The 67500-nt window shown below is 45.6% G+C and overlaps 2 protein-coding genes across 2 annotated transcripts; both read right to left on the minus strand.

Annotated features, from left to right (window-relative positions):
- Positions 1-14732: 14732 nt before the first annotated feature.
- On the minus strand, positions 14733-38133 carry smad3a (SMAD family member 3a). Its single transcript, XM_076287262.1, has 9 exons — positions 37687-38133; positions 27289-27482; positions 26678-26812; positions 25908-25982; positions 25389-25439; positions 23735-23947; positions 22748-22885; positions 22102-22246; positions 14733-18102 (listed from the first exon to the last, which is right to left on the minus strand). Exons 1-9 carry the CDS (start codon positions 37887-37889, stop codon positions 17979-17981), a joined length of 1278 nt encoding a protein of 425 aa, XP_076143377.1. The 5' UTR covers positions 37890-38133; the 3' UTR covers positions 14733-17978.
- An 11514-nt stretch (positions 38134-49647) lies between these two features.
- On the minus strand, positions 49648-59696 carry smad6a (SMAD family member 6a). Its single transcript, XM_076287263.1, has 4 exons — positions 58074-59696; positions 57446-57502; positions 57078-57149; positions 49648-50625 (listed from the first exon to the last, which is right to left on the minus strand). Exons 1-4 carry the CDS (start codon positions 58855-58857, stop codon positions 50084-50086), a joined length of 1455 nt encoding a protein of 484 aa, XP_076143378.1. The 5' UTR covers positions 58858-59696; the 3' UTR covers positions 49648-50083.
- Between the last annotated feature and the right edge of the window lie 7804 nt (positions 59697-67500).

The following is a 67500-nucleotide window of genomic DNA, read 5'->3' on the forward strand; positions in this document are numbered from 1 at the left end:
AAAATAGATTGCAATTAGCCTACTATTGCCTACTACCCAGTGTCTTAGATATGGGAAGGCGCAGGAATGACAGTAAATGGCAAACGGACTGGTGGCTTCAGGCTCATCAGCGCCTCCAATAACACTGTTGACACGCTCCGGAATGAATTATTCCTGCCCCCCTCCAGACATGGTTCAACACCCTTGAGACGAGTCACTCCTCCCAGCTCCGACACACTCTAGGATGGCGGGCCAGTTCCGACAGGTCAGAGGTCGGTGCCTAAAAGGGGAATTAGTTTATTGACACAATAAGACATGGCAGTTTATTTGATGACCTACCACAACACTTCCCTAGCAATCTGTCCTGCTCCCAAAGGAAGAGGGGCCATAAAAACCAGGAGGGTCTCTCTCCCTCCCTCCCTCTATCTATCTATCTATCTCTCTGTCTGCCTACCTCCCTCCCTCTGTCTATGTCACTATCCTTCGCTCTCTGTCTATTTTTCCCTCTTTCTCTCTCAGCCATACCTTGATGTCACAGGCCATTGTCCAGAAGGGGATCAAGGGATATCTTAGTCCACATCTGTGAAACATTTTATCCACATTTAAACTTGCGACCGTTGTCTGATTAATCTCTCTGAAATGAAACAGTATTTTGCCAGATTGATTACATGACCTGGGTCAAGTAGGCTATTTCAAGTATAGTCCAGGGCAAAAGACAAACAGTGGAGGAAAATCATGTAAATGTTTTATATACATCAAACTACATGCATAATAAGCACATTTGAAAAGTAAGTCCACATACCACAATTGAGTTCTCAGACGACAGTGTATGTGTGTAGAGGAGAGTGAGTGCATTTACGAGATTCCATTAGTGTGTGTGTGTGTGTGTTTGTAGTCGAACCTTTGAGTGTCCTATGAGTCACATAAACAGTGCTGTCACTGAGGAAAAGCTGTGACGTCCCATTAGCCAAGTGTGACACTGCAGCCTAATGGCTCTAGCTTGAGCGCTATGCTACGCTACGCTAAACTATGCTACGCCACGCTAAGCTACGCTACACAGCTCCCGGCTCCACCTGCACTCTCCCCCGCATCCCCAGAGAGCCTGCGGAACACTCAAGCCAGTCAATCAGCCGATCAATCAGAGGCCACCTCGCAGCTCTCTGATCAATACGGTCTTGTTTCTGGATGTACGAAATGCCACTATGGCTTTGGCACTTAATTATGTTGTTAATTGCTTTGTTGAGCTATCTGAGAGAGTCCCCCAGGTTGGTAATGGAGGGTGGCTGGATGCTCTGCGGCCCAAATTGCTGCATTTACTTGCCAATTCAGTAGGTAATACAAGCTTTCATGATGTCTGTCTTTAATCTGTACCCAGCGAATAACCAGTGTGTTTAGTAGATAACACTGGAATTAGAGTTTAGAGTTAACCTCTTTTTACACCAATGCCAACTTTCTATGAATAACCAGCAATGTGTATTCCGTAGCAGATGCATATTTTCGATCATACTTTGTGGTCTTTTCATGGTTAAATGTTTATACATTTTGTGAAAATGCATAAGTTATATCAGATGGAGCTTCCCACTGACAACATAACACCCCAAGGCACTTGACTTGACTTTCACCCATAAGGTTCTGGCAATTTTAGGCCTGATACTCAGGGGTCAAATCCCAGCTCGCTGTTTCATGAGCAGTAGAGTGCTCAGTGGACTGTGGAAAAGTCTAGGGTCACAGTTGTCTTCAAATGAACAAATGACCTCATCCAAGGCGCTCACTCATGCACCCTGGATAGCAGCCCGCACTAAACAGGGCACTTGAAATGATTTATTCTGACACAAACACAAGCAGTTACTCCATGCAGGCAACGATTGCTGCCCTTGGCTTTCACAATAAGTCCTCATATTGAACATTTCGACCAGCTCTGCAACGCCACCGTGGCAATCCTCCTCTCTGCTTGTTAAGAGAGTTGTCTTTTCGGTCACAGCATGAAAGGCACATTTCCCCCCACACACAGTGGCAGATCATTCTATGAAGCAAATAAAAAAAGTCTAAATGTACACACACGGAAACATATGTAAAAAGCAAATTGAAAAAGAATTGGATCAATTAAGGCACAACAAACAGAAGAATTATACACACACTGTTATTCTTTGTTCTGTACTTAGCTATTTGGAATCGGTCAAACACATTTTGATCATTGCAAAACTGCAGAAGGCCATGGCTGACATATGGACTTCAGTGGCCATATGTGGTTCATAAAGCCGGTTACAAATGACCAGGTCCTTTCCTCCATCTGTTAAAGCCATCAAACTTAATTTTTCTACATGTTTTAATCAATTTGCTTTGGTAACTAGTGCACATGTTTGATAGTATTCAGACCATGAAGAAGTGGCAATTCAGCCTCAAAGCTCAATATGACACACACTGGGGCCCTGGGGTCAGTGCAGTCTATCACTCTCTCCTGCTGGCCCCCCTGACACACAACATTCAAAATCCCAACAACAGGCACACTTCCCACGACCCCCCCATCCCCCAAACTCTGGTGGAGAAAAAGAGAGGGGGAGAGAGAGGGAGAGAGAAAGAAAGAAAGAGCGAGGGAGTGGAGTAATTGTGTTATGTTGTGTGTGTGTCTGTGTGTGTGTGTGTGTGTTTGGTTTTAATTTTCTGGGCTTCTGTGTTCTTCCCAGTGAGTTTGCCGACTCTCTCCCCCCGCTGTGCTCCTCGGCACCGCCAATAATTAAACACTATGCACACAGCCTGCCGACTGGCGGGGGGACTCCTCTCTTCTCTCGCAAGTCCTCATCTCCTCTTGCCTGCCTACCGAGGAGGGAACCGAGCAGCAATAGCACTGTGTTCTGCAGAGGGCCGAGCAGCCACACGTGTAGCTGGCGATGGTGAGAGCGAAAGCTTTTACTGATGCATTAGCACAAGCCATAAAGCACAAGCCCACCATCCAGCACACGCTCCACCACCAACACAAAGGATCCAGTCAATGGGCAATCAGGGAGGGTGCAGGCCATATCCCTGTCACCGTATAGCTCTCAGGCCGTGAGGTGTGGGTGTGTTACTGTGTGTTAATGCTCCTGTTGCCATTGCCTGGAAGTGTTTATCACGGCTGTGCGACACAAAATTAACAGAGCCGCCCTGACCCAATCAAGACGCGACATGCTGAAGCAAGGATATATTTAAACTGTTCCCGAGCTTGGGCCAAACAATCACAGACGTCCCCCGGGGTCAGTCACGGGATCACAGAGCAGCACAACTGCAAAGTCATTAGGTGACGGAGGCAGAGAGCAGAAAGTGTGTGTGTGTGTGTCTGTATGTATGTGTGTGTGTGTGTGTGTGTGTGTGTGTGTGTGTGTGTGTGTGTGTGTGTGTATGTGTGTGTGTGTGTGTGTGTGTGTGTGTGTGTGTGTGTGTGTGTGTGTGTGTGTCTGTGTGTGTGTGTATGTATGTGTGTGTGTGTGTGTATGTGTGTGTGTGTGTGTGTGTGGTAGAAGGCTGGTGGTGGAGGAGAGAGAGAAATGACACTGAGAAATAACCTCGCCGGCTCTCTCCAGTATGTGAGCAGGCTTGCCATTGATTAAAACAGCAAGGTGTGCAATAAAAGCCGAGGCAAAGTGCTGGCACCATATGGCCTGGAAGCCCCGAGGCTGCAGCCTGGCGATCGAGCCCTCCTCTCCTCGCCGCTGCTCACTCTCACTCTCGCTCTCGCTCGCATCCCGCTCCCCGTGTCCCCAGATGGTGAAAACACAATTTAAAGCCCTCCGTCGCACCACCACAATGGGCTCTGGCAGCAGTTCAACCGTTTACTCCAGTAATTAACAGCACCAATACCACAACAATTACAGGCCCCAATCCTCGCCGTGTCACACCATGAATTAGGGAGAGCTAATAGCTGGAAGGTAGGGATGGGATGGGAGTCCGGGGCCTGCAAGATGGGTGTGTGTCAGAACAAAAACAAGCGAGAGAGGTGAAAACAACACGCTCACAGTACAAAATGATTACCTTGTAATTAGTTTACAAAAAGCTTCCTATCTAGTGGCAAAACACAGTAATTAACGTGTGACAGAAAATCAAAGGCTACTTTGTAAGCACGAGGAGAAAAAAATTAACATTCCCGACCTGAAGCAGTAGGTACTGATTACTGGCATATTAAATCGATGCATTGCTAACTGCTAAGCATAAATATCCTGGTTGTGAAGGGGCGATAATTGCATGTGAACAAGGGGACACTTCCTTTTTATGCTGATGGGCTTGGGCAAGCATGGTATTGTGTGTCTCCAGATTTCGCAGCGCTCCATATCATTACATTTTGCTCTATCTGCAGATCACTCTGGAGATCAAAGCAGCATCATCACCCCTAATTGCCCAGCCATTTACTTTTGAGCACTCTCTTAAACAGTGAGACTGTGTGTGCTATATTACAATTATTTCTCTGCTGCATTATCTGATATGTATATAGCCCAACTGGGATTTAAATATCCTTCCTTTGTTCATGCTGCATTTACAAGATTTTGAAAGCTTGAAAGCAGCACATTGTGATTTTGCAAATGACACAGGTTGAACAGGAGTTAGGTGAGGACTGTCAGCCATGTTTCTGCCTCTCCTTTGCACTTAGGTTGTCCTTCCATGATCATCCATCAAAGACCACAGCAGCCCTGGCTGTGGCAGACAAGCCAGATAGCTTATTGATAGCCACCTGGGTTTTGACCTATTCTGTTTTTGTGTGGCATAAATTGAAAAAAAGCTGCAGCCAGGAAGCCACCCAATCCTTCACATCTTCTGAGCGCCAGCAATGAGCTCCCAGGGAATACAACTAATTACCTCACATCTGTATTTATTTGATCCGCACGGAATTATCCCTTCTGTCACTCGCGCCGAACGGAGCCAGCCACAGCTAACAGCGATTCATCTCTCTGACATTTCTGGCATAGCTTAACATCGCCACAGTGACAGAATCAATTGCAGAAATGAGAAGAAGGGAGGAAAAAAGTCTAGGGTGTGCAGTTTCCATGCAGATGTGTACTGGTACAAAAACACACAACACTGACAAAAAACAGCTACCACATCACCTCTATTTGGGTATAATTTAGAGCATTTCCATGCTGATTTTAAATAGATTACAATTAATAGACTTATTTAAATGGTTAATCACTGTAATTTATCACTCAGGCAGTGAGTATTGCAACATACTTTACACCAGAATCATCTAGTCAGCTCTTTTTTTCAGTTAGTTTAGAATGTAATAACAAGGGTTTTTACTGATGACAAGGTGGGGGGGGGGGGGGGACCATAGGAACCATGCCATACACTTTTCAACTATTTTATTATTCCTTGAGATGCTTTTGTGAAGTCTGCAAGGTTTTGTCTTGAAAAAAAATGCCTTGTCTCGTTTTCCTCGTGATGTTATAACATTTCCTTAGCCGTTACAGTCATAGAGAACAGTCAAATTTGAAAAGCCTGGTACATTCACATCGAAATATCTTATAACATGGGATGTTGTTAAATACCCTCTATAGATAAAACTACTTTGTTAAAAGAAACAAGGAATCAATTCCTACAAAGGTTTTAAAGAAATATATATGTTGTAATGATTTCCATATTGTATTACAAGGTGACTTTACTGACCTCCGCAGTACACAAGGGGAACTGCATGGGTAATATCCATCCCTCCAGTACAGAGCCTGTTGGACGGTGGCACTCGGCACATCATCTCTTCATCCAGCACAGGGACAGCCACCCCGGGAGAATACATCAGGAGGAAAGCGACAAACATATAAGTTATGGCAGATAGACTTACTGTGAGTAAATTGTGGTGTGGTGGTGTGTGTGTGTGTGTGTGTGTGTGTGTGTGTGTGTGTGTGTGTGTGTGTGTATTGGTATATCTTTAGCAAGAGACAGTGCACTTGTTTAGTGCAAGCGCATGCATTTTGTGCATGTGCATGTGTGTCTGTTTATTTGTATGCATGTGAGTTCCAGAGTGAGCAGACGGACTACTGTGGCAGGTGCTGCCTCACCCAGAGCACCGCCCGCCAGGCAGCAAAACCCATCACAGAACAGCACACATGCATGAGGCTCTGGCCACCATGACCAGCAGCAGAGCCTGTTGGACGGTGGCACTCAGCACATCATCTCTTCATCCAGCACAGGGACAGCCAACCTGGGAGAATACATCAGGAGGAAAGCGGCAAACATACAAGTTATGGCAGATAGACTTACTGTGAACAACACTTATTGTGTTGATTGATGCTTGTGATTAATTATTTCCATTGTCAGACAGGTATTTCTTTGACTGCAAGTTACTCATCAGTACACTTGCAAAGCTCGGTCCTCTGTACTCATCTTGCTTGACTTATTAGATGCTTTTACACGGTCAACGACTGACTGCATCCTACTATCCATACTCTGAATTCTGAATTATACCTTAATGGGCTTTGGTGCCCCTTGTCTTTGCTATGTACACCACCCTGCTGGAGCTACGCATATGATACCCAACTCTGTCTCTCTTTCCTGCCTCAGTCTCGGCGTGGCTGTTGGAGTGTCTCTCTAACACATCCACATGAATAAAGAAACATCACCTCTAACTGAACCTTTCAAAGACCGAACTGCTGGTCTTTTTAGCCGAACAAACTATACAACTTAACTTTAACATCAAAACTAACTCCTTAACTCTTGCTCCTACAAAGGTTGCAAGAAACTTGGGTGTCATGATTAATGACCAGCTGACCTTCTCTGACCCTGTGGCATCTTTCACCTGGTTGTGCTGCTTTGCACTATTCAGTATAAGAAATATCAGGCCGTACCTAACCTTATACGCCACCCAGCTCTTGGTACAGACCATGGTTATCTCTAGTCTCGACTCAGCCCTCCTGACAGGCCTCCTGACTTGTTCAGTGAAACCGTTACAGATGGTCCAGAAAGCAGCAGCTCGTCTGATTTTCAATCAACCAAAAAGGGCACACATTATCCCGCTGGTCATTGAGCTCCACTGGCTACCTTTAGCCACCTGCATCAACTTCAAGTCGCTAATGTGATTGCTGGGTCTGCACTCACTTACTTAGATGCTCTAATCAAGGCTTATGTTACCCTTCAGCCACTGCACTCCTCCAAGGAATGTCACTGGCACTGCCGTGCCCTACCTCCTTCTCCTTCTTCCACTCATTCGACTACACTTTAACTAATACTTAAACTTCTGCACTCTCACCCTCTGGTAGTGGTATCTATTGTAGTAGTATTTATTGTTACCTAAGGTCTCTTTTGCAATGAAGCTTGAATGTTATTCTTCATTTTGTAAGTGAATTTGGATAAAACCTTCTGCGAAATGAATAAATGTAAATGTACAAACCTGTGGCCATCAGGATAATCATTGCTAGGGGCAGAAAACATCAGACTTATATATGTACCTACACTTCCAAGACAATTCCAGCCCTGAGGATCGGTGCTACTTGAGTAAACCAGTCCAAATGAATACTGCACCTAATCAGAAGTTTGGGAGCTGTCGTAAAAATTCAGCATATCCAACATATCCAGACACCTTAGGGCTGCTGAAGCTTCGGTTTCAAAGTAATTGAGTTCTGAGGTTATCTCAGAAGAGTTTTAATCCTATAAAGGAAAACGAGAGACGAGACTTCAGTCCGATACTCGGCTTCACCTGATTAACTCAGGATGTCAGCGGTGACCTTGGGCTTTCTCCTCAGTCTCCACAGGCAGCTCTGCCGTTTCACACCGGCGACAAATGAAGGCTCTCAAACAAAGAGCCTTATATGAAGATAATTAATGTGTGGACAAAACCTGAAAACCACCGGAATGACGTGCTGCTTTAAAAAGCGTAAGTGTAATTAAATAATTAAAAGTGTGCTAATTAACATCAGGGTGTTGATTATTCACCCACAGAAGACGAAGGGAAAAAACTGCACTTCTGAACTTCTTAATTATTCCTGTGCACTCACCATTGCTTTTGCTCAGACGCCCTCAGTGCAAATACAGGGCCCATCTGCTTGTAATTAGATCTAAATAATTTCAGACATAGTAGCTAATTATTTTGACTGCACATTCGATTAAAACTGGTGCAGGGTACTTTCCAGTTGGATCTTTCTCTTGATGAGAGGTTGATGCGTGATTGAAGCCCTGTGCAACATGAAGAGAGAGAGAGAGAGAGAGAGAGAGAGAGAGAGAGAGAGAGAGAGAGAGAGAGAGGGGGGGGGAATCATTCAAAACACACAAAAGGTAGGGGAAGGAGACATATAAACATAAAAATCCAACTCTACCATCCCAATCTTTTATAGTTCATTTCCTGTAAATGAGGGGGAATTACACCAAATCGCAATGGCTCTGCATCTGAGGCAAGCCAGCGATAATAGCTTTTTATTTGCTTAATCCCCAAATTAAATGGCGTTTCAAGCGGAGGGGACTCCACTCTGTCGGTATTACGACTCCCATCACCGGGAGAACATTCCCCTGCCGAGACCAATTTCAACAGGACAAGCGGAGCGTCCCTGAGCTCGGGCGGGCGGAGGAGCGGGAATGCGTTTGTCGGCGGCGGCCGGGTAATGGAGGCGTGTGATAGACCTGCAGGCGGTGTGCTGCGCGCAGATACCTAATGACGGGTGAGCGATAATAGTCCTGCTGGAGGACCTGATGTGTTTCCAGTTGGTTGCCAGATGCCGGAAATCAAGGGGAACATTGATCAGCGACAGCAAGGCAGATGCATTCATCATGTCATCGGAAGGGAAAAAAGGTGGATGCAAGAATGCTGAGCTGTCCTTCCCTTCGCATCGCCGTTAAGAGAAATGCAGCAAGCGAGCACAGATTGTATTAATTAAATCAGTTCTGTTCTCTGAGAGACATCTCTCCCTCAATTAATCCAATCAGACAGCAACGTGATAACACCGCCAGCAGTAGATTATGGGGTTTAATTACATAACGGCATTCAAAAGCTCAAGGCTACAAACACAAACATGTCCACACACTTGCAAACACACAGAAACAGACTATTATACATAGAGAGGTCAAAGACAGACCTAATGGAAAGAATGATGGGACATAGGAAGGATGATGGTACTTTATGATGTTGACAGTTAAAGCTGACAGACTGGTATGATTGGGAATGAATTTACCGATAGTCTTTTTGCGTCAGGAAAGGCACTGGTGCAATAGAAAAGCCAGCTGAGGGAATCTGACCACACAGCACAGACATGTACAGACAGCATGAAACTGACACATGCAATAATAGACATCATAACATGCAAAATGCAAAAAAGACACTTTGTGTGTGTTTGAGTGTGCGTGTGTGGGTGGGTGTTTGAGTGTGCGTGTGTGGATAGGCGTTTGTGTGTGTGTGTGTGTGTGTATGTGTATGTGTGTTTGTTTATTGGTATACAGGGACATTTCTTTTGTGCAAATACATTATGCATTTTGTGCATGTTTGCTCTTACCTACCAAATGTGCAACTGTGTGTGTGTGTGCATGTGTGTGGGAGGTAAGGATGAGTTTGAGCTCACTATATTCTTCTGGAGAGCAACTCAAGATGGTGTGTGTGAGTATGTGTGTGTCTGTCTCTGTGTGTGCACACGTCTGCCTCATCTGTAGGACTGTGTGTGTGTGTGCGCGCATGTCTATGTGTGTGTGTGTGTGCACACGTGTGTATCATCTGTAGGACTGTGTGTGTGTGTGCGCGCATGTCTATGTGTGTGTGTGTGTGCACACGTGTGTATCAGCTGGCGGGCTGTGCCCAGCTCTGCCCCCCCTGAGTAGCTCTCCAGCTGCTGATAGCGCTGATGCCACCGTCTCCACTCTGCCCGCAGGGCTCTGTGCCCACCCGCTGCCATCTGAGCGCGGACGAGTGAGGACGCACCCACCGCCCGCACCCGCCGCTTGTCACGAAGAGAAGCCGCTGGAGCAAAAAGAAGCAGCAGGCCTAACGCACAGTATCCGCATGGCGAAGCCCCGCCGCACGGCTTCGTCTGGACCGACCGGTCCCCTGCAGCCCTCGTCTCCTCCTAAAGACGCAGCCCCCACTGGGACACTCAACCGGATAACCTCCATCAGCTCAGGTGACCTCCACCACTGCTTTGAGTCCACACCTGCCGGTGGAGCGGAGAGGAGGAGCAGAGGACCACCCTGGTAGCGAGTTTCATTTGGCCAATCCCAAAGGCAGACAAGGAGACCTGACGTGATGAGAGAGGGGGGAAGAGAGAGATGGGGGGGGAGAGGGAGAGATAGATAGAGAGAGAGAGTCCATAGGAGTCTTCAGCTGTCAGAGAGAAGATGATAGATGAGTCTAGGTGAGCACTGAACTGACTGTGGGTATTTGAAACCCAGAGAGAGACGAGAGGGGAGTGTAAATGGAGTCTATGGGACCTCTATGGACTTGGCCCTTGGGTTTGCATTGTATTAGTCCACATGGCCCTTGGGTTTGCATTGTATTAATCCACATGGCCCTTGGGTTTGCATTGTATTAATCCACGTTCTGGCTGTCTTCCGCTGTCCTAACAGAGCAGGCCTTGTCATGTGCTCTGAAGAAACAGGGGGATGTACATTTCCACATTTGGAAAGAAAATACCATCAAATCAAGTATACTGTCATATTTATCATAAACAGACAACTATATCCAAAGGGCTCATTTCTTCCAGTTTAATACAATTATGCATTCGGAGCAACGTGAAACATCTGGTGGAGGCAGACATGGGACAACATGACATGACAGGAGAACAAGTGCCTGAAAGCCTCGTAATAACCCAGCTGCTATCAGTCTGTTCCCTTCAGCAAACCTGCCATGGACGCATAGAGAGAGATAGGGGGAGAGAGGGAGAGAGAGGAGAGCAGGAGAGAGGGAAAGAGAGAGGGAGAGCAGGGGAGAGAGAGAGGAGAGCAGGAGAGAGGGAAAGAGAGAGGGATAGGGAGAGCAGGAGGGAGAGAGAGGGGGAGAGTTAAATGACAGAAAGATTCAGATAGAAATAGGATTATCCTCAATGCACGTTTTTCTTTTGTATGTCTTGCTGAGGGTGTGGTTAATGTTAGAGCAGCTCTTTTGTATGAAACACTAAGAATGTAAGTGAGACAATGAGTAAGGAAAATCAATTAAATCGAAACAAGGATAACACTTACGTTTTTAGACACTTTAAATCTTTAGATCCCAAAACTATCGCTAGAATGAAGAGCATTAGGTAAATCATTCCACCAATGAGGAAACCCAGAGGAAAAGAGTCTAGACTGTAACCTCTTAGTGTTGATGGAAGACCGACATAGCAGACGGTCATCAGAGGACTGCAGTGGGTGAGAGGGGACGTACAGTTGGATTTAAAACAACAAATTACAAATCCAGAGTGTCCTATAGGCCAGAGTGAGGGATTTAAATTGAACTCTGGCTGCTATGGCAAGCCAATGAAGAGTAACTAACAGAGGAGTTACATGATTGTGTCTTCCTTGGCTGATTAAAAACCAGACGTGCCACTGCATTACAAATCACATAATTTTACAGAGATACAGATAGTTATACTTAATACATACCTCTGAACACTGCCTCTGATACTGAACACTACCTCTGATCAGGAGGGTCAGGGCAGGGTCATTATAAAACGTTGTCAGGAGTGCAGCCGCTTAGAAGGAGCAATACCTGAGATTCCACAAAGCTTTTACACACAGTAGTACACAAACCTCTCTCAGCTCCACCTGATGGCCATAGAAAAACCCCGTTGGTCAGCCACTGTGTTTGTGTAAGTGAGAAGGTGAGCTGGAGAGCTGCAAGTGGAGAGCGGTGCAGTGTTGCCCCACTGGCCCGCGTCGTGTCCAGGCCTGTCAACACCAACCACCATGATAAACAATGGCATCCGCTCCCTTCAACTGCTCGCTCTACTAGAATGCTATTAGTTCTGGGTCACCGGATGGATTCCTCCCAACCCCTCCTCCCTCTCCCAAACAGCCACCTTCCATTAGGCAGGGACATGGCCGTCTATTAATCAGAGAGCTGGCAGCTTGTGGACGTCAGTAAAAATTGCTTTTTCACTTGTTTCATGTAAAGTGTAGCCGAATGAGGGGAGCACATGCTTGTGAATGTGATTACTATATATTTCCCTGCATCATTTAGTGCTTTTCGTTAAGTTTTACACAGAAATTGCACAACTGGCCAATAATACGGCCTTACTTGGTCATTAAAGGATTATGCTGGGGGGAATAAATGTTTTTAATAAGTGTAAATCTTTCAAAAACTGAGCAAAAAATGTTGGGAAAGAGCAGCACAGATTTGGGTGTGTGGTGTTCGTCTTGCAGACTCGTACTTTGCGTGCATCTGTGTTCTCTGCTCGTGTGCCAGCTCTGGAGTGCTCATAAAGCTGCTCCTGTGGACGCAATGCTGGTCCTCGCCAGGTGTTCACATCCTGTGCAACTGAGCGAAGTGTGAACGCGAAATGTGTACGAATCTCCTTCCGGCGCATGAAGGCAGCCGCGGAGAAGTGCTGGCTGGCACGGCGGAAGGCTTGCTGGAGGAGGACGCGCTGGCCGGGCAGGGGGCCAGTAGGCGCCAGTTGGAGAGACGCGCGGGCATCTTATTGGCATGCAGGGCCAGGTACCCGCTTCTGTCCGGAGACAGCTGTAACGCACTGGCCCGTGGCGGAGCAATCAGGTGCGGTCTGCTTTTGAAGGAGTGCTGATACGCCGCAATCTGTGGGCTCTGCGGGCCCGGCAGCCGGTGCCCAAACCACCCGACGCAGGCGGTGACAGCCACGGCAACATCCCTCATCGCACCGCGTCGGCGCTGCCCGCCACACTCCACCCCGTACAGGAGGAACAGTGGAGCGGAGAGCAGGAGAATGCTGGGAGACAAATGGCGACCTTTAGGAAGATTAATTTGTTTACCAACAAATGTTTCTTGCCGCCATAACCGAGCTGGGTGACCTTCATGCTCAGTGTGCTTGGGTTGAGATGACGCACAATGAGTGGTCATCTGTTCTCCAAACTTCGCTTGTCACTTTCCTCAGAGCTTGTGACAAACACTTGCCATCAAGTCTATGGCCCTTCCAGGAGGAACACAGAGCAGTCGAACTAAAGATGGGGATTCTCTCACCAAGGAATGCATAGACCCTGTGATTTGATATTGAAAACCCATCCATCCTTGCAGAAATGGGAAAAAAATCATACAACTTACTCACTTGATACTACATGAAACTGCTCAGCTGTTCCTTTACAGTCACAGATAATAGTTATTTCCGCTGTTTAACCTACACGATTTAAACCAGCTTTGATTTTTTTTTTTTTTACTATTTACCAGCTTTGAGTGTTGTTGCAGCTGCCCTAGGCCTTTGTGTTCAAGTGGGTTGGGCACAGAAGCAAGAGATTACATTATATTCTTCTGCTTTGTCTGAGTTTGAAACTGTAAATCTTGGGAGGGGTGTGATTACTTTTAAGTGCAGACATTTCACATAAGCCTAAAAAGGCCATGCATTTATGTATCTAGGTACATTTAATGGTGATAACCTCTGCTACACATTAAATATGTTTTGCAGAAAGGCAGACTGGTCTAAACAATAGGGTAGACTTTATATAAAACATCCACAGATTCCCAAACAATCAAGTAATTCATGCTTGTGTCTCTTCTCAGACGTGGATTAATTCTTTAGTGTTCTCTCGAGAAACCCCAAAGTCAACTGTTCCAACATATGTAGACTCATTTGTCAGTCTTGTGTCTGGGAGAAGTTATTTGCTTTTTTGAGTCAGCAGTTTGACATACAGTGAAGGATGACATCACTAGGTGGTCATTCTCTTACTCTACCAGTGGAGGGCGCTAAAAGTTACAAATTCAGCGCTTTCTAAGCACTTTCTTTCCAGCCCTGGTGCCAAACCCATGCATTTCATTGTTTTTAAACCCCCTTGGCCAAGACTGTTGCATTTCACAAGCAACAGATTTAGTGAAGTAGAGAATTCATTAAATGCAACACAAATAATACATTTCCTTCAAAAACTGACATCTGTCTGTATCCTCTTGAGGATAACATGCACAAGATAATCAATCTTGACATTCCTAGAGAGAAATCACATTTAGGCTACTCATGTCTAGGCGGTTTGAAGTGGAACAATATGCCATTGTCATCACCATACTTATCTGGTGGCTTGACATGAAAGCATCTCTTCCAGACATTTCAGACGTTAGTGAGTTCAGAACATACATCCTAGACACAGACGGTAAGCGTGTAGGCAACGTGCTTTCTTTCCTTACACGATGACAGCTCACAGGCCCTCCTTGCCCCGCAGGCTGTTTCAACAATGGCAGCCTTCATATCAGAGCAAAGACAGTGGCTGTGAACACGCCGGTCGCCCGGCTCAGGTTACCCAGTAACCTAGCAGTGGAGTAAACACAAACAGTAAGCGGAGCGACTACTCCTCGCTGGTTTCAGACTAGCAATTACGCTTTTTACTGCCTGTCAGCTACTGAAAGGGAAGAGGAGCAGATTGCTGAACACAATCGCAAGTGTGACAGTCGGTAGCTACCTGCACGAGCTGGAATCGGCTGGCTTCGAGAGAGCGTGCTCAGAGTACGACTGCTTGGAGGACTGGGTTGTGTGAACAAAGCTGAAACTCAGCAATTTCCTGTTTCTGCTGCAGTGCCTGTGAGAGTTAACCTTCGTCAGGGGCCTGGCAGTTCTGTGAAAGGGGAGGGCTGCTGAACAGACTTCATGTTTCCAAAATTTAATCTTCTGTAGCCTACTAAGACACTTAGTATTTTGTAGTGGAATGGCTCTAAGAAAAGAACACAACAAGACTTTGAGATAGGCCTACACATTTTTTTTATTAAACAAGAGCCAAAACACAATTCATTGAATCAGTTTAACTACAATTGTGGAAGCAATAATAAATGATATATCTTTTTACAAACACCTAACAAACTTCAAGCACAACTTGTACAAAACTAAGTACATAGAAAACCTGAAACAAATATCAGCCAATCCATAATTGACTTAACAAAGTCGCTTACAAAAATGTAATAAAGATTTCAATAGCTTTTAAGTGAATCCACTGATTCAACAAAAAACATCAGTTTATGACACTTCAGATATAACAAAATTTAAATATACACACACACACATATATATATATATATATAAAATGTGTGTTTGGGGGGAAACTACAGAATCAAGACAAGTGAGACTCAGACATAACTTTGTTCATTTTCAACAACCAATTATTCTCTAACTTAAATATGGTGGACCATGCGCGCCATCAGAAGTGCAAGGAGCATAAGTGTACCACTGTAAGTGCTGTGTGTGTGTGAAAGAGGGAGTCTCCATGCACCGCTGACTAATGAGCCCCGCCATTGTGTCTGTGCCAGCCTCAGAGACGGCGCTGCCCTTGGCCCACACAGGCCAGGCGGACCGCAGGGAGGGTGAAGTGGACCTTGTGTGCCATCCTCGACAAACCCAAATATCGGTTTACCCCTCTGTGTTTACCAAAGGTTTAAAAAAAGTAGGGGAAGTTAACAGCACTGGTTTCTCAGATCCCTCTGAAGTGTTCGAGGGGCTTTTTTCATCCTTCCTCCAAAGAAGTACAAAGACAGTCTCAGAGGAGTGAGCGACTGCTCCTCAAAAGAATTTAAAAAAGAAACCACTGACTGCACACAAAACTGGTCTTGGTTTAAATATGTACACAGCCTACCATGTCAAGCGTTCCTTTTTATTTCCGAAACATCTAACCAAACTCTCCCCCTCTGTCATAATAAACATACAGAATAAAAAAACATAGAGAAACATAGAGAAATCCCTTATCCCCAAAGCTGTCAGCTCTTGGCTTATCTGTTCTCCCCTGTACGGGCAAGGAGCGATCAATAATTCAGTACGTTGCTATAAAACATTCCCACTCCTACAAAAATATTTGGTAGCAAAATAGACTCTAGAATACAAAAAGTGAAAAAATCTCAGAAAATAAGCATGCATTACTGTTTCTGTATATGTATGTACAGAACATGTCTAGTTTGAATCAAGAAGAGATTAAAACCCACAATGGTCCTGAGAGGAAACGGTGTTTTGACAACATAACTCTGAACAAGGGCTAAACTTGGTTCACGGAATACTCACTGCACATAAACGGCAGGTGAGAGTACATCACTTTGCATGGAGAGGCACAAGACTGCCTTTCTCTGGTGCACGCAATTTCCTTGTTACTAGAACAGACAGTGAGCAAACTGTGGCAAACTGTGTGATCTGGAGTTTCTCTGTAAGCCTAATGAGGAAACTTTGCAAATGTAACCAGGAAGTATTAGTGCTAAATAAGAGACTGAGGCAAGGCAAGCACTTTCGTCTATCACTTATCGATGAAGTAAGCACCATCTTCTCATCCCCCTCATAAAACACAGAGTATACTCCCCTCCCCAGATGTGTACTGGCATAAAGGAGACGTGTGTGTATATGTACAGTACAACAAGACATACTCAGAGCATAACGGTGCTCACATGCAGTTTTGATGCTATAAATATATAGACGGAATATATAAATATATACACTATATCATCTATCCTAGGCAAATCCTTTGCCAATCCACCTCCTCTGAAGCTGGTCATAGGACTGAAGAGAGGCAATACTTAGTGGCTCGACTGCTAATGGCAACTGTTCTCAGTCTGAGAGCAAATGTCGGAACTTTTTTCACAAAAAAAAACCCCCCATCTCCCTTGAAACAATGCAAGCAAGACAAAGGCAGTCAAAAGCGTCTCAACCACTACAGAATGGCCAACATATGAACAACAAATGCAAGCAAACACCAGATGGACAGTGGGTGGTCAGATTAGAGAGAGCAGACGCTGTCCTGTTTGATATGAGTGGACACAAGCTTGGCACAACTCCCCCCAAAAAAAAAACTGACAAAAAGTGACAGTTATGAGTCAGACCCAGACAGACAGCACCACACCTGTTCCGCACTTCAGAGAGGTTTCACTTCTGATTAGGTGTCTCAACGCAGGCACCCCTTCCAACAGTCATTAAAAGTGAGACTTAGGCTGCATGCAGAGAAGAGGCTTAATGCTTCACCTAGTGTGTGGCTAGACTGTGGCTACCTAAACATGGGGAAGAACAGCATGCCTTACAGGTTAAAGAAACAAAGACGTGACCACACACACACATAGACACACACACACACACACACACACACACACACACACACACACAGAGAATACACAATTGTTAAGGAAAATTAGGAAATTGATACATCTATTTTTCTATACTGCTCAGGAGAGTAGAGAGTAAAAGTCTTTACAAGACATTCAAGACTTTACAAGAAATTAATTCACAACACTGGGCAATTGAAATCACAATAAAAAATACAAAAAATAAATGTATGAAACTTGGTACTGTACAAAAAACTGTTTCAACACTTAAAATGCAATGCTCTTAAAATTCTCACTAACTAGCACCACTACTCCAAATTATGTATGCACAGCTAAAAAAATCATCTTTCTTTTTTTAAAACCTTATTGCTTGTATATAAACAAATCATGTAGTTCACATGTGTATGAGCATTTTGGCACCACCTGCCAAAACAATTAATGTATTTAAAAATCAAATGATATGGACAATGTCAGGAGAAAAACACAAACAAACAAAAAAAGCATTATTTGTGATGTGCTTTCCCTGTTGCACATCACACACATCAGAATCAAAGTGCTCCTGAGAGTGGCCCAGGGAGGAGTGGGTGGAGGAGGGGGTGGAGGAGTGGGTGGGAGGTTGCTCTCTCCAACAGCCTCTTCCAGTCGCTTTCTTGGTTTGACAGTTTAGTTTTGGTCTGTACGTTTCCTGTCACTCTGAAGTGTGTGCGTCAGATAGTGGGTGTGTTATTTATGTGAGTGCTTGTAAACGGACTGTATTTATATGTGAGTGTTTGGTGTGGTGTGCGTGCGTGTGAGTGTCTGTGTGTGTGTGTGTGTCTGTGCGTGTGCGAGATTATGATGTGCGCCTGTGCTTGTTGTGTGTATATGTGTGTGTGTGTATGTGTGTGTGTGTGTATGTGTGTGTGTGAGTGTCGTCTTATGAGACACTGGAGCAGCGTATGCTCGGGGAGCCCATCTGAGTGAGCACTTTGTCCAGCCACTGCAGCGGCCCGTTGAGGTGCAGCTCGATCCAACAGGGGGTGCTGGTCACCGTCTGACGCCTGCAACACAAGACAGGAGAGCATCCAGTTAATATCACAGGTCAGAGAACACTATCAGCTTAATACTGCACATACCACAGGAAGAGCCCAGCTCATATTACAAGCCTGAGGACACCAGTAGCATGCTGATGTTAAATAGTTTAGAATCATTAGAGCACATGAAGAAACATCCGTCAAAAGACGCACACGACTGCCACTCACAATCTTGGCACAGATGGTCTGTTCAGCTATTCTGTTTGACGTGTTTTAAAGTAAAATAGCGAATGTGAATGTAGCCTACTGCCTGGAAAGACATTTTATTTGGGAGGAATTGGAATGGTTCAGTTCTGCGTGGTACGCTCTCAGAAAGCCAGTCCTTAGAATGTCTCAATACACTATGACTATATGATTGCGTGAAAATAGATTAACACAACTCAATTTATTTACAGAAGGAAGAAACATTTACATTTACATTTATTTATTTGGCAGACGCATTTATCCGAAGCAACTTACAGCAATAGAATAACATTTAAGCATTTAACATTTAAGCTACAGAGCTACAGCTACAGCAATAGAATAACTTGTAAGCTATTAACATTTAAGCTTTTTAACATTTAAGCTACAATTAGAGCAATAGAACAACATTTAAGTTATTAACATTTAAGCTACAATTAGAGCAATAGAACAACTTTAAGCTACAATGCAGAGGAGACTATACATAGGAATTACCACTGCATCTGTCAATACTGGTACTAGAGGATAGGGGTACTAAGTACTAGTCTAAGTACTGTTAGAATTAAGTGTTAGAATTAAGCAATAAATCCGAGAGGCCGTAGGTTACACTGATAGCTAAGGGGCGTTATTAGGCATGACGCGTTGGCGGAACCCCCCTTAGCTGTTGTAGAATCAGTGTAACCTATGGACTCGAGTGGCTTATTGCTTTTCTAAAACTGTTACTATAAATACCTAGCAAAGTTTTATAAAGTAAAGGCACAGCAACTAGAAATGAAACCGATTTATTCATAGGTAATCACTCTTCCGCCAAGAAATATATTTCCTCTATCTGAAGCCAAGCAACGTCGAGACGCAGCTACTTTAACTTTTGTATCAGCGCAGTAATATAGAACGAAATGCCGTCAAGGTGTATGTTTATGCTGCATTTTACAACGGCATCGAACATGATTCAGCCAATCACAATCAAGGACCGGAACTATCAGTTTTAGAAGAGGAAGTAGAGGAGGGAAGTGGAGGAAGTAGAGGAGGGAAGAAAGGGAAGTGGAGAGGAAGGAGGTAGAGGAGGGAAGAGCATGGTACAGTAAGTGTGTATCAGGGGTGTGATGTGAAACATGTGAACATGTGAAACAAGAGTGATGGGTAATCAAAGCTGATCGAGGCTAAACTAAAGCTCAAGCCTGAACCAGGCTCAAGAGCACGCATGGAAGTGGAAAAAGTACCATTTACAGAGAATGTCCTGGTTCACTTGACTTCATCCCCACTGCTGAGACCAATCCCTGGCCTAGTACCAGTCAAGGGCACACAAAGCCAATGCACTGCTGCCAAAAATGTGCAAAAATGCTTAAGAGTCCGTATGAGTGCTCTGCAGAGAATTCCAGGCATTCTGTGTGTGTGCGTGTTTGTGTGTGTATGTGTGTGTGTGTGTGTGTGTGTCACCTAACCCTCCCTCTGCTCCACTGAGGAGACTCCTCAGTCTGGGGGCACTGGGCTGCAGGGGACACAGAACTGCCTGGACCTGACCCCTATCCCTTTCTCTCTCTCTCTCTCTCTCACACACACACACACACACACATGCAACCACGCACACATACACATCCCTCACAGGGACCGAGGCTGGTGCCAAACAGAGGCTCCTGCATTCCTTCCTCCTTACGCAACACTCCGCAGCCGCCCCCACTCTCCAGCTCACTCACGTCTCAGGGAGCACTTTCCTCTCCTATTCTCTTCTCTCTCTCCACTCCTCTTCTCTCCCTTTTTCCTCTTTTTCATCTCTCCCCTCCTTCCTCTTCTGTCTCCACTCCTCTCTCTCTCTCTTTCTCCTCTCCTCTGTCTTTCCTCTCATCACTCTCTTCTCCTCTCATCTCTCTCCTCTGTCCCTCCTCTCATCTCCTTCTCTTGTCCAGAGCCACACGTCGGGCCAGTGCTCCTTACAGACCCTTGAACGTTACACTCAAAAGGCCCTCCCCCTAGAGCAGCGGGCCACAATTGTCCTGGAGTGACCGGTCTTAACGGCCTCTCCTCTGCGCCGTTGCGAAACCCACTTGAACAGCGCTTCGCGGAGGTGGCCTCCCCCTCATGATCCAGCGGCCAACAGGCCGGCAGTAAATCCAGCTCCCCAAGCCCTGATTACATCTCCATGCACGGACACATAGACCGCTACAGTCACACAGGAGGAGGACGGGGGAGGGAGAGAGAGAGAGAGAGAGAGAAAGTGAGAGAGAGAGAGAGTAGGAGAGGGAGAGAGAGACAGAAAAGAATGAGGGAGGGATAGAATGTAAAAAATGGAGAGTGGAAGAGAGACAGAGTATGACAGAGGGACAGAGAAGGAGAGGACAGAGAGAGAGAAGGAAAGAAAGAGAAGACAGAGATGGAGAGAGAGAAGGTGAGAGAAGACAGAGATGGAAAGAGGGACAGAGAGAAGGAGAGAGAGGACAGAGATGGAGGGAGGGACAGAGAGTATGAGAGAGAGGACAGAGAGAAGGAGGGAGTGACAGAGAGAAGGAAAAGACAAAGTATTTGGGAATAAGTGAGTGAGACCCTAAATGAGCAGATGGGCGGTCTGACTGACAAAGTGGACGGTGACCACAAAAAGGCACAAAATACGACCAGCAGGGAAATGAGTCTCTCCCCACAAGAGTCAAAAGTCATCATGCGTCCAACCGCAGTAGGCCCAGCATGTGGAAGATTGATTCCACTCAGTGAGGCTTGCTGCTGGGCAGATAGCAAATGAAGCATGACCTGGCTGGAGCTGTTAGAGTCGTATAAGTTTGGGTCCGTTCCTCCCTTCAGCTGAAGGTGTAGAGAGAGCAGAATATCTATGCAGTCGTGACAGGATGGAGGCCTCCCCAAACCACAATATCTCATAAAGATCTGATAGGGGAACCAGCAGTAGGGAAGGTGAGGTGGGGTGGGGTGTGCTATATACCACAGACGGAAGAGAAAAACAGAATAAGAATATGTGAGAGAGAGTGGGGGGGAGAGAGAGAGAGAGAGAGAAGAAACAGACACTGGGAAAGTAGATAGGGAGAGCAGGAAGGAGGGAGAGGAGAAGATGGAAAGCAACTGAGGAAATGAGAGCAGAGCGATTCGAAGAGTGGTAGTGAAAATGAGAAAAGACAGAGAGAGACAGATAAAGAGAGAGAGAGAGTGAGGGAGAGAGAGTGAGTGAGGGAGGGGAAAAAAGGAATAGTGCAAATGGGCGTCTGCTGAAACCAGAGCTGGCACTTAAGTGTCTCCACATGTGGTGGGGCCGTCTGAGACCCGACTCGGGGCCACTTTCCCCAACCCAGCTCCACCCCAGCCCAGCTCCACTACCCCCCCCCCCCCCCCACCCAGCTCTACCCCAGGCCCCCCCCACTCCAGCTCTACCCCAGGCCCCACCAGCCCCACCGCCCCCCCCCCCCCCCCCCACTCCAGCTCTACCCCAGGCCCCACCAGCCCCACTCCACTCCAGCCCAGCTCCAGCCCACCCCAGCTCCCTGGTGGAAAGCCACAACTGGCTCTGATTAGGGGCTGGCTAGTTCCTGCCTGAGCAAACAATGAGATTACTCACAGCCCTGAGCGGGAAAGGGGAGGGCTGCTGGCTTGAGGTGTGTGGGGGGGCGGAAAGTCTGACGACCCTGAGAGCGGGGCAGGGCATGTGTAAGACCCGCTCGGTGGTGTGACACACTTACGGACTCCCAACAGGGAGAAGCGGGAACTTTGGGTAGACATAAGCGGTCCTGGATACAAGAAGCAGGTGTGAATCCGTGTGTGCGTGTGTGTGTGTGTGCACGCGTTCCTCACCTGTACTCTGCACCCCAGCCCTTGACGAAGCTCATGCGGATGGTGCACATCCGGGTCAGCTGGTAGACGGCCTCGAAGCCCTGGTTCACCGACTGGGCCAGGAGGGCCGCAAACTCCTGGTTGTTAAAGATCTTCAGGTTGCAACCTACAAGCACCCACACACACACACACACACACACACACACACACACACACACACACACACACACACACACAAAGTGTCAGTTTAATCTTGAATGTGAGATGACTCTGAATGAGTCCAAAAGTGCACTTTGTTAACATTGTTTATTGAGTATCTGTATAGTCTGTGGTTGGCATGAGACAAGTGGCGCCTGTCTGAGTCTTATCAGCTGAAGGTCTGGGCTTGCTGGACCAAGCCTTCTTCCTGGTAATCTAGCAAGCTCGGATATCCATCAGCCGCAACAGTGAACCACAAACCCAACACAAACAAACAACTGCAGGCACTACATAATAAACCACAACAACAAACAAATCTCCTGTGCACACACCCCTATTCAGACGCCCACTCGAGAGATAAAGGGATGAACAGAAGGCCTAATTTAAAGAGTATTTCTGTATCAACTAAACGCTTGGTATGAATTCTCCCCGACCTGGGGTCTCTGAGTCAGACCGAGAGCCAGCTCACCTGGGGGGATCTTGCAGACGGTGGCGGGATGCCAGCCGTAGCGCTGGTTGCAGTTTGGGCTCTGGACAAAGATGGCGCTGTCGCTGAGGCACTCGGCAAACACCTCCCCACCGATGTAGTACAAACGTACACCCCGACCTACAGAAGACACAAACACAAAAAAGAGAGATCCAGGCAGTGAACGATTATGTTTTTTTTTTTTTTTTGTTTACAATGGGATACTCGGGAGACGCTACTCTTACCACAACTGGAATACTGGACTTACAAAGTTACAACAGATTTGTTGGTCAAGAAGTGTCTGTTAAATGTAATATAATGTAATTTGTACCAACAAGCAGACAATAAAAAGAAAAAGTGTGTGCATATGGTGTGAGTGGGAGAGGACAGAGAGAGAGAGAGCACACTACTTATACAACTGTGACAGAAAGAGGAGGAGTGACCACTGAGCAACGCGCCCACACACGCACACACGCACACACACACACTCACACACACACACACACACACACACACACACACACACACACACACACACACACACACACACAGTGTATTGATGAAGTGTAAATGTTTGTAATGTTTGCATATGTTTGTTGTACTTTTTTGTAATTATTATTATTCCTGTGAACGCTTTGGCAATGCATCATATGATTTGTCGTGCCAATAAAGCATATTTGAATTGAATTGAATTGAGAGAGAGAGAGAGAGAGAAGGAGGGAAAAGGGCAAAGCAGGAGTGGGCATGTGTGGGCTGTGTCAATTCTGTGGATATATGTCTGTGTGTAATGGATTGAATGTGTCTACTCTATGTTTCCTATGTGTTTTATACTATTACCAGTGACACCAAAGATAATTTTCATGCAGGCATAACAATAAAGTATATTCTATTCTATTCTATTCTAACGAGCAAGCAGACAACACAATTTCATGTGTGTGCAGAGAAAAAGAGAGAGAGTGATCTGTAGGAAGGGGCAGTGCTGCCTCGTACCGATGTGGCGTCGCGTGAGCTCCACGGCGGCGTTGCGGTTGACGTTGGACAGCAGGCCCAGGCAGAAGCGCTCCGAGTTGGACGGGTCTGTGAAGCCGTCGACGGTCAGCGAGGGCTGCGAGGCGTGGAAGGTCTCGCCCACACGCTGGTTCAGCTCGTAGTAGGAGATGGAGCACCAGAAGGCCGGCTCGCAGTATGTCACTGGCTGCAGGTCTACACACACACACACACACACACACACACACACACAGTCAGGTTAGGATTCGTGGAAGGTCTCGCCCACGTGTTGGTACCACTGGTACACAGTACACACAGACACAGACACAGACACACACACACACACACCAAACACACAGGGTCAGAGGCGCAAAAGGTCTCGCAGTACGTCACTGGCTGCAGGTCTACACACACACACACAAACACACACACACACACACACACACACACACACAGAGTCAGGTTAGGTCTCGTGGAAGGTCTCGCCCACGTGTTGTTTCAGCTTTAGGCAGACTCACAGTACCACAGGTACCACAGTACACGCAGACACACACACACACACACACACACACACACACACACACACACACACACACACACACACACACACACACCAACCACACAGGGTCAGGGTCAGAGGCATGGAAGGTCTCATAGTACGTCACTGGCTGCAGGTCTGAGACGTCCAACCCAGGGGAGACACAGGCAGCGATCAAGACAAAAACAGCAGAGAGGGAAAAATAACAGTGAAAGTGAGACAGAGTGAGAGAGAGAGAGAGAGAGAGAGAGAGAGAGAGAGAGTGAGAGAGAGAGAGAGAGAGAGAGAGAGAGAGAGAGAGAGAGAGAGAAAAGAGGGAGGATAAGAGGAGGGAAATGACACAATGATGTCAATGTTTAACGTCGATTCCCAGAAACAGAAACCAGGCACCACTGGAAACGCTGCCATCTCTTGGACCCCAACAGCACCAAGCAGCGGCAGCGAGCAGTGAGGGCAAATTACAGGCTTCCAGCCCAGCTTCCATAAACAGCAGTGCAGTTCCTGTAATTGCCTTTAAAAATGGCCTGACTGATTCAGCACTCAATGGCCATCTTTGAAGCCTCTCCTCCTCCTTGGGAAGTCGCCTGTTTGTTGTTTCAGCAGCGGCTTGGAGGTCCTCTAGACACCCCAGTGGAGGCCGACGCTAATCAACAGGATATTATTATTAGTGTAAGTGGAGGAGGCCTTTATCTCGGTGCCACAATGAGATCAGATGTGTGTGTGTGTGTGTGTGTGTGTGTGTGTTTGTATGTGTGTGGGTGTGTGTGTATGTGTGTGTGTGGGTGGATGGACAAAAGACAAAAGGTTCATTGACTGAATGCTTCCTCTGTGCTATCCACACGGCTTCCAAAAGAGGAGGAACATAGACCTCATCCGCTTGCCAAAATACATTCTCTTACACATGTGTGAAAGCACAGGCACTCACTTAGACACACACACACACACACACACACACACTCAAACAGACCCATATGGACAGACGTTCCTGCCTTTGAGGCTCAATACGAAAGCTAACAATACACTACTCAATCCAACCATTTCTCACATGTCCATTTGAAGAACACACACACACACACACACACACACACACACACACACAGAGACTCAGCAGCAGCTCACCTAAGTTACTGTGCGTTGGAGACACTGGACTTGGTGAAAGGTTCGGTGAGCCTGCAACAAAAAAAAACACAATTCCACGTTACTCAAGTTTGGCTTTTCATTATTCTCAATAGTTACTTTGTGTTTTACTGCGTTCTAGGACATGTTCCTATGCTGTTAGCAACTTAGTTGGTTGGCAATAGGAAATTGCATTGCAACAAACAAAGTTGCTAACTTATTTAGCAACTATGGTTTTGGGAAACGCACCCCAGAGTCCCTTAGAGCATAAAGCATCCAGGTAGGAGTCCTGGAGCCACAGGTGTGCTTATGTAACAATAGCCAGCTGGTACTAGCTGTGGAGTATGTACGTAAACCTCCCTTCAAACACCTTAAGAGACATGCTAGTAAGCGATGCCATGGGTTTTAGCTCACTTGCTAGCACACTCGCGTCCTAATCTGAGGTGTTGGAAGTTGCGGGTTCGAATCCGGGCAAGAGCAGTGCGTAGCCGTAGTGGTCAACCCAACGCAGGTTACACTTACCTGTGTCCATACTGTGGCTCATCGGATGGTCACTGGTCTCCCCGTCCTCACTGATGTAGCCAGGCGGGGGGGTCTCTAAAGCACGGGGGAGGGGCCGTTAAACTCATGCACAAATCTCACTCACAGTGCCCAGTCTGGAGCATTCAGAGTCTCTAAATCTGCAGAGCCTGAGGAACAATCTGGGCATATAGCAAACACACATTTATAGCAGTATGCTAACAGCAGATGTTTCACAGTGCAATGTTGCGGTGTGTAACATATGGTCTTCCATTTCATCATACACATGCCAGGATGCAGTGGGTGGGGAGATTCAGGTGTGGAGAGTACAGTGTCCTCCTGAGAGCTGCTGTGTGTGGGGGGGGCTGGGGCTGGACATAGACTATGTGTGTGTGTGTGTGTGTGTGTGTGTGGCCGGACTGAGACAGTGTGTGTGTGTGTGTGGCCGGACTGAGACTGTGTGTGTGTGTGTGGCTGGACTGAAACAGTGTGTGTATTTCACACAGCCTGGACCTCTTGGCTCTGACAGACAGTGGTGGCGGCTCAGAACAGCAGGAGCATGGAGGCTGGAGGACTGAGGTAAGACCTATCTGTCTGTCTGTCTGTCAAGCTCTGAGCCGGAGGTAAGAGCTGTCTGTCTGACTGTCTGTCTGTCTGTCTAGGTCTGAATGTCTCAGAGGGCACTGACTCCTTTACTGGTTCTGTTTCTCTCTCTCTCTCTCTCTCTCTCTCTCTCTCTCTCTCTCTCTCTCTCTCTGTCCGTGGGTTCTGACCTGCGATGTAGTTGCTCTGCGGCTCGATGCCGGCGGGGAAGTTGGTGTTCTCTGGGATGGAGTGGATGTAGTCATCCAGCGGGGGAAACTCGGCAGGGATTTCCGTGTGCCGGGGCACCAGCACCGGGGGCAGTACTGTAGGGAGACACACACACACACACACACACACACACACACACACACACACACACACACACACACACAGACACACATAAACAACATGACATCAATAACACAACACACACTTTTATGTCAGCCACAACTGGCACTGGCCTGTACAAAAATTACCCACAAACCCCAGCGCTTGCTCACTTGCCTCACTGGCCATGGGCAGCCCCCTGTGAATGGGCACAGTACTCAACAAATGAAAACAACACATGTAGGCTAAACAGAGATAATCCTCTTTGCATGATACCCTCGGGTGCAGAGCAATAAATCAGAGCAGAAGCGAGTTGGAGCAACAACCCACAGAACCACAGAGCAACCAAAACACAACCCACTTCTCCTACATGCCAGGGTATTAAACTAATGCACTTCAGTATCCTGTCCCCTGGTACAGCGCTGGCAGGTGAGCTGTGCGTGTGTGTGTGTGTGTGCGCGCGCTCACTCACCCGGCGTCTCCACGCGCTGGTAGTGGTAGGGGTTGACGCACACCTCGTCCTTCTTCATGTGGAAGGCGAACTCGCACAGGTCGATGGCGCGCAGCTCGTGGTGCGACTGCAGGTCGGGCCAGCGCCACAGTCGGCAGTAGATGACGTGGGGAAGACCCTTCCTGTGGGACACCTGCAGACGGCCATCCAGAGACCTGCAGGGGGGATGGTAGAGAGACAGCACACAGGGGACCGTTAGAGACGGACAGGGAGCAACAGACCAGTTAACGGACAACAGACCAGTTAAGGAATTATTAGTGAAATAGTGAGAAGAATAAGAGACAGAGAGACAGAAAGACATGGAAACAATGGAAAGAGAGAGAGAGAGACAGACAGACAGAGAGACAGAAAGACATGGAAACAATGGAAAGAGAGAGAGAGAGAGAGAGAGAGACACACACACAGGGGGGCGACACACGACCAGACAAAAAGAAAAAAGAAATATGAGACACAAGATGAAACCATAGTTGCTAAATGAACATACAGAGACTATGACAGAGTGCCACTGACAGGCTGCTATTTCAGGTGATGCTTCTGTACACTGAGAGAGTCTCCAAATGAGTAATTGGCTGGTCATCTACTGTTTCCGGTGATGTTCCTGCATAGCATAGTGACGGGCTACTGAGAGTTTAGTGTGTCAGGTTCTGCTACTGATGGTCCTGCAGAGAGTCTCTTCAGGAGTGACGGGCGACTGAGAGTCTGTTTCAGGTCCCGCTCCCTCCTGCTCTTTCTACATTACCACTTTTTCCACTTTTTCCAGAACATTTCCAGATCCAGGCGGCCATAGACAGCTTTACGACCGGTTCAAAATGACCGTGTTTGTCACATTCTCCGCACAGCCAAACACAGAAAGGCGGCTCATAAACCCAGAAAAGGAGCCTGGTGTAAACAAACGCAAGTGGTGTGTGTGCTATTTGTTTCCAACAAAATGCCGCTTTCCTAACTCATTGAGAGAAGCTGAGTGCAGCGGCAGGAGCAACTGCTACAAATGTTTATGACAACCGCAAGGAGGAAGTCACGCTGCCACACACAGTCAACACACCCTAGCTCTGCTCAACGTAGGCCACAACCTCACTACACCCAGCCCAACACACACACACACACACACACGAACACGCACACACGCATGCACACACACACGCACCCACACACGCATGCACGCATGCACACACGCACACACACACACACACATACACACTTGGCTTCAAGCAAATCATCGTCTATGGGATAGCCTAACAATCAGCTCCGTCCACACTGGTCGTGAGAGATTTATAAAGCCTGTCTATCAGTAAGCAGTAAAGTGCCCAGCAGAACCAAAACAACAGCCAGCCAATCCAGCAGCCAGCGCCTGGTGTATGTGTGTGTGTGTGTGAGAGTGTGTGCGTGCGGGGGTGACGTGTGTGAGCTCCGAACCCATTGCTCTGGTGTGTGTGTGTGTGTGTGTGTATGTGTGTGTGTGTGAGCACAGAGGCTAGAGCTTTGCCTCTGCTGCTGGCAGTCCACAAGGTCTGCAGTGGGCTTCTCATTCCATACAACAGCACCACTCACTTCCCAAGCAGTGCAGAGGCAAGGACGGGGAGAGAAAAAATATAATTAACAGTGATGTAAAAAACAGTTCTGAGTGTGTGTGCGTGTGTGAGAGAGAGAGAGTGTCTGTGTGTGTGTGAGAGAGAGAGAGTGTCTGTGTGTGTGTGTGTGTGAGAGAGAGAGAGAGAGAGAGAGAGAGAGAGAGAGAGTGTGTGTGTGTGTGTGTGTGTGAGAGAGAGAGAGAGAGAATGTGTGCGTGTGTGTGTGTGTGTATGACACTGAATGAGCCAAAGCATAACAGAGAGAATGAGAGAGAGAAAGAATGACAGGGGGAGACAGGGCCAGCTGTGTGTGTGTGTGTGTGTGTGTGTGTGTGTGTGTGTGTGTGAGAGAGAGAGAGAGAGAGAGAGAGAGAGAGAGAGAGAGAGAGAGAGAGAAAAGGAATGACAGGGTAGACAGGGCCAGCTGAGGAATATTAAATCTCCAAAATATAAAGCACCATTAGAAACCAATTATGTAACACCAGGGGTTCAGCCTCTCCCAACCAGCCTCATATGTAATAATCCACAGCCCGCAGCAAAAGGCTCTTCGCACAGGCCAATTCTGCTTGCTGACAATGTGCATTCACACACCTACAAATGCAATCACAAACACACACGCACGCACAAAAAACACACACACACGCACAAACACACACCCACAAACACACACACACACACACACAAGCACAGGAGGAGGAGGAAGTGCTGGAGGTGTGGCTACCCGTAAAAAGCATGCCATTTCCTCCAGCTTCACACATCAGCGCTTCACCATCAACAAATTAAGGTTAATGGCGTCTGTGAGTGAGCCCCTGATCTCTTTCTCTCGCAGGGCCCACCAAGGGCAGCGGGCAGGGCTAGCCCCACCGCGCCACGTCGCACACGGCGTCCGGAGACCGGGGGAAACATGTTCTGCTTCCACGGGGCTTTTAGAGTGAAGGTCTGCATGAGAGATGCAAATGAACTGTGCTTTCATGTAGGTCACGTGTGCAGCAGCTCTACTGAAAACCAAAAACACACCATCTGCACTTCAGTTCATCTTTTCCCCTCAGAAGTAAGCTAGCGCAATCAAGCTGATTACAAACATAGATCTCTTCTGCGGTGAGGTCACTGCTCCAGACCAAGTCAGCGCAGCGCCCCAGTGGTGGAAGGGTGTGAGAATGCGCTATTCGTTATTGGGCGGAGTTCAAAGCCGGATGTTTTATTTAGAGCCGACCTGGACAGGAGTCTGACCTCTCCCGGACTGTGTGGCCGGCGGTGGTCACTCCCCTCGCCTCTCGTTCACTCCCCGGTCAGCTCTGAGGGCCACAGCAGGGCTGCGGAGCTGGGGTGAGGTGAAACGAAGGCGGCGGCTGGCCGATGCCGTCGGCGGGAGCAGACGTGGTTAAATATGCATCGGGCGCGTCTGGGACACGGGAGCACCTGAAATATGCATCAGTGGCTGGCAGAGAGCACGGCCCGGATTCCCTCTGAGTCACTCTACGCCAGCACGTGACCGTGTGTGTGTGTGTGTGTGTGTGTGTGTGTGTGTGTGTGTGTGTGTATGTGTGTGTGTGTGTATGCTTGTGTGTGTGTGTGTGTGTGTGTGTGTGTGTATGTTTGTGTGTGTGTGTGTGTATGCTTGTGTGTGTGTGTGTGTGTGTGTGTGTGTGTGTGTGTGAGTGTATGTGTGTGTGTGTATGCTTGTGTGTGTGTGTGTTTGTGTGTGTGTGTATGCTTGTGTGTGTGTGTGTGTGTGTGTGTGTATGCTTGTGTGTGTGTGTGTGTGTATGCTTGTGTGTGTGTGTGTGTGTGTGTGTGTGTATGTGTGTGTGTGTATGCTTGTGTGTGTGTGTGTGTGTGTGTGTGTGTGTGTGTGTGTGTGTGTGTGTGTGTATGTGTGTGAAGCCAGACATGAAAAAGGCTACAGACGCTGAAGTGAGGGTCTCCTGAAAATGACTTTGGCTAATCTAGGCCACGAGACGCCGCTTAAGTGCTGAAATGTTGGCATGTGTGCCCGTGCCTCCCGGCTGTAAAGCTGACATATATGCACATGAAGGCATGGGATATGCACACGTGAATGAACAGTCAAACACATGCACCCACATTTTAGATATCAGAACCATACAAAAAGCTAAATATTTTGCACTAGAATAAATTGAACCAGTGACTTCATATAACAATGCATTTCTCCTCATCCCACCCAGTACTGACTCAGAGAATGACTTTTGTGCAGATTTTCAGTGTGGATGATGACAGATATAGCTAAAGACAACATCCTCTCCTTCTGCTACCCTTAAAGCAGTACAGGGGGTGAGGAAGTTCACTTTACTGATTGAACTGACAGTGGAATAACGTGGAGGACAGCAAACAAGCTCCAGAGCACTGCTCTCTGGAGCTGGCAGACGCTACGACGGAGCCGATGCGGAGAGGGATTGTGGAGAATCGGTATTGATTTGTTGGGCCGATAGTAAAAGAAAGGAGAAAACTGGGTGAATGATCCATCCATTGGCTCCACTGGCAAACAGGGGGCTGACCGCCAGACTGCACGACCCCCTCCCCCCCCTCACTACTCCACCCCCACGTCCAGAGCCTGTGGGGGCGTGCGGAGGGACGGGGAGGGGAGTGTGTGTGAGTGTGTGTGTGTGTGTGTGTGCATGCTCTTTAATGCCCAACCCCCACTCACACTGCAGCCTGTTGGGCGGGTTTAGGGGGAGCAAGAGAAGATTTGGGGGAGAGGGCTTCAGTTTGGGGGCTGTTTTGTCTGTCCATATGTGTGTGTGTGTGTGTGTGTGTGTGTGTGTGTGTGTGTGTATGTGTGTGTGTGTGTGTCTAGCCAGGCTGGACTGCTCTAATCTCAGGAGAAACACAAATACGTGGAGGCCGCATACTGTGCTCGTCTGAGCTGTGGCCCTCTAGCATCACACACTCACACACTGACAGTGGCACACGCTTTCTCTAACATACACTAACACAAACACACTTACATGCACATGTAACTCCTCTCAACTTTTGGGCTGGGAAGTGTTCTTCTTCCTAAGTCTCTCAAACTACCACATCAAAATTAGTGACGATCTATGGTCTGAGACAACTTCAGCATCTTCACAAAGTTAAATATGACAAAAAGTAATCCTGGTACTGGTCTGTTATGAAGGAACTTTCGAACAAAACCCCTGTTGTGGATTCATTTTCAGCCAGTTTTAACGCCATGGAGCTCTGCAGAGGTCAGTTTGCTTTCCGCAGAGTAACCAGTCCAGGCCTTGAGTCTATTTGTGCAAGAGTGCAGTGTGAAAGGGACTAATTATAGCTGGAGAAAGAGCTCGCTGGACTACTGAATGACACCCCTGATGTGAATGCGGTAGAGTAGCATGGGGAGGGTGTCAGGCTGTGTGTGTGTGTGTGTGGCGGGGGGAAGGGGGGGGGGGGGGGTAGGACAAAGGAAGTAGCAATGACAGACTGCCTGTGTGGAGCTCAACTAACCCCCCTCCCAGATCACCCCCTTCAACACACACTCCCAGACGACACCCTCTTCATGCATGGCCACAACCCCCCCATACACACACCACCCTGCTGAGTGCAGGGCGTGATGGAATGACTTGTTTTTGTGACGTCATCCCATGGTGTGTGTGTGTGTGTACGTGTGTGTGTACGTGTGTATGTGTTTCCCATGTGTTTGGCCCCTGTCAAAACTCTCCTCTCCTCGCCAGAGGTGGCGCAATCACTCAGCAACTTCTCTGCTCTCTCGCCACTTGAGAATGAGAGAGAGAAACAGGCAGACAGACAAATTTGTCTCTCCAAGAACGATTTACGCATCTCCAAGGATGATCTATGCGATGAATGAAGCCCTCCTAAAATAGCAGCGCTTCCTTGTCTGTCTGCACTGTGCTGAGCTGAGCACCAAGACCCCCCCCCCCCCCCTCCCTCTGCTAAAGCCATCAGGCCGTCGACGAGTAAACATCAGGGACTCTGCTTATGATCCACAGGTGAGCTAACTGGCCGAGGGCGAGTCAGCGGAGCCGAGAGGGCCCACTAAGTACTGCAGAGTGGGCGGGAGAGTCCAGTCCACCAGTCCTGTGCCTACAGGCTACGCGCACAATTGGGCCCCGAGTCCAAACCTTTAGCTGAGACAAAGGCTGAAAGAAGAGCCCTATTACCGAGCGCTGGCGTAACTACCAGCCTGGGCAGCTTGGCCAGAACGCAAGGAGCAGGCAGCCCCTCTGCACAAACAGCCACAGCAGCCAAACCTGACGTCCCAAGGACCAAACAGGGCATCCTGGCAGACATCACATCATTATTAAATGTCATCTGTTCCTCGAGAGAAAAATAAGATCCAGGGCTTGCCGCTTAGCATAAAAAGCTCACGTAGCACTGTTACCATAGTTACATTAGGAGCACAACACTACAGAAGCTAAATAGATTGACACTTTTCATGCTATCTCTCTCTTTACGTTACCATGGTCCTAACAGGTAAGTGCTTTTGGGAAACACCGCCAGGGGTGCATTTCCCAAATCCATAGTTGCTAACCTAGGAATGGGAAATTGCATTGCAACCAACAAAGTTGCTAACTTAGTTAGCAACTATGGTTTTGGGAAACACCATCCAGGACAGCGTGCTGCTTTGAGATGGACGTCCAGCCTTTGGTGATGAGGCTGTGGGAGCGCTGCTGAGCCATGCCCAGATGTTTACTCAACCTCTACGCCCATGCTCTGGCACGAGTCTGTCTGTGAACCCAAACGCCTCTCTCTTTCCTAAACAACAGGGCGTGAGTCACGCCTCTTCGCTCCATCGCTGCTACAGTGAGGACGTCAGAGGGACTCGCGCTGACGTAGCGCGGGGGTTGACGGAGCGACGTGGCACAAAGCCACCTTGTTGTCTGTCAGCACAGAGTGCCCATTATCGCCAGCTGAGGAGAGGATCTCTGGTCTAGCGCGCCGGCGGTGCGGCTCCTTGACCTCTCAACCCCTCCGCAGGAGTCGCAAACCAAATATCAGCCCTTGCCAAAACCCCATCTCGCTCTGCCCCGGGGGCCCCGGGACACACACATTCCAGTAAGTGGAGAAACCACGCCTAGCACCCTGTGTACACACACACACACACACACACACACACACACAGAGCCGTGAGGGAAAGCAAGCGAGAGTGCAGGAGGCCTGGGGGCACGCTCTTACCACAGGCATGCCATGCTAGGCAGTCGAGCCTCTCCGCCTCTCCTGACTGAGCCGCCAGCATGGCATACATAAATGTCAACAGATACGCTCACACACGAGCAAACATTAACACACGCACACAAATACACATGGGAGCACAGAAAACACACACACACACACATTACTACCACTGCACACTGACTTGTAGACACATCACACAATCACAAACAATCACAAACTTAGCAGTCAGTATAACTGACCGTTAATAGGGAGTTTAAGCACACTCCAAAGAAATAAAAAATGCTCACAAAGAGTTCACTCACAACAATCCGAGCCACCAGCGTCTACATGAGGGCAACGTGCGGCTAATCTGGGGGACTTTACGAGACTTCCCACACTAACACCACTGTGTCACTGTGCCCTCGTATGCCCTGCAGTCTGTGTGCCACCCACTGAACCCCAACTCCTTTAGAGGAAGCCGCGCGGCTTAGACACGGCTGGCCAACAGCAGCACGAGTGTGTGACATCAATGAAACCCGGGCGGGGACACTGGACACCCCATATCACAGAAAAAGCCCCGCTCTGAAAAAAGCAGATCCAGTTACCGGATGTCTGTCGGGCTCCCGGCTCAGCCGGCCCTCCCTCTCTGGCCCAGATGAGACAGGACGAGACGTGCCGGGCAGACTCGACTCGCCGCGTCTCGGAGATACCTGAGTGACAGAGTAGCCAGACACTTGGCACCTCACCCGATCCGAGGGTGCGGCGGGAGGACCGTGGGTGGCTGGTGGCGGGTACTTCTGCTGGCACGCACGCCTCTGAGGGACTCTCCTCTCATGCTTACACTTGGCCCCGTGCCCTGGGTGTCGCTGCGGAGTGAGAGGTGTGTGTGTGTGTGTGTGTGTGTGCAGGCAGGGCTGGGCCGACGGCAGACTTCCTCTGACAGGCTGTTTTTCTCCTCCAGAGGACAGGATGTCTGGGCCGCCCGTCGATGTCATTATGGGTGGCGGAAGAAGCAGTGGTGTGTGTGTGTGTGTGTGTGTGATGATGCAGGAGGGATGCACGGAGGAGAGATCCCTTTACAAACATTAGGGGAGAACAATCGATTGAGCCTTTTCCCTTAGGGCGGCTTAGCTCTAACCTCCTTCTGCTTACTATACCATGTTAATGCAAAGAATCCATGAGATGTTGACAGCTAGTGTAGATCATCAAATTACACTCTTCTGTCTTCTGCTCTCTCTCTTCTGCATCTACAATCCTTGGAGCTTGTCAGATGATCAGGCTAAACAACATATGGCTACTAGACCTATTAATCATACCAGGAACTGAGTTTTATACAGGATACAGATAGCATGTAGTAGTATTTATGTAGTAATACTTCCCTTAAAGTTCAATGCTTGTTGAATGATATCTCAATGCATTCCACAAATGGTTGAGCACACATTTTATAAAACATCTGTGAACATTAGACATTTAATGTTCATTTATTAGACAGAGGTAGAACATTTGTGTACATCAGACATTTATTGGGTACATGTTAAATCTTGCTGCTAGATTGATTTATTTGTTATACCTTTAAAGGTCTGTAATTAAAGATGTGTCAATAGCAGATAGAGACACAAAGAGAATGTCCCCAGTCCCCACAGAAATGTCTGTTTTGTGTAGAGTGTCCAACGGATGTCAGAGAAACGAATTGTCTATATTTCTCCTGTTGAAATCCTACAGACCTGGCTGACAACTGTTCCAAATAAAAAAAACAACTTCTTTGCTCTGAATCCAGGAATTCTCAGATCATCTTGACTTCTGCCAGGTCTGCACCCAACACCTCACACTTTCCCCTCTCTCTCTTTTTCTCTCTCTCTCTCTCACACACACACACACTTTCTCTCTTTTTCTTTCTTTCTTTCTTTCTTTCTCCCTCTCTCACTTTCTCTCTATCCCTCCCTCCTTCTCTCCCTCTCTCTCTGGCTCAACGGCTAGGCTAGGCCAGCCCCAGCTCTAGCTTCAGCTCCAAGTCCTGAGAAGTTTCCAGCCTGCAAGTGAGAACAGGCCTGGGTCCCGGCTCTGGCTGCCGTCCAGATGCAAGGGGAACATCACAGTGAGGTCAGCTCAGGTGCAAACCCTACCCTCCAGCAGGTACAAGAGGTTGTGCTACGTTTGCTGGCTTCGTCAAGACAGAAGGACAGGAGGAGGGGAAGATGGTAGGAAGGGAAGAATGGAATGAGAGAAAGAAACGAAAGATTGACATGAAAGAACGAAAGAAAGTTCAAGGAAGAAAGAAAGAAAGAAAGAAAGAAAAAAAGGGAGGAAGAAAGACTACAAAGGTGTTCTTCAAAGTTTATCAACTTTTTATGCTGGCTGCTTAGATTACCCCTTCTTCAAGTTTACTGCCACCTACACCAAGACATAGTCAAGTCTGCAGGTCATGACCAAAGTTGCGTATTTTGTTTGTTTTTTGGAGGGGGGGGGGGTATCTTTACAATTAATGATTTCCAATCATTTCAAATACCCAAAATCAAAGACATCCACCAAAAACACTATGGCAAAAGAAGCCTGTTTAACTCAACCTTCCTGGAAAAAAAAAAAGAAACAGTAAAGCTATGGGAATGGAGAGGCATATCCGTTCTCATCTGACACAGTCATCTGTGCACCTGTTTCAAGTTTAAGCCAACAACACATTGTGACCAGAACCCAATTCAAAACAAAGGACGACGACTCTGCAGCTGCTTAGGAAAGCTGGATGAATTCTAGGTCAAGTTCAGGTGAGCATTCATCCTAAGCTGATCATGAGCCCATGTGGTCAGGATGCGTCATGTGTCCAAGATGGTGACACCACAACGGAAATGAGATGCAGTAGCCGAAAGCCAGACCAATAGGGCCACCTGTGACAGCCCTTTAGAACACTGGGTAAAGTTAGGACACTTAAAGTATGATATTAGGAATCCTGCTGTTGCAAATAAAAGGCTTAGTTGATACACAGGCTGATCTGCATGGGTTATTAGGATGTCATAACAAACCTATAAAACATAGCACTTGTAAAATACACGTCATTGAATCTCTAAAATGTGCAAGGGGTAGACCTACCAAGACTGAATGCTGAAATAGTGGAATAGGTTGCTGTAGGTTGGCAAGAGTGTGCAAGAGATTGTGTTATGTAACATTTCACTACTATTGGTGCAATAACTTTGTCAGTGCATTTGAAATTCAATGAAACAATTCTCAAAGTTGAGAAAAATCAATATTGCATGTACTAAAACCGGAAGAGTAACTTATTGGTCGGATGGAATGTTAGTTTGTTAGGATGGAAGGGGCCACTTAGACAGGTTCCACTATGAACTTAGCCAGACATGCTAACACTGGTTGGGCATTTCAAACAATTGTATTTTTCACAATTTGATATTAACACCTGCACCACTGTTGACGAGCGCCACTTGCAGCACAGAAGACAGCTGAAAGTAAATCACGGAGCTACGTGGCATGGCATAGCTGCATGCAATAGACAGCACGCTACACCATAAAGTCACAATGCTGTGCACGCTGAGTTTACTGCAACAGGATAAACCCTGTTGAGTGATCAGGGCATATTAATATGAACTGGTTTAGCTGGCATGCAAAATCAACGCCACATGAAACATTACTGAGGTAGGCTACTAGCAGTGTTGATAGCTACCTCGGTATGGTGATGCACTTGGTGTTGATGTTCTGTGTTGTGATGGCAGTCTCCAGTTCGTCCAGCTGTCCCGTCTTCTTCAGTTTCTTCACAAGACTCTTCACAGCCTTTTCGCACCACTTCTCCTCCTGCCCATTCTGCTCTCCCTTTTTCCAACCCAAAAGTCTTTTCACAATCGGAGGTGTAAAAGGTAAAATTGACATTTTGACTGGAGTGGTCCTTCGGAGTTAAACCCTCCAATAATTATATGTAACATAAACTAAATGTCCACGCTATTCCAAATCCAAATCCAGGAAATAGTACGAAAAAGAGATAAAAGGCTGAAAACGACTTAGCATAACAGGTGTATGCGTATGCAAATACGGAATAAAAATGGTTTGTCGTTTAAAATTGTAGCGCACGGCTGGGCAACTCAAGCGAGATCACGGTCTAGTTCTCCTCACTACAACTCTGTCCAATCCAGCGCGCAGACATTCAGCGAGCCAACAATTTCTATCAATCCGCAAAGAAATATAGTTCCTCTTCCTGTTCTTTATCATATCATGCGTCTAGTATGGGCGTAAACACTTATTATTAGCACATTATACGTTCACACATTTGATCTAATGTAATATTTTTTGCATGAATTATTGTGATAGGCCTACAAAAAAACAGGCGTTTTCTTTTGAATCCTCCGCCAATGCGACGAGGCACCCCATAGACATTTGTAGGAGTCGGCCTCAAATGCAAATACAGCTCTCCACAGTCTCTCCGCATACCAAGCAAAGGCTCTGTGGCCAAAACTGTCAGCTATAAACAATGATTGTTGTATCAGCTGAGATAGTAATATGAAACTTTTGATAATGCTCAGAAAGATGTGACTTCATATTGGAAGGAAATTTTGAGCCTATACTTTTTCTGTTGGTAGCCTACTTTGGCACTGATCAAAACAAAAGGTCCCAGCTGGACAAAATATTCTATATTAGTTGTCACCATTGCGCAAAGCAAAAGGTGTAATCTTGGTGAAACCTATAGGGGAAGAAAGAACCAGAGACTCAGTTTAAAATGTTAGGGAGAGAGTAGGCCTAAACTCTTTTCCATAGACATTCAGTGGATTAGACAATTTTGGGGGAGGGGGCAATAAAAACCAAGGGGGCCCCTTGTATGTTTTCTCTGCCAGTGAACAAAGTAATAAAAAAAACCTAACTACACCTAGACAAGACATCATTACAAATGATGAAGATGATTTAATAAAATAACCAACTAATTTGGATCAAACTAAAATATCAGACAGTAATAAAATAAATAATTAAAAATAAAAAACAATAAAAATGCAACAACAGTTTTACTTTTAAGTATAGGTATATACACTCTTTTCATCCCGTGAGGGAAATTTGGTCTCTGCATTTAACCCAATCCATGAATTAATGAAACACACTCAGCACACAGTGAACACACACTAATCCCGGCGCAGTGAGCTGCCTGCAACAACAGTGGCGCTCGGGGAGCAGTGAGGGGTTAGGTGCCTTGCTCAAGGGCACTTCAGCCATGCCTACTGGTCGGGGTTCGAACCGGCAACCTTCCGGTTACAAGCCCGAAGCACTAACCAGTAGGCCACGGCTGCCCCATGCCCTAATGCTGTCATGTGTCCTCTCCTTGTCCAGATCTATTACTTTTTTCATATTTATGTGATAGTGTGTGTGTGTGTGCGTGTGTGTGTGTGTGTGTGTGTGTGTCAGGGTGGAGACTCGACTCGCATCCAAGAATGCAGGGTGTCCATCTGATACTCTTCAGTCTCCAATTGGTAGATGGTGCTTTATTTAGTGTGTGTGTGTGTGTGGGGGGGGAGCTAAGCCTGTCCTAGCTTGCCTGAATGCTTCACACAAACACAACAAACTATGCTGGGGAGATTCAGCCTTGTTCAGCCCAGAAGATCTACTTGCAATGCAGAAAATCCCCATTCATTTCCCTATGGGGCTTTTGGAGGGGTGGGTATTCCAACATGGATGATTTCTTGGTTATGTATTCACGAGAGCCTGATATCTTTTCCACAACACTGACGTTACGTTACCGATAAAACAGCGTGCTCCTGGCACAAGTAATGTATAAACTTTACAGCTCTGCATGGAGTGCTCTACCTCTTCTTCCCATCTATTTTTGAAAGATACGGATGTCATTGTCATGGCAACAGTTGTCTCATGCACAACAGCAAAATGTTTATTTCAATTGTAAATATAAGTCGAATTTTGTTGTATGTATTTAATAGAAATTAATATTCCATATGATATCGTCATGTGTTTTCATCATACAACACACACACACACACACACAACACACACACAACTTTGCACCTATTTGTACACTAGGCACTGGGTGGATGTACTGGATGGATGGATGGATGGATGGATGGATGGATGGATGAATGGTGGGATGGATAGAGGGAGAAAGGATAGGGAGCAAACCCAGTGCTCTCTGCACAGCCCAGTAGTGGTCTGGCACCTGTTAACTCCCTGTGGGACTGGACAGCCAGCACAGGACAGCTGGTTTGAAGTGCGGCCGGAGGTGGGGGCTGGGAGGGCATATGGACTACAGCAGACAGGACTGAGAGGAGAGGGAGGGGGATTGTGTGTGTGTGTGTGTGTGTGTGTGTGGGGGGGGGGGGGGGGGGGGTTTGTGTGAAGAACCTCCCTGGACAAAAGGCATGACGGCTGGATGAATGGGAAATGACCATGCACAATCCGATGGATGATGGTGGCATTGTGAGCTCTGGGACACTGGGGATCCGTGGAGGCGGAGGCTGCAGGCGGAGGGGGCAAGTGAGCTCAGCTGTTCTCCCAGAGGAGCACCGGGGTTGGGTACCACACAAATAAGGGCCTTGTGTGGGCCACTGCGATAAGCTAAGAACATGATACAGTTGCTAACCTGATAAGGCCCTGCAAGATATGTGGCACAGCTGTGATCGAGCTCCTACTGAAGGATCAGCTGTTTTAGCTGCTTCCAGGGGCATGCGCTATTTCAGTCCAATCAGCCTATTTGATTACAGCATCATTTAGGCCTTGTTGTTCTCTTTTATTTCGTTTAATTAACTGACTTTTATTTGTGTGATAAGTTTTAACATGGGCCCCTGCAGGTTGGACATGAGACTACTATTGGATTTTCAATTGTTCAGGACTACACAGAGATTTTTACTCCCCTGATGGTCAAGTGTTCTGTATTACCTTTGACAAACACCCCAAAGAACACAGAATGTTGTTGAACTTCTTGTGCGCCTTAGACAAATAATGAATCGCTACAAACATGTTAGAGTTGACACCAGGCCAATCCAAGCAATGTATTTTGTCAGAGAGGAACTTCAACAGGCCGCATGCTTACACAGCTTCAAGGGAACTCAAAGGCTCCACAAGGTGTTTTTTTTTTACACGGCAGTGCTTGGCAGGAGTGTTGAGAGCTACTTGGCAACATTCATCAGACTTATTTTGCAACATACCTGCCCGGGCTGCTTAGAGTAAGTTGTGTGTGTGAGCATGTGTGCGTGTGTGTGTGTGTGTGTGTGTGTGTGTGTGTGTGTGTGTGTGTGTGTGTGTGTGTGTGTGTGTGTGTGTGTGTGATGTTTTCCTCTATCGAAACCCATCAACATCTCAGCAAGCTCTTGACAGATTCAAGAGTAGTACACAGTGTTCACTTCCCTGCGCACAAGCAGTCCAAACTCCCCGTCCTCCGCCCCGGCACTCACAAAAAGGGATATATTAGCTGGTCCAAATTCTGCCAGTGAACAAAATAAAAACTCAGAGTCCTCTGTCTCACCCATGTCTGAGGAGGCCCACAGTGGCAGAGGAGCTAGGTGTGAAAAAAAAAAAACTGCAAGCAAACGTATAGCCATTTGTGTTGTGCAGTCTGCTTGCTCATTTCCGGCGGAGTTTAGTCTAGCACCCTGTGACTAAAACATGACTGTTATGTCAGAGAGAGAGGTCTCCCTCTTAAGTCCACAGGATCTCAACCCAAACACGTGAGCAAGCACAAAGAGATAGTTTTAGTCAGCCGGATCACTCACTGGGTAAACCCTGTACAGAAATGACATGTTGTGTTCAGGCACTGAGAAATGAGTCACAAGGCAAAGTATACTCGCTGATGAGCAAAGTCTGCTCAAGTGACTGCTCTATTGTTCACTTGACTGTGTTGTTGAGGGTTTGCAAACATTAGTCATGGGTGAAGCTTTGAGAGAAATGACTGGAGCGAGACTATGCCTGTCACAGTGAACGTTAACTGTGTAGAAAGCCATTTATGGTAAAATTGTATTACCGGTATACTCCTGCCAGGTGTGACTGAAGTCAATCATTAACGATATCTTCTAACGCTCTAATAACGCTCTATCAGGAATTGAATGGCATTGACATTTACAGCTCTGGAAAGAATTAAGAGACCACTGCACATTTTTCTGATGTCATCCTATGGTTGCTGAGTGACATTCGAATGAGTTGGTGATGGTCTCTTAATTTTCAATGACCGTCAACTCATTTGATTGTCACTCAGCATCCGTAGGAAGATTAGAAAAATCCTATTTGCATAGAACTTTACAAAAAAGCTTTAAGTACACAGTAAGGGTAAGCTCAATGTTAATACCATTTAATTCCTGATAGAGTGCAATGGAAAGTCTATACAAGAGCAATATCACTGATCCTGACAGCTTGAACTCTGCTACCCCCTGTGGCCTCGGGCAGAACTGCATCACACATCACACACATTATTTGCCATAGTGAATGTAAAGTAGGCCTATGGCACTGCAGAATCCTCAATGGAGATGTTGAGGAGCAAAGATTCAAAGTTAAAAAATGCTTCTATGACAAGAGCACAAGTCACCATGCATTCAACACACATTGTGAACCAGTTTGTGAATTTTCCACTGAGTCAAAGTAAATTTTTTCATAAATTACATTATCTGATGCTTGAAAAGAATTCCATTGCACCGATTTATGGAAACTCATTTGAAACTGTGGTTATCAATGATAATAGGGCCACTGATTTTTTTTCAGCATTAGAAAACTCCACTTTCCACTCAAAGATGAAACCCTCTTTTATGTCACACATCTACTTTTAGTAAGTAAGTAAGTAAGTAAGTAAGTAAGTAATGTGTCACATGGCTGCTCTGGTCTGATTAGTGTTCATATTCACATACTTGAGGCTTCACTAGACCCCTTTTACTGGGGCCTGTGCCCAAGTATTGAAATGCTGCGCCCCAGTAGTTAAAGTTTTTAACTAGCTCGTGTTTTCTATTTGGCAGCAAAGTATTATTATTATCATTAGATTGGACGGTGCCCCTGCTTGAGTACAGTACTTTATAACAGACTTTCATGACGTCTTCATTGTCACCACAAGGTGGCAGCAAACCTTCATCATTCACTGTCACTGGGATTCGTGGTATTCCTCGTGGCATGCACTTTTGTTCAAAAGGTCTTCTTCCCACTGAGCAGCATTTCAACACTCTCAAATACATTCATCAGAGGACACCAAGCCACCTTTATAGAGACTTCAGTCTGATATATGTTCAATTAATCATAGAGCAAGTAGCCTACATGATATATCATATACCGGTATATATATAGGCTATTATAATTATGGAATATATCATATTCTCTTTAGCTGTCTACATAAGCAAATATAACATTATTTGAGTATTTTGCAATTCCAGCTGAATTGTCAATATCATAAATATAAATGAAGACATCCATCCAGGGTATGAGCAAGCATAGAACACTAAACAATAAATATATATGATAAAACAAACAAACAAAAACATTTAGATTCACATGTTTGGGCACAAATGTCAAAGTTTTAATGTGCCATAAGCTAAAACAGGAATCATATCTATAGTTTGGGTAGTCCATCTTTAATTCCATCATGCTAAACATGCACAGTATGACAAAGATAATGTATTCAGCAGAATAAGAACTGTGTTAAAATACTGGCATAATGAACAGAGAGAGTCTGTGCAGAGCAGCAGGAGAATCCCAGCCGCATGGCTAGGTAGTCCTTAAAATACCCACATCTTTTGTCATCGTTCATGCTTAATTTCCATTTCTCTTCATCGATCATGCTTGTGTGGACAGGACAGACAAAGGAAGGTAAACATCTGTTGTACTGGGTATCAGGTTAAGGCATCAAGAGATGTGTGTGTTTTTTTTTTTTTACTTGTGTACGTGTGTGTGTGTGTGTGTGTGTGTGTGTGTGTGTGTGTGTGTGTGTGTGTGTGTGTGTGTGTGTGTGTGTCTACTTGTGTACGTGTGTGTGTGTGTGTGTGTGTGTGTGTGTGTGTGTGTGTTTAGGACCAACAAGCTTGTTTAGCTGACCCCAGTGTAAGCGGACCTCATGACAGAATGTCTGGCTGCTTGTCTATGCCCGGTCCACGCTGGAGCCAGACCGTCTGTCGGCCCCCAGCTTTGCTTGCTTGGAACTGCTGAGAACATCCGATCCCCTTCGAGAGGCCAGAGGGGAGAGGAGGCAAGGGAGGGGGGTAGGGAGGTGAGGGGAGGGGAGGGGAGGGGAGGGGAGGGGAGGGAACACCCACTGCTGCACACCTTCCTCCTTATCTCTTACTTTTCCTCTGCTCATTCAGTAGCTCTCAAAGCCGCCTGCTTTTGGCAAAGCTGGCCTCTGCTCAGCCCATTTGCCCACTGTACGTGTGCACTTGAGAATTAACCCAAGAGTGCTTAGAACATAGAACAACGTGCCAATATTCTAGCCCTGCTTATCACGGTTACTGTGAGCTGGGGAGAGTGGGGGGAGGAAATGGAGTCCATGGACTTACTAAGTAACATTTGCATTTTTGAATGCAAACATTAGAGCAGGGAGAGAGAGAGAGAGAGAGAGAGGGGGAGGGGGGTAAGGTGCCAAACTGAAAAGCCTCATGAGCTTCTTATGACTAGAAATGTTTAAAATGTTTTGCCATGTCATGACAGGTCATGTCAGGCAGTAGATGCCAGTATGTTTGAGCCCTTAGCTCTCTCTGTTCCCCGGTAGGCAGTATTCCATCGCGGATCATTAATTAGACAAAAGCAATAGAATCTCCTTTCACCTGAGCATTCTCTGGGCATTCTGTCACCTACGTGGAGAGGGTCAACCAGCCAAGTCAAACCTCTCTCCACATTGTCATAGACAGTCAAAGTGGAATGCATTATTTAGAGAGGTATAAAACAGATTACAAGGCCATTTTGAGCCAATTACCAAATGGAGTCTACTAGCTTAATTTGAGCCTCAGACAGTTTTAAAGTGGAAATCCGCTTCCACATTTTTCATTGCGTCCCAGAAGTGAAATATGTAGCCACCACGATCCTGGGGTTTTGTGAAAGCCCTCATCAAGTGGACGCTGAGGAAATGCACATCGTTTTTGTTTTCCAGCCAATCCCCTGCTCCTGCCTCATCCGAGGGACGGAAATACAACAGAACTGGCATGTTAGTTAGTCTGCTCGACAACTCAGAATTCCATAGAGATTCCGTAGATTTCTTCACTACTGTGTAAATGAGCTGGATATAATTCCAAATCAGAAGCTGGCGAAACCCCACCAGTGTCTCCACAGCTGCCTCACACACTCAGAGTTACAGATGTCTGTGTTTAAACAGCTCTCAAAACACAGCAATAATGACGCTTAAATGATGGTTTCCCCCTCTGATTGAGAGGCCAAATAAGGAAACCGTGTGTGACGCCTGTGTTTGTTGTAGTAACACTGGAATGGAGTCATTAATGTTCCAAAATGACTTTCATTAGTGGTGGAATGAGACCCCCTCTGGCAGCAAAGTGAGACGTCCACTGACGGACCTCTCCCTCCCTTGCTGCCCGGACCGGTCTGTGCACAGGGCCACAAATGAGTTTAGGAGGTACTGGTCAAACAGTGGTTGGTCAGATCACACACACACACACACACACACACACACACACACACACACACACACACACACACACACACACACACACACACACACAATCTCTCTCTCTCTAACTCTCTCTCTCTCTCTCACACACACACACACACACACACACACACAAAAACAACAACCGTGCTTCTGTTGTCTTGGCTCCTCTGCAGAAGATTCCTGCTATGTATTTCAATACTCTCAAATGCTGTTTTCAAACAGACGCTTTCTTTTAACTGTAAAATCCAAACATTTAATATATCATGTCTGTCTCAGCCCAAGGTAATGTGGCCTGGCTCCAAGCTGAAAGCTCTCTATCTCATCTCTCTCTCTAGCCTGGGGCTCATTCTTGGCAGTGATTCTTGTCCATGTTAACTTCTCTTTTAGCACACTTAACACATCACATTTAGTCAGGCTGCAGCTGGTCAAACCTGTCATGACATGAGAGAGACCATGTGCAAGTACCTTTCAGGGAGGAATCCATGGGAACTGAGCCATTTTATTCTTAGCAGAACCAGTGGAGGCCCCTGTAAACGCACTTCACTGGACAGTGTACTGACACATCACCCTCCTGTTATTGAAGTGCTATGGCCATTTTATCACTATTAATGTCAGTTTATAAAGCACACGTCTAAATACCGTCGTAATAATGTCATAATAGTGGGTTCATGTGGAATATCTAATTCGGTCATTTGAATGCCAAGCCAAAGAGTTTGATCAATGTCAACAGGGTAACTTTAGACACACATAGTACACATGGGACCCAGTTTCTCAGTATTTGTTGGTTATATGTAGTTGGTCATGTTTTTTTTTGTTTTTTTTCAGTAGCTGCTGTTGGGTTTAACATACAGTATTTGTGTTATGCAAACAAGCATCCCTCCAATTTTGTAGCCATCAACACAAAAACATAAATCTAAACTAATTCCATGTGAGTTTGTTTGTTACTTAAATAAACAGACTAGTATTTGAATCCCTTGTTTTCATATACATATCATGATTTGAGCTGAATGTATGAATGAGCAGTGCATTACAAAACCTAACAAGTGCATTGGTTCACTGAAAGCTGGAAAGCAAAAAAGGCAAGAGCCTCCACAATGTGAGAAAAGTGTTTGAAGTTTTGTTCAGCTTGTTTAGTTTAAAATAGCAAGCAACTCTCATTAACACTCTGCTTACACATAATATGTGTATTGCAGCAGAAGTACATGACTCTATGCGAGTAGTACTCATTGCTGCACTAACACGTCCTTGTCGCACTGTACCTTGATTGTTTCCATTTTTTTGGAAGAGGCTTTGGATAAAAGCATCAGCTAAATGACTAAATGTAAACGCAAACGTGAACACTCCCGTACGGAAGTGGACCGGAGTTTAAATTAGAGCCCTTTGAAGCCCTCTAATGTTGCTGCATGGTTGCCATTTTCTTTTTGTAAATAAATTCCAAACAAACTCACACGCTTACACTGAGGTCAATATTCACCCTGGGCATACGTACCTCTCGCTCCTCTGGAATGTTGAGCCTGGCCACTGGGGGGTTGCAGATTGGCTTATTCTCCCATCTTTTACCCTGTTCCTCTGCTGGCTTTGAGAAACTGCAAAGCGGTTACACGCTGCAAAACTGTCCTCAAAGTGAGGGGTCAAGAAAATACCGGGCAACTGTAAACCGCTGAGGGATCTAAGAAGAGGCCGTGTGATTAGTTCATGTAAACATTCATAAGAACCCATTTACCTTGAAGCACCACAGAGCAAGAGAGAAGTAGAGGGGAAGAGAAAGATAGAAAGAGAGAGGTAGAGTGAAAGGGAGAAAGAGAGAGAGGTAAAGAGTGAGAGGGAGAAGTAGAGAGTTAGAGAGAGAGGTAGAGGTAGAGAGTGAAAGGGAGAAAGAGAGAGAGGTAAAGAGTGAGAGAGGGAGAAGTAGAGAGTTAGAGAGAGAGGGAGAGAGAGAGAGAGAGAGAGAGAGAGAGGTTAGAGCTTGTCCTGTGCCTGGTTAATGAGAGGGGAGGAGGGCGGTTGACCAGTAGCAGAGGAAAGGCGGGCAGGGAGCCACACATCCATGATGCAGATAGCAGGATATCAAACGTCCTCAGGGAAACTTCAACACACGTCAGTCTGTGAGCGAGAATTTACCCGCTTGCCAAATCTTTTCTGTCGTAGAAGCTTCTCTTCTACGAGCACAGTAACCTCAATTGCTCAAATATATTTATGCAACTGAACTTTCCATTTTCATAGGAAAGTTGATTGCAGCATGTGCACTGATCCCAAAATCAGTCCAAACTACATGTCAGTAACTATCAGTCCAAATCAGTCCAAACTGCATGTCAGTAACTATCAGTCCAAATCAGTCCAAACTACATGTCACAACACTCAGGCAAACCATGCACATTTGGAAAAATCGGAGGATCCTTTTTGCAGCCAAAGGGTTCAGCCATAGGGTAGGATGCAATCATCAATTTGTTACTACTTTTTCAACTCCCTAAGCAGCAATTCCAAACTTTAAGTATTACTTCATGAAATTCTAGTGACCTCACTAACCTGAATCAAAGCTAAACCATTGTTCAACAACCATGGCCTGAATGATATAGTACACAATATATTGTAGATGAATCTTTGAGAAACTCAATATTATTTGTGTAGATCTTGTTTCTGTAGAAGACCCACGCAAGGGCATTTGGGATAATCTGTGCATAAAAGTAAAGAAATAAATAAAAATTTAAAAAATACTCAAAATATTAACCCTCGAAATGTAAACTCCACTACCTTTCTGACATAGAACAGAACTGATACCATTTAGCACTATGCAATCAAGCTCTCTTTGGTCTTCTAAAAATGCACATGCATCTTTGCTTCGCCTTACTTCCACAGACACTAAAGTTGGAGTAACGAAAGTATGCTTGTGGCTGAAGTTTCATCGCCTGGTTGGGGTTAATTGGATGAGGAATGCTTTTGTGATTCAAGGGAAGAGAGGGAAAAAAACTGTTCTTGGCGCAGTTTCAAGGGGAGAAAGTGGGCTGTATTTTGGCTTGGTTCTGCTGAAAGAGAAGATTGTGCTCACCCAGTCGCAGTGTCTCAGTTTAATTACTCCAGCGGTTGACAGACATGGTGCTTAAAGAAACAAAACAAGGACAGCGGACAGAAAGAAATGTGACTGGGAGTCCATGCCACAGGGATATTTCAGGAATATGTTTATAGGTCATAAATGTATGTGTTTGCTGTATTTTAAAAGTTCAGTGTAAGCATATGCCAAAAAACATAATAGATCGCAGATGATATGTCCACAACTAAAAGCCAACTAATGCCATGTTTGGGTTTGATGGTGTCTTTGCTTTGGTTCAGTTAAGATCGATTGGATTTTACATGGAAACAGAGAAAGCCCGTTACTATGGAGAATGGAGGACTCCAAATGAGTTTAAAATCTGTCCTCCATTTCCTAAATGACAATGAGTATTTTTCATGGTGACTTCATAGAGCTATGTTCTGTGTCCAGCGACAGCAAAATAAAAAACAGCAGGGCTCTCTCTGCACCACCGTTTACACAACTGCCAGTCATGATGAAAATACAGACTCTTCCTTGGCATGTCTGCATGCTTTTTCTTACCATTTCACAGAGAAATCAAAAGCCCTTCTCCCGCTAACATCATTACTGTAAGCACCAGCGACAAGGCACGGCCGTTTTAATGTCTCTTGCAAAGAGATGTTTCAGCTCAGCGGCACAGACATCGAGACCATGTTTTACAAACTATTTCCATGGTGGTAGTAGAACATTCATGAAACAAAGCCTGCGTGTGGAGCTGAGAGGGGGAAAAAACCACTAACCATAGATAATGTGCATGTGGCTTAGCCAGGCTTGTTTTAAAAGAGACAAGGTGGGGCCTGGGAGAGTGCTGAGTGAGCAGATAAAGCCACTCGGCCATTTCACTGCTCTCCAATGGTTAGATTGGCTGCTCCATGTTTTCTTTGACTTCAACATGGGGAGTATGTAGTGATGACTTGGAACGCCGGATGATCATTTTCTGAGTGATTTAAGTGTTGCATGAATTTTTCTCGAACAAGATTATGAACTAATGAAGTGACAACAAATGAAGATGCAATCTTATATGAATACTTTATTATCAATGTGTGAATGGCCTTAGCTTTTTTGTCTGGGCATTGATAGTATACAAAAACTATACACCAAAACCAGGTTTTATCTTCGTTTTCTTTTGAGTGACTTCTCAAAATGGCATTTAGAGACTCTATATATGTAAAATATAGAGAATCAAAAGTGCATTATCCGGTTTCTCTTAACTTCATCCGTATACACATTGCACCATACATAAATAATCACGTTTTGTAAAAATGACTCATTATTTACAAGTGTAATATATTTCTCATAATATATATACATACACACATATATATGTATATATATATATATATATATATATATATATATATATATATATATATATATATATATATAATATAAAACTTTATATTAAATCTAGGTAGATTACATTTCGGATAGTGTTATGTTTGTTTGCTATCTGTTGTTAAGGAGGATCTCAAGCCAACAGGGGCAGGAGGTGATGAACTGTCGAGAGTAGCAGGGTCCCCAGCCTTTAGCGAAGCTGATGCGCACGCTGTTGGGGTCGTACGGCCCGTCCAGATGCTCAGGCTCCTCTGCGCGCCGCAGGTGACACGAGTTGTCGTAATCGAACACCTTGATGGAGTAGCCCGGCATGACCTTGCGAACCACCAGGCTCCTGCCGCCGTTGGGAATGTCCAGCGTGGGCGAGTTGACGAAGACGGGGTGCTGGCTGCGGTTGTAGGCCCACACGCCGTCCGGCTCCTTGCTGAGCAGGATGCCGTAGCCGATCTTCCCGCGAGTGCGCTGGACAGAACTGCTGCGCTGCTCCAGGCCCAGCTGGCCCAGGCAGAAGCCCGTGCCTTGAGGTAGGTCGTAGAAGATGCTGAGCGAGTGCTCATACACTGGGTAGAGGCGGCCCACGCGCGTCCGGTTCTCCCAGTAGGCCACACTGCACCAGTGGCTCTGCTTCAGGGGGTCCGGCGACGTACTGCTGTCTGCAAACACATTCAAACACACTCAAACAGTCAGACATCATCAATCAATCAGCCTTTTCTGGTACAAATGTTAGAGCTCTGCAACAGTTCAGAACTGGCCATTGAGCAGAGGAATAAACTATTACCCAGATTCATCAAGCCTCTTCTGGATGTGCTTATCATTACTTTATAGAACCGAGTCATCAGATCTACCCTCTGTTAAGACTATCTAAAACAAGATGTAATTTGCAATATAGAAGATGGTAAGATGCTGCTAGGGGAAATATGCGGCTAGGAATGCACAATACACTCCATGTCCATGCTTTTGCATATTTACTTCCTAAAATATACCCACAACAAACAACCAAAAACAGGTATCACTAAAGCAAGCATCAAACACCCACACAGCTACACAGGGTGAATGTTTCTTGGAGATCCTTCACAGGGGATTTGATACTGAAGGGGCATGAGGCCCCTCGAAAGGAGGGAAAAAAAAGCAAGAAATCTGTCATCTCTGCCGTCAACACCCCCAGCTCCCCTCCCAGCATTCCAGTGGGGTGAGCGGGCCAGTTGGGGGTCCCCCTCTCCCCTTGGCTGGCCCTCCCTCCGCAAGCTGCAGGCCGGCATTCAGCTCCCTGACAACTTAGTGCGCGCCTGCGACCCCGTGACCCTCCTGCCTTCATGCTATCAGCTCTGATTAACTCGTACACAGAGTGATGCCATTATTTTGCTTCAGAGCGTCTATTGACACAGAGGATTTAAAGCCTGGGCCTGTGGCCCCATTCCTCTCATTCCCAAACCGCGCTGGGGCTAAATGACCTCCTATTAACAAGCTCCTTTAAGGTAGAGCAGAACAGATACACTTTCACATTTCTCCTCGCTAACCTCACCAGGCCTTTACCACTCCTTCAAAGTCCATCATGATGCAACTGACCTTTCAGAGGAAACAGGGACACATGAACTAGTACACACACACACACACACACATTCACTCAGAGTTAACGTTGTCTCAGGACTCATTTGCCAGTTGTGAATATCCTTCCTCAGCTCTAAAGTGGTCTCGCATTATGAATCTCCAATGTCTCATTAGTGCATTCTGCAAAACAGCTGTCTGACGGGGGCAGCACAGACTAGCTGAATGAATCAATGTGCATTGTTCACCAAAAAAGAAAAATAGAATCCAATGTACTTCATAACTTTTACCTCCAGGACTACTTTCTTGCAAAGCCTACTTCTGATGATAGTGTAGCTAGTGGGTAGACTATATGGTCTATAGATGTGTTGTAAAAGTGTAATTATTAGCATCCAATTGTGAAATTCTGGGACGACATCGGTACCGATGTATAAAATTATTTTGCCTATAAGCAGTGCAGATACCGATATCTTTTTCTCTGTTTATTTACTTTGTATGTACTATGTATGTTTATGTACTGTTGTTAGCTATATCCTTTAGCAGAGTGGAAACAAAAATATTCATAAGAAAATAACTGAACTATTTACTGAAGTCTTTCAGGCCTTCATACCACAACCTAGTGCAGAATTCATGGAACATAACAGATAAATATCAGCCACTGTCATCGGTAAATGTCATTGAAGGCCGATATTGGCCAATATCAACCCTACTTGTTATGGAGAAAGCTTGGTGGAATTATTTCTTAAGTTGGTTCCCCATTACCAGTTTAAAATTTACTGTAAGAAGCAGTAAATCTGTGACAAACATAGCCGTTCCAACAAATACTTGAGCTTTAAAAAGGTCCAACCACACACTCTACAAAGTTTTTAATTTTCAAATTTCACAGTGGGAGAGAATCCCCCACTTCCCTAAGCACTACAGAAGGGGAGGGGAGCGATGGGGAAGGGGGCACGTCTCTAATCCTGTGCCAGGGATTAGACTCTCCCCCACAGCCATTAGGCTCTTCTACCACACTGACAGAGAGAGAGAGAGAGAAAGAGAGGGAGAGAGAGAGAGAGAGAGGGAGGGGTGGGGGGGGGGCAAACAGAGAAAGGGAGGGAGAGGGAGAGAAAGAGAAAAAGAGAGTGAGAGAGAGAGAAAGAGAGAGAAAAAGAAAGAGAGAAGGAGGGAGACAGAGAGAAAAAGAGAAAGAGAGAGAGAGGGAGAGGCCGGGGGAGTGTTTGTAAGGATGCCAAAGAGACGTGAATTCAACTTCTGACTCAGCCATAATAAACTTAGAGATTCTATTATTTATGCCTGTGGAGAGAGTTGTTTCGTGTTATTAGCACTTTATGGTATTCCAAAAATGTGAAATCCAAACTACCACAAAAAGAGTCTCTGTATCTGCCCTTAGACTAGCCTCTTTATTGGGCAATGAGGAAATATTCATATTTCCTTTGAACAGAAACTGAACATCAAACAAACTACCAACACAACAGAGACATAACATTGCTGTCTATAAACAAGGCTTAATCCAATTTACTAACTGGCAGCAGTATTTCATTTTGCTAATATAACATAGTACTTAACCACAAAGAATGCTTATGGTTAATTCTCCACTATTAAAAAGTTCGCTGGACTCCTGCTACTTGATTGAAGAAGAAGAACAATGAAAAATGAAAGGATTCTGTCACAATACGTTCCATGAAAGATTTGTATCTAGTTACCCAACTCCCTATGATGAAGCGCCTGTGATGAAAACCTATCTATTGGTCGATCCCAACATCAGACAGAGGGGAAATAGGTTGTGTCAGGATTATACGAGCCGAATCCTTCATTCCCATCACAACACAGCACAGCCAAATGGTCCCACCCTGCAACCCAACACGGAATGCCACAGCTTCCTCAAAACAAAAAACTGCTAGGCATGGGGGCAAACTCTATCCAAACAGGCACTTTAAAGTAATTCCTTAAAACACACACACACACACACACACACACACACAAAACAATTTCCAACAATCAATAAAGTCATTCCCAATCAACATCTGCAAAGAATCTTTAGGTTAAACAGAATGGCAGGATTTCATTAGGCTAATTGCATGCGTTCCGAGGCACTAAACGCAAGAGGAAAAGCCGCAGTCAGTCCTGTAATTCAAACCTTATTTTAACCCGCCGGAGCCTGGCAACAGAGACAGCAGCGTCAGAGCCACAGGCCGAGGCTGGCAGGACGAGAGAGAGAGAGAGAGAGAGAGAGAGAGAGAGAGAGAGAGAAAGGAGGAAACAGTATGGGATACCAGAAGAAGATTTTTCGTAATTGTCCTGGTGCCAAGAGCTGTCTCTCCTGCCTCATGTGGAAAGGAGGGGCCGTGGCTAATCGACGAACTCGCCATTGTTGGCTCACAATCTGATTTGTAGCAAGTAGTACTCAAAGCTCTAGAAAGTGCCGTAACAGCTCTGGACTGTGAGTGTCTGATTTGCTATCTTAACATCATTGGGTCGATGAAAGGCATGAAGGCAAAGGCTACAATGGTGACGATACAAAAATACAGTTAACATTATAAAATATGGTGGGGGCATTTAAGCTGACCAAAGTTTACCACCAGGCTACACGTGGGTCAAACAGAGAAGTCAGGCACAGTGGAGCACCCAGATTTGACAAGCTGAGAAGCCTGCTGATGAACTACAGACTATACATGTGGTTTCCCCCGATCAAACTCAATATTTACATTACAATGCTGAGTGCAGCAGACAGGACACCACAGCGCTGACGACCAAACAGACACATCCTAAACTAGTAAAGCCACCACCCTCAGACCTATTAGTCCTCAGCACTCAAGCAAGCTCAGGGCTATAGTCTGCCTGGATGGCTGAGTCAGACAGGCTATATCACTTCAGCGCACAGCCTTGGCCATAGGCATGTAAAAATACCAGACCAACAGTTAGGCATTCTGTTCATTTTTACAGTAATTGCCCTCCTCATTGCCCCAGGTTTGGTGTGGTGACCCTGTGCCCTGCAGAGATGAGAGAGCTCTTAGAGACGTACGACTGGACGGCGTCCTATGGCACAGAACACGCCATGGAGCCGGCGTTCCCATGACTCCTGCCCACTGACCCGACTGAGGGGCACCCCATTTAGCAAGCTGTTCTGAATATTTTTTTTAACTCCAGAAAAGCTGCTCTTAAGAAAAGTCTTCGTAGCTAACCTCAAAGAGTCGGGATGCATTTCTGGCTCCTAACAGCCCAGGAACATGAGTAGTAACAGTACTACATTCAGGAATACCCAGAACAGATTTGTGATAGTTTTGGCCATTTACCTGACCACTACCTCATTTGACTGTTAAAACACGGAGGCGTGTATGTGTGAGGGAATGTCCTGGTTGCCCTGGTCAGTGTGAGCGACACGTAAATGAGGAAAACAACACCCTGGTCCCAGAGCGCCAAGCTTAAGATGCGAGGACCACGCAGCGCATTCCTGGCCTGCGCACCGCCATCAAAGGGCCAATTCATTGACTCACGCTGCTTCCAAAGGAGACAGGTTTTTCAAACAGGATGTTTGTTTGAGGCCTGACTTCCCTAAAATAAACAACCCCTAAAGCCTGATTCCTAGAGGCAGCCATCCCACTCACATCATGTCCATACTATGCACTCTGAGGAAACAAACGCACCAATAATGGGAACCCAAACTGTGTCCAACCCATGTGATTTCAACTGAAAGGCAGAGCTAAATCCGAGGAAGCTTCTTTTTTTTCCCCTTCGTCTTTTTTTAAGACTTGCGATTCATAATTTTTCCAGTGTGACAGATTTTGGCAGGAGCGCTGGGTTTTATAACACCCTGAGGTTCCAGTGGGTCTCTCGTCCAAATGTTGTTTGATAGGCAGCAATCCTTTATGAGCATGTAGGAAACTAGAAGCGCTACCGGTGCTACAACAGTTGCGTGCGTACGACTGAAGGCAGAGACAACTTCAGAACACAAGAACAGAAGACATTTATTCCAGTAAAGCATATGGAGGTCTCACAAATGACCTCAAACCCTTGTCACCTTCTATTTTTCAGCACTCATGACCTCTCAACTACACAGCAAGCCTCACAACCATTAGAGGTAACTACCATAGTTCCAACAAGAATTTTCTTTTTTTATATTGGTTTTGGAATATAAAATGTCCACAGACCACAGTGTTGGCAAGATCAAGTAAAATTACAGACCCATAAAATCTTGATAACAAGATACAACCGTAGCCTCACTGGTACGTTAACAAATCAATACAGGTAAGCTAGACAACATGGACACTTAGGATGAGATCATTGTCAGTACAGTGCAGTTATAGTTCCAACAAAGCCTACCTAACTGCTGCACGTATGCAAGACCAAGATCCACTTCAGTCTAATAAATGATAAAGCCATTACATGTTTGCAGAGCTGCGCCTGCACCTTCACATTAAAGCATATGCAGCCAAAATGGATAATATATTTGGCATTTCCAGATATTGAATAAATCACAGGCTCTATGGTTTCAGACTGTTATAGTGTATTTGTACCGCAAAACATCACTGCAGCAGCCAAAAGGTTTGATGCCTTCATCATGTTTGCAGCATTCAGAACCAGAGACACTTTTCACTTGAGACGAGCACCAGATCTGTCTCTCTCAGTCCCCTCGCAACCCATGCAGGGCGCATGACACCAGGAAGCTATATCCCAGTGCAGGTGCATAAGTGAACGTCGCTTCACTACCCGGACACTTCAGAGGTCGGGCGTAAACACTAATGGTTCCTGTGACACTTCAGTGGAGTGCTTCCTGTCCTCCAGACACTACTTGCGTGTCAGCACAGTCTAACATTGCGTCCTTCTACACTAGTCTGGTCTAGCACGCTCTAAGAGTTACAAACAGAGTCTTGACAGGAAGACTACAGATAATTGGTCTTTTAACTCACAGGGAATTTTAATGAAAGAGATTAGAAGAGAGAAGAAAAAAATATTTCCACCACAAAACCTGCTACTAATAATGTAACGCACTGTTTATTTCATGGGTTCTTTCTCATTTTTGTCTATAGATCCAGCTCAATATAACAATACAATACAGTAATAATTGATGCAAATGATTTTGTCAACATACAGAGTATTATACACTAGGTAAACATCCTAACGATGCCTTTTTACCCACAGCATAATCACAATGTTTAATTGTAATGTTTAACTTTGTAGGTTGCCCAAAACACATGGTAACCCAGGGCACCGAGGCTACAAAGCTTTCAACATTAATGTGCCCTGCTCTGAGCAACACTAAGTCGGTATGCTGGGAACTGATTGGCATCATGCACACAGATATGGGCAGGGGAATCTGAATCTTTCCTTGGTGAACCTGTCCTGAGCTTTGTACACACCGAGCCAGCCAGACAGTATTCTTGCTTTCTGAATTCTGAAATAAGTCTAATCATGGTTGTCAACAGGTAATAAATAGACTAACAAAACAGGCTAACATTTTCCCCTGAAAGCATCTTTAGCAAAGCTTTACAGTTTGAAGGATCAGTCCATGTGTGATGAAGATTCGTACAGAATGTGTAACTGCGTGTTGGACACTCACCTGAGCAGTCCCTGGGTTTCACAGGGTGGGTGGCCTCATTTTCAGTGTAGGACAAAAGTGGATCTGTCTGATCTGTAATGGCCACAAAAAGTCAGTGCCAGTATGAAGAAATTATTCTGATATGTTTCATTACAGATTCAAAGTTAATTTCAGAATTCAGCATTACGATGACGGACAATTCCTGGCCTTTATCTACAAGAATGAAATAATGCACATTACTTGCTTCTCCCAGTATAGGATCACATTAAGTTTTTTTACTGAGAAACACACTATGTGTTCTTTATACTCTGTCAACACACATTTGAGTAGGATTCCAGTATGGAAGTTAGCAGTGGAACTTTGAGGTGAGAGAACGTTGGATGTCTTACCCAGTGGCTTGGGTTCTGCTGAGGGGGAGAGCCGTGAGTAGGGAGGGGGAGGTGATTCTAACAATAACAAAAAGAGATATTAGAGACATAGGCCTTCACCATTTGTTAGTAAGGGCTGGTACATTAAAACAAAACAAGCATACTATGAAAATACCATACCAATACCAGGTGTAACTTCATTTTATCTATCATTTTTTATCATTCTATTATTTATAGCCTAAGCCATTCGATAAATCCATAAACCTTATACCATATATGCAACTTTGTTGGCCTAATTATTGAACATATCCTCCATTTACAGTGATATCCTGTACAGATTATCTCTCCACATAAGGCTCCATAACAGTAAAGCCAACTAGGAAAGTAAGTATCTGTTAACAGAGCTTCTGTCCTTTGAATTTACAACCTGACAGCTGCCAGGAATGCTGTCAGTGGGTGAGGAGAGGCAGCAAGTTACTTCTTTATTCCAGGGAGAGCGTTAAAAGCTTCCCAGTATAGGCTACTGTTGCTAGCTTACAGAGAATGATTAAATGATGTATATACTTCATAGTAAAGTAATAGCCTATGTCATTTGAGGCACATGTTTAACGGACCAGGACGAAGGGAGATATTTTATGTCTATTCTTACCTGGTCCACACATGCGGCTGTAGTGGTAGGGGTTGCAGCACAGCGCCTGGTTCTCAAAACCCCAGAAACTCCGACACTGGCACAGTGGCTTGAGACAGGTTGTGCGCTGCAGGTCGGGCCAGCGGTAGAGCTTGCAGAGCAGGTACTGAGGAGGCGCCGTCTGGCTTCCGATACGCAGCTCCGTCTGCGATGCCATCACGCAGTGGCTCAGCATTGCGCCTCGGGACTCCACAGCCTCCAACAAAGTATCCAGCGACTTTTCATTCAGTTTCTTGAGAAAGGCATAAGTGGCCCGCTTGAGCTCTTGATCCACCGCTGCCCGTGTTTTTACGTCTCTCCTGTCCGCACCGACAGATTCGCGGACACTACGGTTCCGCCATATCAGCTGACAAGGAATAATGTCTTTAGTCCTGGTCGACACTGGACTTCTAGGTCGACTGTGGTCCAGATCTTTAAACAAACAACAAGTAACCCCCCTACCATCGGTTCCTTGCGAAGACTTGGGGCATCCATGCTCAAGGACACACATAGTGTCACAATCATTGTCCAAAATGACACTCGCTTCCCTACTTTCTAGATTCCTGCTGTACACTCTCCCGGGGTTTGCAACCCTTGTCATCGGCATATATTCCGTTTTGGGTATTTTCTCTGGATTGTTGTCAAACGATTCATCCCAACCCCCTTCACTGCTTTTACTACAACTTCCATCTTCCCCATCCGTGTCTGGAATCAAACGGCTTCTCCAGAGTCGCCGTGCAAGACCTGAGCGTTTCGACCTGAACATACGACACTTTCTTCTATTTTTATGCGTCCTTTATGTTTGCTCACGATTCTTACGATTGAAAATCGTGATATGGTCGTCGTGCCACATCAATATTCTGTAGCCTGAACGCCGTGCAGTGTAAGCACAGCCGGGGGCAGTATGTTTGTGGCCGAACCACAACATTAGCTAGAATGCAAGCTACAATTGTAGCTAACGTAATGTTATATCAAAGAGGAGATTCAGTTGCAGAAATTCCACGGAGCCTAGCCTATAACTGAAGTGGTAACCTACGACATGAACCTTTTGGGTCGCTTCGTAGCATTTACTGCTTGACTAGGCTACCAGGATATTGCGGTTGTCCATTTCAAAGTCGCAGTAGGCTATAGCTGTTTGGTTTTTAGATGGGTCGGTAAAACAACGGTAGAAACAAATGATGAATGCAGAAGCTCACCAAAGACGTATTATTCTTCTCGGTTGGTAGCTTTGTTTAGATTTCTTTCCTTCTTCTTTGGACTTTGAACTGCTTCGGATCGCCTAACCTATTAGCGTATAAACTTCCCTCTGCGAAGAAATAATCAAGCATAATTCATAATCCCGTCTTCGCGACAAACTAAACCAGCGAGTTTGAACGGCTGAAGAAACAAGGTGACTCGTCGGATCCTTTGCGCTGTGCGATCTTAAGGGATATGCTACTATTCCATGATCAGGACTCGTAAATTAGGCTGGCATTCCTCGACCATTTCTTTCGTCGATTCCCCCTTTTTCTTCTTCAGATAGGCTACACACACATACATTCATACACACGGGGCCCCCGAGGAGTGCAACGGAGCCATTGGCTGATTCCCATCATGTGCTAGTCTAGACAGTTTGGCGGCTGGGAGCAGCACTGATTGTTGCGCAAACATGGTTTCGAGTTTCTTAACTCTTCAAGGCGTAATTTCCGCCCTGTTTGAGTTAACGCTTAAAAAATAATACATTTGTTTACTGTTTTGAAGGTGATATACTGTTGCATTGGATTATTCATCTAGATTGGGATGTTCCTAGAATTTCAACAGGCAATTGACTATTTCGTGTTCTCAGAATATTGATAGGCCTACTCTATCGTCATAGCCTAAATTGTTTAATCCCTAATATAACATTATTTAATCATTGCTATCAAATTGATATAAGGATGGTTTGGAGAATATGCGATAGTTACGTGCAATTACTTCGGGAGACAAACAAAACTGCTGGTGTGTGCATTATTTACACCAAATATCTTAGAGCGGAGCGATCTAGATTCTTTGATTTTCACCATGCGGTTCTCGACCGTAGTGATCATCAACATTATCAATTCTCTCACATTCTCTTTTGGCAGGCGGACTTGGTGGTGCAAAAGTAGGCTAAGCTTAAAAGTCAAGCTGCTTTCTTTCTGTGCTAGCATCTAGCATTTTATAACTGTTTCATTATATCACTGTAAATGCACGTTGTTGAAGTGTTACAGCAAGTTTTCTGTGTTCGCCCTCAGGGCATAAATACTCCTTTAAATGTCAGAGAGTCGAGGCCACGCCCCTAATATATCAATTCGCTCAGAGTAACAGAAGTTCAGGAATGGGGGCCTCCAATTGCCTGTCAAGATGTCAAATATTACTCCACTGAGGAGGACACAGCCCTGACATAAAAAATGGAGAAGAACGATGTCTGCAGGTTTCTAACAATATCAGATCAAATTGACACTAACCTTCAAGGCAAATAGAGCTAAATAGAGCTAAACTGTTTTTTTATGTCAAACATTTTTTTTGGAACTAATTAAACGAACAACACCCCTACATCCATCCATATATAAGCTAAACTACCTGAAATAAATGCATTGTGTGATTCAAGAAATCTGTTGAATTGTGCACACAAGCTCTTTCAGAACAGATATACAAAGGGCCTTGGATATTTAATTTGGCCAAAGTTTGAGCATTTTCTGTGATACAATAGTGTTATTTTTCTTTATTATTCTGATGAACAATTTTCAAAAAATAACCTTTAATTTTAGTTTGTTCATAGAAGTATGATGATTGATGCAGTGCTAGGTGGGGTACTAACAGAGCAGATTCTTTGACCCCTGAGAGGGAGGCCAACAATCTTCAGGCACACCTTGGCACAGCCATATCTCGCACTGATGCAGTCTACACAGTACCCATGTACATCAACATAACACAACCAGTCAGTGTTGTATTCTGGACATTTGGGTGAAGACATGGCCATTTTATAGTTGTCATAATCAATGGGACATTTATTTTTGCATGTGCACTTTCTTTGTCATACAATTTGTTTCTCAGTCATTCCGCCCTTCACTTTTTTCACTTTGTACTTTACTTTTGACTTGCTTTGTTTGAAGTGTGTGGAACGTCAAAGGCCTATTGAGAGCTGAAATTCTTAAGAGGACGTAATGGCCTGGGTAAATGGGTCAGGTTTCTTCGAAGGGATCAGGGGATGGAGATGGGGTAAGGTGGAGGGGGCCGGGGTAGCAGAGGGTCACACAGGGCACCTGTTCCAAACATGCTCCCCAGAGTAACTCTATCAGATGCCAGGCCAGAAAACAAAAACCATTTGAATACTCCAACTGTGTGTGGATCATAGACTGTATAATTAAGGTGTGAATAATCAATTAACACATGAAATATCAAGAAACTCATTTAATTAATTGCCCTTTTGCAGATTGACACCTAACCAGCACTTTTTATTTCTGCATTTGAATTCATGACTTTAATATCAAAGCAATGTAAACAATGACAAAAAGTGCTACATTCTTAAAGAGGAACAGATGAATACCATATTATTTCAAAAGACATGTTGGCCATGTTGAGTGTATGCTTCAGCTTCACTGAAAGTGATTATTAGGTCAAAGTCAAAGTCAAGTTTATTTGTATAGCACATTTTCATACAAAATGGAATGGAAATAGGAATTTGAAAGAATTATGATAGAGACTATGAAGCTGGACTAGTTTTATATTATGCAATTACCGGGGTGCACCCACACGTCTGCTTGTGTACGTCATGCGGAGGAGAACCTCGCACAGCCTCACCAAGCATACGCTGTCACGCTATACCCCCTGGCAACCCTCCAGTTCCATTCAACGTGTGTGTGTGTGTGTGTGTGTGTGTGTGTGTGTGCTCACAAACCGAGCTGCAGATTAACACACAGGCAAACAAATATACATGTGTGTGTGTAATGTGCACACAAGCACACACTACTCAGTCAGGGAAATATATAATGCTGGATCTGTTTTTCCTTTCCTGCAATGTGTTTCACAACATTGCCATTTGTAAGTCTTGTTTACTGTATAGCATCAGTAATCTTATTGCTTAATTGGGTAGAACTGCAATTGAGAACACAAGACAATAGACAGCGTATGGAGGATATTGTATCATAGTACAGATTTCTCTATCATTTGATTTAGCTCAGGCAGACAGTCATCTATATTGAAGCGCCATTGTTTCTGTTCTGTGAGATTTCTTTGCCGAGTGTTTATTCCGTGGGGGGAATAAAACAATCTCGAGACGTTTCTGCAAGTACGTTCAATTCCTTGTGAAAGTTCTGCAGACATAGGAAGCATCACCATTCCAGCCATCTATCTCAACATAGGACTGATAACTCGCAAGCCTGGCGTCAGTCTAATAACTGCCAAGGCTCCCATTTAAAACCAACAGATAGTCTATCAGCCGAAGTTGTGCTTAGGAGACAGGGTGGCCGGCACCAAACCACCCCCCAAAATAGCTCCAGCCCAGGCCCTGGGCCCCTGTGGTCCTGCTCTGAGGGGCCTGGCAATGTCCACCACAGGAATAGCCTGTCATCAGGTCCATTTCAGCTAATGGCTTTATGGGAAAGATGGCAGACATCTTAGTGCAGAAGTGATAGAGTGCTCTCAGGTCTTTCCCCGCACCCCCATTGCTTCGGCCCAGCCGGTTAAGGAGCCTCTTCTAAAAAACAGCTGTGCAGGGTGTTGGTGAGCATGTATTCTCTGAGTGTCCTAGGGAGAGGTCATCTGTGCAGTCTTGGACCAGAGGAGTCCCAGCACAATCAGACCGATAGACGTGTTTGTTTAGCGATTTCACTCATACATAGTTCTGCCACACCATCTCTCTCTGTCTCAATCCATCTATCTGTTTTCTTCACATTTTACCACTCACTTTCCTGTGGTAACTTCATCCTTCTCTCTCCAGCAGTTCAGTCTGCTTTCAAATCCTTTGCATCTGTAACTGGGAGCAGAGTCAGTTTCCAGTCTCTCTTTCTAAAAAAAAAATCAACATATATTTCCCCTCATGCTTTTCAGACACAATTCACTTTTGGGGCGAGTAATCCATCATCGTTCACTCAATTCTGGAAAAAAAAGAAAAAAGCGGTGTAATGGAAGGCTCCCCAAAACATGAGCCGAGTTCTCGGAAGTAAACAATTAATCTCCATTTCCAGGCTTTGTCTAATGGACAGCGCGCATTAGATTATGGGATGGCTGCATGGTGTGGTGGCTTAGGTTAACTATTATACAGGTTATCAGGTCTTTTGTTTATTCTAGTCTTGTCCAAGATTCAAATGCCATCAGTTGACTATGTAATATATGCACATATTGCATTGATCTACAACGATCCTCTAAAATAAAAAACAACATACGTCAATTTGAAAGGATAAAAAATAATGAAAAGATGGTTGCATTTTGTTGTACTTTATTCTGAGCCATATATGAATGGATTAAGCAAATCACCACCAGAGCTTTTTTAAAATGCAGTATTAATTTAGAAATTGGAGTTGGAAGTATGGAAATGGCATAGTCCATGCACAGTCCATGACGGTATCTACCCCCTATAGCTTTAAATCCATCACAGTATTTAACTCTACATTTATTTTAGTCCATGACAGTATCTACCCCCTATATCTTTAAGTCCATGACAGTATTTACCCCTACATATCTTTTGAGGAGTAATTTTGTGGGAAAGGTATATGTTTATCATGGAGGTTGTGCTATGTTGTAATGATGAGGATATAGAGAAACAAGCAGGCTGTGTCAGTCTGCTTTGCATATTTAACAAAAAAATGAGCATGTTGCCCTTCCTTGTGTTTCACCTCTCTGTGTTTCTCCTTCATCTTAGCAAAGAATGAAAATAATGAATCCAGACAGGAGAGCGACCATATGAGACCATTATGCCCATAATGCATTCAAATTCAAAGTGTTTGTTTGTTTGTTTTCCAAAAGGAAAGCACAGCTGAACAGCAAAAGATGCTTTCATGCCTTCTCTCTCATTACGCCGAGCAACATGTTTGTTTATAGGAAAATAAAGCCAGAGAGTTGGTGCGATCCAGAGAGATCCAGAGATGGCTCGGAGGCCCTGGCGGATGCAATCAATGGAATGCACTTTCTAAGGGAGACGTCTCTGGCTGTCGAGACGGAGACTAAGCAAAGATGACCGCACTAATGGTGGAGTAGGCAGCATAATCATGGCTCTCCATAAAATCATTGAGCAAGTTTATATTCACAGTAGGAAACAGCATCGGCTGTACAGGGATAACACTGAAGTGATGAGTCATTTTTAAATTGAGATGAGATATCCCTGAGATGATTCATTGTGGAAGATGATTTGCCATAAAACTGCACAGTACACTATATTAGTACTGCAGAGAAAACATTGGTTTACACATTATAAATGTTAACGCTTTATTTTCTGTTGCATTTGTAGCTTATGAAATTGTGCCAATTAGGCAGACTGGGAAGGACAAAAGCTGTTTTATATATGAGGATTTTCCTTAAGGCACTGAAGTGCCTGGGACCTTCTCCACTTTATTTGTTTATTCATAAATAATCCTTTGTTTACACGCACAACAGAAAGAGAGAGAGAAAATTCAAGAAAATGAGGAAGGAAATTTGTCCAAAAGAAAGGAAAAGGAAAGGGACCCTCTTTGACAGAAACCGTTCCTCGCTGTTCCTGATTACTGCCATGTCACAGAGCTTTTGGCGCCACAAGAGTTGCCCACAGACTGCCGGTCAAGGCAGACATGGAAGAGACAATGACTTTTCTGAGAAAAGTTGGAATAATATCTTTAGTCTGGCAAGTTGCTTCATTTTTTAAATGTGCCATTTGTGGAGGACAAATGTTTTCCAAATGGGCTAAGAGTAACTAATGAATCCGAATGTACAATTTTTCTCAAATGACATTCAGTTGCATCATACCATAATGGTAACCGCCGTTTCCGAGGAATTGACCAAGATGCTTCTCCTTATTTCGGATTTTATTTACAAACTGTGAAAGGCAGTCTATTAAAAGACCTACAAATTAGTTCTAAAATGACTCAAGACTAGTTTGTCCTTTCAACAATTCCCCTCGCGTGCGTCCAGACAGCCATTGTGAGAGACATTTACGTCAGCACGCACAGCGCCTACATCTAATCTGCCCTGGTCTGCTCTGGACGCTGGGGAGGGGTGGCGGGGGGGGCAGGGGTTAGTCAAAATGAGAAGTTGGGAGTGGAGGAGCCGTGCGGGCTGGCTGCAGGGGAGACTGTGCACTGAGCAAAATCAGCAGAGGAGATTTCAGACAGGAAGAGCATGGCGTCAGTACGGCCTAGAGATAAGAGCTTCCACTCCGAACACAAACAGAGCTCTCCCCGGCCTGCGGCCCAGCAGGCATCACACAACACAGTAGCCCCCCCTTCACTCTCTCTCTTTCTCTCTCTCTCTCACTCACTCACTCTCTCTCTCACTCACTCACTCACTCATTACTTCACAGCTCTCCCTAGCCCAGCAGGCATTAACAACACAGTAGTAGTCCCCCCCCCCCCCTCTTTGACTACCTCACAGCTCTCCCGGCCCGTGGCCCAAAAGACATCACACAACACAGTACCCCCCCCCCCCATCCCCCCCACCCCATCCCACTGCATCAGGCCCAGCAACACAACACAAAACACAGTTTTTCCAGTTATATTTCAGGACATGCTTGGCAAGTCTGCAAAGTACAAATTTCATCAATTATAAAACATGTTAACGCGATTCTAACAAAGTTTCACTTTCAGAAAGTGAAAATTGCATTATACACATTTTGTAACTGATGAAAAACCCTCACACACAAAAATCATGTTATGAAAGTCATGAGATATGAGATGCTGTACCCAATCGTGCCAGTTTCGCCAAACATGCCAAATGTTGGCCAGCGTTCTCAGAAGTAAGTCGACGAGCTCAACAGAGGCGCTTATCATGAAGCGTTCGTCAGCATGGATCAGCGGCTTCTGACATCCCACATTTTACTGTTGGCTGGAATGAGAGTCAGTATCATCAGTCAGAGCAACTGGGCACAGTGTTCCAGGAGAAGAAAGGCGAATGTTGTTCTCTATATCCAACTGTACCCAACCCCAGCACCAGCAGTGCTCTCAACTTACTAGAACGTTACTGCATCTTCTTACCACATACACCTTCCTGCTCATTTTGATGTTAAACCGACAGCTAACTGGGAGAAGTCTTATGATTTAAAAGGTATTTGCACATTTCTCTGAGGGGGAAACATTTAATGACCATTTGTGACTCATTAAATATAATTTGGCGATAGAATAACTAGTGTTTTCTTTTTGCTGGTGTTCTTGTGTTGAGCTGAGCGTTAATGAGTCATGACGCAAGCACTCGAGAAATTAGTGAAAAAGCAGAGAGAGAGAGAGAGAGAGGCTTGTGTTTGTCTCGGCAGGAGCCAGGGTGACTTTCCTTTACAGATAAGAGAGCGGGAGGAAGGAAGGAATGAAGGAGCTTGGCAAAAACCTTTAGGAAGGGCTTCGTTCGGCCTCAGGAAGGGCTGGCTGGAGCTGGCAGGAGAGCCTGCAGCCTCATGCAGAACTAGGCTGTTTTCATAGCGTCGGGCGCCGTGTGGAGCACCGAGAGAGTGGGCTTTGGAGGGTGAAGTCAGGCACAGGAGGGTGGCACAACGCCGCACCGTGGATGGCCAGAGCTGGTGCTGGCAGTGTGGCATTTGCTTTACTCTCTCCACAGCCTGGCCATCGCTCGATTCATTTCTGTCTTAATCACATGAAGAGTTACAAAGCTTCATGTAACATCTAGATGGTATGGTGGTAGCGTAGTGGTTAAGGAGCTGGGCTAGCATGCAGTAGGCAGAAAATTTGAGGGTTCAATTCCCGGCTTCCACCGCTGTGCCCTTAAGCAAGGCATTTGAGCATTTTGGGGGCGGTGGTAGTGTAGTGGTTAAGGAGCTGGGCTAACGTGCAGTAGCCTGAAAGTTGTCGGTTCAATTCCCTGCTTCCACCATTGTGCCCTTGAGCAAGGCACTTAACCCCAAGTTGCTCCAGGGACAATGTGATCCCTTGTAATATAGCTGACATATGTAAGTCACTTTGGTCAAGAAGTGTCTGCTAAATGTAATGTAATGTAATTTGTCCCCTAAGTTGCTCAGGGGACAATGTAACAATGCCTTTGTAATATATTCGACATATGTAAGTCGCTTTGTAAAAAGCGTCTGGTAAATGTAAAAATCTAGATAGCTGTACACTTACAGTGTAATCTTGACTGCATGGGAGTTGAACACACATTACAGCATTACACAGTCCTGAATTGAAAACAGGATGGTCAAATGGGTGTTTGCTCTCAGAGCGAGTTCAGGAAATGGCACCCTGTTTTGGTCCAGCAGTTAGTGTATTGCTGCAACTTACAG

This window comes from Alosa pseudoharengus, unplaced genomic scaffold (assembly GCF_046254945.1).
Source record: "Alosa pseudoharengus isolate Yale_2024_CS ecotype anadromous, Long Island Sound unplaced genomic scaffold, YU_APseudo_1.1 YU_APseudo_1.1_scf_16, whole genome shotgun sequence".
NCBI lineage: Eukaryota > Metazoa > Chordata > Actinopteri > Clupeiformes > Clupeidae > Alosa > Alosa pseudoharengus.

Bases quoted from the DNA above. Each gene is read 5' to 3' on its own strand.
- smad3a (XM_076287262.1), bottom strand. From the start codon at position 37,889: ATGTCAATTTTACCTTTTACACCTCCGATTGTGAAAAGACTTTTGGGT. The intron at 26,813-27,288 runs GTGAGTGAGCGC...GTCTCCCTACAG, and splicing joins CCAGCGCGTGGAGACGCCGG to TACTGCCCCCGGTGCTGGTG. The intron at 25,983-26,677 runs GTCAGAACCCAC...CCCGTGCTTTAG, and splicing joins GCAGAGCAACTACATCGCAG to AGACCCCCCCGCCTGGCTAC.
- smad6a (XM_076287263.1), bottom strand. From the start codon at position 58,857: ATGTTCAGGTCGAAACGCTCAGGTCTTGCACGGCGACTCTGGAGAAGC. The intron at 57,150-57,445 runs GTAAGACATCCA...TGGCCATTACAG, and splicing joins AGCAGAACCCAAGCCACTGG to ATCAGACAGATCCACTTTTG. The intron at 50,626-57,077 runs GTGAGTGTCCAA...ATGTGTTTGCAG, and splicing joins GAAACCCAGGGACTGCTCAG to ACAGCAGTACGTCGCCGGAC.